Source organism: Beta vulgaris, chromosome 7 (genome assembly GCF_026745355.1).
Source record: "Beta vulgaris subsp. vulgaris cultivar EL10 chromosome 7, EL10.2, whole genome shotgun sequence".
Taxonomy (NCBI): Eukaryota; Viridiplantae; Streptophyta; class Magnoliopsida; order Caryophyllales; family Amaranthaceae; genus Beta; species Beta vulgaris.
The window spans coordinates 7,615,525-7,687,613 of NC_079208.1; the positions used below are offsets into that span (position 1 = coordinate 7,615,525).

Genomic DNA, 72,089 nt, shown 5'->3' on the forward strand with positions numbered 1-72,089 from the left:
CATCATCTACTTTAACATCAATATTTTGCAAATCTAGCAAGATAGTATTCAGTTTATCTAAGTGATCCCTTAGAGACATACCTTCCTGCATACGCAGGCTGAACAGACATTGCTTCAAAAGCAATTTGTTGGTTAGAGATTTCGTTATGTATAAACTCTCTAACACTAGTGGAAAAAAGAAGAAGGGTTGCGCTGAAAATGGCATGTAGGGCTGCGCTTTTTGACAGCAGCCCTTTCCATAGCAGCCCTTCACTATACAAGTAGAGCTGCGCTAGTAAAGCACAGCCCTTCAAAACGAAGGGCTGCGCTTTTTTGTAAAAGGCACAACCCTTCTAGCTTAGAAGGGTTGCGCTTGTTGTGAAGCGCAACCCTTCTAAGTTTAGAAGGGCTGCCCTTCTAAGAAGAAGGGTTGCGCTAGTTGGAAGTAGCGCAGCCCATTATTCATAGAAGGGTTGCGCTAGTTCCAACTAGCGCATCCCTTTACTTTTTTTTTTTTTGCGTGCACACAGCCTGCACACAGCAGGACAGCAGCACAGCAGCACAACCCCCCCTCCCAGCCCTCACCCCCACCCCCCACTGCCCCCTCCCACCCCCCACCCCACCCCATTCCCCCACCAGCAGCCCACCCACTGCCCCACCCAGAAGCCCCACCCACTGCCCCACCCCCACCCCCACCCCCACCCCACTGCCCCCACCCCCCACTGCCTCCCAACTCCCACCCCCACCCCATGCCCACCCACTTCCCCACACCCCCACTGCCCCCACCCCAGCAGCCCCCACCACCCCCCACCCCACCCCACCAAAACCTCCCTTGGACAAAAAAAAAATGCAAATTGCAATACGATAATATATGATAAGTGGAGAAAGGTAATAATTAACTTCAAATATATATTTAATAATATTAAAAGTGTACATAGGATTGATAGAAACTAGTACATTCGAGTAAAATCTCATCCTATGCAATCATCGGTAATGTGGGACGCCAACTTATCCCGAAGTTCATCATTTCTTCTTTGGTGAAGTTCCTCAAACGTGGTGTGGAATTCGCATAAACCTTGCAAAACAACCAAGGAATAAACACATATATAAGAATTCATCATTTTACCGTAGTTAGTACTTCTAAAAATGACATATACCTTCCCGAAATTCAATCAAAATCAAATGCAAGCCTAAAAGTCTATACACTAGTTATAATATATCTCATATAATCATGTTCAAAGAAAATTTGGGGTTAAATGACTTAATAAGTACATTTTGGGAGCGAAAAGGCCAAAATAGGTCGGAAAATGGCCTTTTCGTTCCCGAAATGCAACCAACAACAAATGCAAGCCTGAGAATCTACATACTAGTTATATTATGCCTCATATAATGATATTCAAATAGAATTTGGGGTTAAATCACTTCATAAGTACATTTTGGGAGCGAAAAGGCCAAAATAGGCCAAAATAACCGGAAATGGCCTTTTCGTTCCCGAAATGCAACCAACAAATATGCAAGCCTAGAATCTACATACTAGTTATATTATGCCTCATATAATCATGCTCAAACAGAATTTGGGGTTAAATCACTTCATAAGTACATTTTGGGAGCGAAAAGGCCAAAATAGGCCGGAAATGGCCTTTTCGTTCCCGAAATGCAACCAACAACATATACAAGCCTAATAATCTACATACTAGTTATATTATGCCTCATATAATCATGTTCAAAGAGAATTTGAGGTTAAATCACTTCATAAGTACATTTTGGGAGCGAAAAGACCAAAATAGGCCAAAATAGGCCTTTTCGGGTGCGTTCTATTCAACTTATTGGACCTGAACTTATTGGAACTTATATGAACTGAACTTATTGAACCTGAACTGAACTTATTGGAACTTATTAAACCTGATTAGACCTGATTCAACTTATTGGACCTGATTGAACCTGATTGGAACTTATTAGACCTGATTGAACCTGATTGACCTTATTAGACCTTATTGAAACTTATTGACCCTGATTGAAACTTATTAGACCTTATTGGACCTGATTGAAACTTATTAGACCTTATTGGACCTGATTGAAATTTATTTGACCTTATTAGACAAAAACATTGACCATGAATAACATAAATATTACCACTAATGTAAATACTACCCCTCAAAATTTTTATGGAATAATTATTATTATAATTCGTCCTTTAAAAAATAATGATTATTAATTATCTCTTATGATAATTAATTTAACAAAAAAATTACTATTTATATATTTGCCTATACATAACTTTCATCACTAATATATCTAATAGTGTTGTTTTAATTTTATAAAACACTAGTAGAAAATCAAAAAATTATTATTATTATTATTATTATTATTATTATTGTTAACCTTAATTATTTGACCATGATTATAATATTATTCAATAGCAATATGAATAATCAAATAATAGACAATAATACAAGTATAATACTATACATTGTGGTACTTTAATAAAAAATTCTAATAATAACATAATCAGCTAATAGTAATATGAATAATAAAATAATAGACATAATACAAATAAATTATAAAATAATAGACATAATACAAATAAATAATAAAATAATAGACATAATAAAATAAATAATAAATAATAGACACTAATACAAGTATAATACTATATGATCATTGTGGTACTTTAATTGAAATTCTAATAATAACATAATCCGCTAATAGTGATATGAAATTATGAATAACAAAATAGTGGACAATAATACAAATGTTTATTAAACATTGACTATTTGGACCTTATTGGACCTTATTAGACCTGATTGGAACTTATTGGACCTTATTAGACCTATTGGAACTTATTGCACCTGATTGGAACTTATTGCACCTGATTGGAACTTATTGCACTTATTAGACCTTATTGGAACTTATTGCACTTATTAGACCTTATTGCAACTTATCTGAACTTATCTGAACTTATCTGAACTTATTGGACCTGAAACTTAATTTTTTAAGTTGAACAGAACGCACCCTTCGTTCCCAAAATGCAACCAACAACATATGCAAGACTAAGAATCTACATACTAGTTATATTATGCCTCATATAATAATGTTCAAAGAGAATTTGGGGTTAAATCACTCCATAAGTACATTTTGGGAGCGAAAAGGCCAAAATAGGTCGGAAATGGCCTTTTCGTTCCCGAAATGCAACCAACAACAAATGCAAGCCTAAGAATCTACATACTAGTTATATTATGCCTCATATAATCATGTTCAAAGAAAATTTGGGGTTAAATCGCTTGATAAGTACATTTTGGGAGCGAAAAGGCCAAAATAGGCCGGAAATGCAACAAACAGCAATTGGAAACCTAAAAGTTACATATCTTTAAGATATCACCAACATCTTTGCAATTGTTGACGATATCGAGCATGAACCTCATGACGTAATACCCACACGCACGTCCACCTTCTTATACCGGACACTAAAATTCACCAAAGATGCAATAAATGACATGTTAGATGTATATTATGTGTTTCTATAAAAGGATGCAAAAAATTACTCATGTTACCTCGACTAAATACCAAACAGGGGGTCTTCCTTGTCGAAGTCCAGATGCAGTCATCTTCTTCATCACACTACATCAATACATTATTATAAGATTAGATGTACATTTAATATTTAATAAGCTAAGTGTGCATATAGTTTCGATTAGGCTACCTATTTAACAATGATTTGACTAGTAAAGACCGTATTGTTCCTTTACGCAAAGAGTCAAAGTGGTAGACTCGTTACGTGACAAACATATTGCAATCAGTGTCCAATGGTTCTACAACAAAAAAATGTTATTATTATCTAGAACAACTAATAGGTCAATTTAATAAAGTAATAAAAAGTGAGTTTAAGAAGCATACGATTCAATGTAAGGAAGAAGAAGGAACTTATATCCACTACGAGAACATGCGTTCAAAGAATCCTTGAGATATGCTTTCACCTCCTTTTCGTTTTGTACGCAACTGTTATCTCGTACAAAGCTTGGACATAACCAACCAAACATTGGCTGACTAGATTGCCTCAAATCATTGTATAATAGCCTGAGAATTCATATTGATAAAAATAAAACTTACTTATTATGGAAGTTATTATTAGTTGGATTGAATACTACTTAATTAAGGCATATATGTATATTTATTAATTTAATATACTAATAAAGTATTACCTCATGAATGTTTGTATCATGGAAACATTCAACTCTTCCCCAGTAAGAATTCTTTAATATCACCTTAGAAAGAAGGTCGATGTTTCCTCAATGTAGTGGAATTGGTGGTCCGACAACTTAATCTCAATCATTGCTTCATCGTCTGCATCGCTAACGCACTCATGTAGCCAGAAGCACGGTTGAGTAAGGCCTTGCACCACCTCCATATCCGTAATGAGTGGAGACTTTTCCGTAGAAACATTTACTTTCTCCACTTGGGCACGTCGGCCTCCCTGAGGTGAAGCTACCTTCTTTCCCTTCCTGTCGGCCTTCCCCGAACCCTAGTAATTAGTTAAATTAAAAGATATTACTGACAATCATATATAGGAACTATAAAAGAAAACTATGTATATAACTTATGTTAATCATTGTACCTGATCTGATAACCGCACCAATGCACGCGGCCATAGAATATAACTGCCAAGGGCATCAGACAATAACTGTACACCAATTCCTGCATTCGGCAGCGGAAGAGGAAATGCTTCGAAACCGGGCACAATGTCTGAAACGCTGACCACATAGTGAATATCAGCGACTGGCTGGTTGTGCAATCGTACCCGGTCCCTAGGGGGCTGTCAGATCCATAAGCCACGATAATGAAACTACCATGACCATCTCCTTGATTTAGTAGCTCACATGGTGTCTCTTCCTTTAAAAAAAAACTCTATTCATAGTTAGTCTATGAAACAACATATTTAAGAACAATAGTTGTGATATTAAATGATTACCGTGAACTTCGGATATGGATGAGGCTGCGTAGGAACATTGCCCTGCGTGAAAGCACCAAAGTCGGTAAGCCCATCTGCGCCAAAATGGCGTTGAAATTCTGAGTCATCTCCGCTCTGAGCTCCTCCCGAAGCTGGCTTTCATAGCCTCCACATCTATGGAAGTGATGAATTGACACTAGAGGCACTGGATCTTGACGTAGAGGTGTATTGATCACCATACACCTTTCTACCCCGAGGCGGACACCTCCTACGCCCCTCACACGTCCATATTGGTCCCGTCCTAGAGTCTCGTGTAAGGCATCAACTTGTCCTCTAGGAGTGAACTCACCAGTTGCCTCCTTTTCCTTCAAGCCAATCTGCATAAGATAAGAGAGAAATACTCGTGAGCGCACAAGTTATATTATTATGTAAACCTTATCAAAAACTTATAATATGTACTTACAATGGCATTAGCTATCTGTTTTGTTCGGGATCAGGTATGACTCTCTGTCCCTTTGCATCAACCCCATGCATGGAACACCACCAATCGAGCGCTCTATCTGGTTGCCGCTGTGCAACTGTCGTCGTAGAGCTAGTGCCCGATGCCGTGGTCGACGCAATCGTGGGGTAATGGTTGTACATCCACGATTCTCTCGCCTGACCATACGACTGAGAACCCAGATGGTGATAGTGCTTCCTAGCTTTTGCATTCGCGCTATTTTTCTCACGAGATGCCTGAAACACACAAATATAAACAAAGGTTAGATATGATGTTATACAATAATATTGGATCTAAAAGTATTAAATCTTAGCTAGTAAAAAATTCTTACAACAGCTTTTGGGGTTGTTTTTTGTGCAACAAATGCATGCCACTCCTCAGCTGTGATATGCCTCCATATCTGATATGGAAGCTTGGAGGGCGCCTCAAATGATGTGTCCTGTGAAGCCTCAGAAGAAGGTGTTTTCCCCGTCGTAGATCTCTTCTTCTTTGTTCCCCCGACTTTTCTCCGCTTCGTGATCCACCCCGACACTAGCTTGGCCTTGAAGTCTCGGAACCTCTGGGCAACCGCGGATAGAAACAAATCCTTCTTCGCTTCATCTTTGGAATATGGAATTGATTCTAAAAGAACGCATTTCACAAATTAGTAAATATTACATAGTATATTTAACTAAAGTGTTAAGATTCTAAACGTAATTGTACGCGAATCTTACCATAGTATCTTCCCAAATCATCTTCTTCAAAGTCTCGGGGACCTCTTTCCATGAGTGGAGAATGGAGAGCTTATGCATGCAAATCCCAACTTGCATGGCATACTTTTGACGCCATTTTCCACAAGGTTGCCCCAAATGATCGTAATCCAAAGTCATTAGGGTGGGTTTCCCTAGTGACTTTGTAGGTCCCCTTCCTTTCCTCTTTTTCGTGTCCAAGTTCTTACTTGGCCTTTGTAAACCTTTTTCTTCATGACGAGCCATAACCAATTGCCGCTGTTCCTTTCTCTGATCGTAACACTCATCCTCGGTAGTGTGTTCCGCACTCGTATCCGTATGCACCTCCGCCATGTCCCTGAAATTGTACAAACATACGAATTAATTAAAAAAAAACATTTAGGACGCGAGGGGGGTGTGTAGTAGGGGGGAGGGGGCAGCAGGGGGAGGGGGTGCAACAGTGGGGGGAGGGGCGGTGGGGGAGGAGGGGTGCAGTAGAGGGGGAGGGGGGTGCAGTGGGGGGTGTAATACTCCGTATTTTTTGGAATTAATTCGTAATAATTAAGAAAATATAAAGAAGTTAATAAAAAGGATTCTAGTAGTATTTACAGAATAATAAGAATATAATAATATTGATATGAGTTGGTTGTGTTAATTTCGGATTTATAAAAGTTAAGCCGAGTTTACCCGATCTAGGGTTACTACTTTTAGAAGGTTATAAAAAGGAAAGGAAGAGGAGAAAAACTTCAGAAACCCTAAGTTTTCCTTTCTCCTTCTCAGCCGTCACCCTTTTCTTCTCCTCTCTCAATTTCTCTCTCCTGTCTCGCACTGTTCTTCCTCGTCTTCCTCTCTCTCGCTGTTCGTCCCTCTCTTCGTCTCCCTCGCTGGGTTCTTCGCGGATCCTCGTCGAGGTGTGCGAGCGAGAGAAGAGTGCGACAGTGTGTGCAAGCTGCGGGTCGAGGGCTGGTGCGTGCTCGCGTTGTGCGAGAAGCTCGAAGGCTTCGCGAGCCTTCGACGGAGTCCGAGTGGGGCTGGCGCGAGGCTTGTGGTGAGCGACGAGGCTCGAGCAGACCCGAAGGGAGTGCGAAGGGAGTGCGTCGGGGGTTCGATTGCTGGGCGTGCGGAGACGAGCGAGCGCACGAGGTTGCGCGAGGAGTGCGGTGCTGGTGCGAAGGCTGTGCGACGAGGTGCTGCGTGGGCCGTGCGGCTGCTGCGGTAGTGCGTGGGGTGGTGTTGCGCTGTTGCCGTAAATCGGTCGCCGGACTTGATTTCCGGCGAGCTTAACGGTATAAAACATTTTATATATTGAATATATTATATTAAGTTTTATTATAATTTATGTTTTCATAATTATGTTAAATTATAATTAGTTAATTAATAATTCAAGTTAATGAGTTTATTTTACTGATCTGAGTATAATTGCGGATCTGACTTTCGGACATAATACTGGATTGGACCTAAGACTTTTGGACATAAGATTTTGGACATAAAACATGGTTGGACTTATAATTTAACTGATTTGGTAAAGATAGTGGACTAATGACACTAACTAATATTAGTATGTTCACTAGCTTTGACTCCTAAAAGACGTTAAACTCTTTATAATAAGAAAAGTAACGAAAATTCTTAAACAAGGGGTTTATTAATCGTTTACTTCGAATTATTAAACCGTATAGTCTTAGTTACGTAGTAGTTGTTAATATTACCAACGACGTAGCACTAAAGTTTTATTTAACGCTTTAGGTCCCAATTTCATAAGCGGAACGTTCGATTAGACAGCGAAAATTCTCCGTTACAAGGTACGTACGCGTACCAGTTTAATCCCAAGTATTAGTATCATGGTTAGGTTGCAATCTATGTTATTGGAACCTAGAAGCATGATAGGGAACGTTTGATTGATTGAGATTGTCTGGTTAGACATTTGTAATTGAAATTGTTATGTTGCATTAGAATGCGTAATTCTATAGTAGTATAAACAAGAGCATTTTTAATCTATCCATAGTGTAACAAGGTTGTTACAAGAGATATGATTCGAGCATTGTAACTAAGAGGACAGGTAAATGATTATACGTATCCATAGTGTAACAAGAGTGTTACAAGAGATACGATTTGAGCATTTTAATGAAGATAACAGGTAATTGATTCTATGTATCCATAGTGTAACAAGAGTGTTACAAGAGATACGATTTGAGCATTGTAACTAAGAGAACAGGTAAATGACTATAGTTCATGAAATGAATGGTTAATATTAAAATGAATTATGGCAATATCTTGTAGCTGGACTCCCTAAGTGATGAACAATGGGGGAGTGGGGAGTTGTCCTACGCTCCTACGCATGCCTACTGTGACGACAGTAGTGTCCTTATATTTTTGACACTCAAGTAGGCGGAAGGTTCCGTTCGATCTTGGGGGTATGCATACTAAGGTGAGGGGTGTGAGACGGAACAAAACCGTATTTGCATTTCATCTAACAGACCTAGTGTCTGTTAAGGATTCAGTAGCCCGTATGATTCTAGTAAGATGACGGTGCCCGTTCGATGCCAATTAAAGATTAAAGATATAGTAAAGGATAACTAGTGTAGCATCATGCTTAAGATTGTTCATGTGTGCATCATTTATGTTTAAATGTATTCAATGGTTCATTACGTACTCAGCATAGCTGATTGTGTGTTATTATGTGTTTGATGAACTGCGATGAACCATTGATGCTACAATGGGGAGCAGACTAGTTGTGCTGGTGCTGCTGCATAATCTCGAGCATACGGGGACTAGGCTTGGGTATTTACATTTAAAGCATTTTAAAACAAGTATTATTGGTTTTTCTAAGACTTATATAATGGTTTGTGGTTTGAATGAAAGGGGTCATTGATGATTCCCGAGTTGTATTTATATTTTAATTCCGCTGCATTTTGTTTTCAAGTTAATTTTAAGTTATCGTTAAACTCTTATTATGCCTTGCGTTCCATCCGCGTAACGCCCCGAGGTCGAGCGACGCAGCAGTGGTAGGGCGCGTGGATTTCGGGGGTGTTACAAAACCGGTATCAGAGCCGAAGGCTCTGAATTTCAAAGACGTTTTAAAAAAAAAACGATTTCAAAATGGGTAGTATGGGATAGGAGCATATAGAACATATTATGTTATGTGCATTAAGTCATAGGAATGATTGCAAATGTGATTTCGTTTCGTGTCTTGAACTCGAAGTGTTGTTTGATTGTTCAATTGAAGTTGCGAACATCTTGCAATATTCGAATATGAAGAGGTAAAGAGGATGTACAAGGATGTTTCAAAAACGTGTTGAACAAACCTTATTTTGCGACAAAACTATTACTTGATTGGAACAATCGTTTTATCTCTTAATATATTATATATGTTCGAAACTTTAAGATACTTATGATATTCCTTTATGTTGTGACGTCTCATGTGAGATTTTGTTGCATCAAGATTAGTATTGTTCGTGACAACTGCTTGCTATGTGCAATGTGTATTGGTTAAGAAGGACATGATGATGTGTGTCACTGAGATAGCTATTATGTTATTTTCAGCGTAGAATGGTTCGGGAGGGAGGCACGCCTGAAACCTCTCTGAATATCGAGCAATCGATACGTGACTTGGTGCAAATCACTGCCAACCTAGCCCAAGGTCACAATCGTGAAGGGGATTTATCTGAAAAGGTTGCCCGTAGGAACCCACCAATACTGAATGGGAAAGGGGGACCTGAAGAATTAGAGAACTGGGTTGGGGAATTCGATAAACTTTTCTTCACCTTATCCTGCCCTGATGAGAAAACTGTGCCCTTAGCGAGCTACTACCTTCAGGGAGATGCTCATTTCTGGTGGACCCAAGCTAAGAGCAACCTCCTGAGTCAGCCTGGTTTTGGGTGGGAAACTTTCAAAAAGGCCTTAAGGGACAAATATTACCCTCCATACCTTAAGAAGCAGAAAGCCCAAGAATTTATGATGTTGGAACAAGGGACTCTGTCTGTTGAGGAGTACTACCGGAAATTCATCGAGCTGATGAGATTTGCCCCGGAAATAGCACCTACTGAGGAATCTAAAGCCTCACGTTTCGAACTAGGACTTACCCTTGACCTGCAAGGAAGACTAGGGGGAGATACATTCACCTCTTTAGATCATGTGTTTGGCAAAGCTGCTCATCTTTATGCCATCAGGAAGAGAGAGGAAGGGGGTAAGCAGGGTGAGAAACGAAAGATAATCCAAACCCTGAGGTCCAGAAGTTTGAGAAGAAGCATAATGGGAACCAAAACCATCAAGACCCTCAAAGGAATTTCGGTAAGGGACCCAATAACAACCTAATCCCAACAACAATAACCGCAATAACAACACCAATAACCGCAGATCTGAGCGTGTGTATAGGTGTAGAAAGTGCCCTAACAACCATCCTGGTAGAGACTGTGAGGGTAACAAGGTGGAATGTCGAGAATGCGGGAAATTGGGACATAGGGCATATGAGTGCTACTCGAAGAACAAACTGATCAGCCCCAATGGCCAAAAGAACGGGAATTATGGGGACAAAACTCGAAATGGAAATGGAAATGGGGGAAGTGCTTATAATGGGAATTCTAATTACTCCAAGCCTTTAACCAACACCAGTAATAAAACATCTAATGGGAACAATGCAACCAATTCCCAAGATAAGGGCAAGGGGAAGCTGTATATGATGTCGACTAGAGAACAAGAGGCTCGAAGGGATGTTGTCTCGGGTACATTTTCTATCAACTCCACTCCTGTTAAAGTATTGTTTGATTCTGGAGCATCATTGTCATTTATTGCCCATTCAACTGTTAGGACTTTAACATTGATCGAGTCTGAGTCGATTTCTATGCCTATAGTCATTCCGTCTGGGAGACTGTTAATTGCTCTAAAAGATTTCTAAAAGTGCCACTGAAAATAGGAGAGAGTTTCTTTCCTTCTGACTGATAGAGTTTAACTTATCAAACCTAGACATTATTTTGGGGATGGATTGGCTTGGAAAGTACATGGCTAAGATAGACTGCGATGCGCAGAAAGTGGAACTGAGAGATCCTTTGGGAAAAAGAGTGTCATATAGGAGAATACCTCGAGAACCGGATTAAGGTGATCAATGCCTTACAACTTAAGAACTACGTAGACAAGGGATGGCCCTCTTTTATGTGTTCGGTGAGAAGAATTGAGGATGATCCGTTGAGGCCTGAGGTGTGCCGTAGTCCGAGAGTTCAGGATGTTTTTCCTGAAGATATACCTGGTATGCCACCAAGGAGAGATGTAGAGTTCACCGTTGACCTAGTACCTGGGACTGGACCAATTTCGAAAGCCCCATATCGAATGGCTCCAGCAGAAATGAACGAGTTGAAAAACCAGTTGGAGGAACTACTTGACAAAGGGTATATTAGACCTAGCATGTCACCATGGGGAGCACCTGTCTTATTTGTGAAAAAGAAGGATGGTAGTTTGAGGTTGTGTATAGACTATCGAGAGTTGAACAATGTCACTGTGAAAAACAAGTACCCATTGCCTAGGATTGATGACTTGTTCGACCAACTTCAGGGTGCGGGAATGTTCTCCAAAATAGATTAAGGTCAGGTTACCATCAATTGAGGATTGTTGATCATGATATACCTAAGACTGCTTTCAGGACTAGATATGGCCACTATGAGTTTACGGTAATGCCTTTTGGGTTATCTAATGCACCTGCAGTTTTCATGGACCTTATGAATAGGATCTTTCGACCCTACCTCGACAAAATTTGTCGTTGTGTTCATAGACGATATACTGATCTATTCTAGGAGCAAGGAGGACCATGAGGGTCATTTGAGAGTCATTTTGCAGACACTTAGGGACAACCAACTATATGCGAAGTTTTCGAAATGTGAATTTTGGTTGGAAAGAGTGTCATTTTTGGGTCACTTTGTCTCCAAGGAGGGTGTGTCAGTCGATCCTGCAAAGATCAAAGCCGTGAGTGAATGGCCTACTCCAAAGAATGTCACAGACATAAGAAGTTTCTTGGGTTTAGCCGGTTACTATAGGAGATTTGTGAAAGACTTCTCCAAAATAGCAAAGCCAATGACCACTTTGATGAAGAAGGATTGTAGGTTTAACTGGAATGAGGACAGTGAGAAAGCCTTTCAAACGCTCAAAGAAAGGTTAACATCAGCCCCTGTCCTAACCTTGCCTAATGGAATGAGGGATATGATGTGTATAGTATGCGTCCAAGAATGGGTTGGGTTGTGTTCTTATGCAAAAGGGAAGGTCATAGCTTATGCGTCTCGGCAGTTGAAGCCATATGAAGTCAATTACCCAACACACGACTTAGAATTGGCCGCAATAGTGTTTGCCCTAAAAATCTGGAGACACTACCTTTACGGGGTGACTTGTCGAATCTTCAGATCACAAAAGTCTCAAATACATCTTCACCCAGAAAGACCTTAATATGAGACAGCGCAGATGGTTAGAGCTCATCAAGGACTATGACTTAGACATCCAGTACCATGAGGGTAAAGCCAACGTCGTTGCTGATGCGTTAAGTCGCAAGTCTAGCCATAGCCTGAATACATTAGTCGTTGCCGACAAACTTTGTGAGGAGTTTTCTAGACTCCAGATAGAAGTTGTTCATGAAGGGGAGGTAGAAAGATTGCTGAGTGCCTTAACCATCGAGCCCAACTTTCTAGACGAAATAAGAGAAGTCAACCTGGGGATGTGAAGCTTGAGCGAGTCAAAGCAAAGCTTAAGGAGGGAAAAGCAGAAGGGTTTGCGATCCATGAGGATGGAAGCATAAGATATAAGGGTAGGTGGTGTGTGCCACAAAAATGTGAAGAATTGAAACAAAAGATAAGGGGTGAGGGTCATAACACGACTTATTCCGTCCACCCAGGGGGAGATAAGTTATATAAGGACCTCAAGAAGATGTTTTGGTGGCCTGGGATGAAAGAGAGCAGTAGCTAATTTGTTTCAAAATGTCTAACGTGCCAGAAAGTCAAAAGTGAACACAAGAGACCTCAAGGAAAGATTCAACCTTTAGACATTCCGACATGGAAATGGGACTCGATATCCATGGATTTCGTTGTAGCCTTACCTAGGAGTCGGGGAGGCAATAATACCATATGGGTGATAGTGGATAGACTAACCAAAACAGCAAGGTTCATACCTATGAAAGATACGTGGAGTATGGAAGCCTTAGCCAAGGCCTATGTGAAAAATGTCATTCGATTGCATGGAGTACCCACGAGTATAGTATCAGATAGAGATTCGCGATTCCTTTCGAATTTCTGGAAAAAGGTTCAGGAAGCTTTTGGTAGTGAGCTATTGATGAGTACAGCTTTTCACCCAGCTACAGACGGTCAAACCGAAAGAACTATTCAGACCTTAGAGGACATGTTGAGAGCTGTGCCTTAGAATACCAAGGATCATGGGAAGACCATTTGGACCTCATAGAATTCTCATACAACAACAGCTACCATGCTAGTATTAAGATGGCACCATTTGAAGCACTATAGGGAGAAAGTGTCGTAGCCCTTTTGTTGGAACGACATTAGTGAGACTGTGGTGTTAGGACCTGAGATGATTCAGGAGACAATTTATCAGGTGCGATTCATTCAAGAAAAGATTAAGGCTGCACAGGACAGGCAAAATCCTATGCGGATCAGAAGCGAAGGGATGAGAATTACGAAGTCGGGGAAAAAGTATTGCTTAAGGTGTCTCCAATGAAAGGAGTGATGCGATTCGGGAAAAAGGGGAAGCTAAGCCCTAAATTCATAGGACCATATGAGATTCTGGCGAGAGTAGGCAAAGTCGCTTATCGCCTAGATTTGCCCAATAACTTAGAAAGGGTCCATAATGTGTTTCACGTATCCCAACTCCGGAGATACGTACCGATGAGTCACATGTACTTGAACCGGAAAATGTCGAAATAGACGAAACCTTATCCTATGAGGAGAAACCTGTCCAATCTAGACCGCAAAGTGCGTAGTACGAGGAATAAGGACATCAGAATTGTCAAAGTGTTGTGGAGAAATCAAAATACTGAAGAAGCCACCTGGGAAGCCGAAGATGCAATGCGTCTGAAGTACCCTGAGCTTTTTCAAGAGGTACGTGAGTTACGGGGACGTAACTTTTCTTTTAAGGGGGGAAGAATGCGATAGAATTTCGCGCTTTCACCCTAAAGTATGTTAATTATGATAGTTATTTGTATTTATTGCTGATCTGTTGTGCGAACGTTAGAAAACGCTTATGAAATTTTGGGACTTAGAAGTGCAAAAGATCGTCGTTAAGACTGGCTACCTCCAAGTTTCGGGACGAAACTTCTTTTAAGGGGGAAAGCCTGTAATACTCCGTATTTTTGGAATTAATTCGTAATAATTAAGAAAATATAAAGAAGTTAATAAAAAGGATTTAGTATTATTTACAGAATAATAAGAATATAATAATATTAATACGAGTCGGTTGTGTTAATTTCGGATTTATAAAGGTTAACCGAGTTACCCGATCTAGGGTTACTACTTTTAGAAGGTTATAAAAAGGAAAGAAGAGGAGAAAATTCAGAAACCCTAAAGTTTTCCTTTCTCCTTCTCAGCCGTCACCCTTCTTCTCTCTCTCAATTCTTCTCCTGTCTCGCACTGTTCTTCCTCGTCTTCCTCTCTCTCGCTGTTCGTCCCTCTCTTCGTCTCCCTCGCTGGGTTCTTCGCGGATCCTCGTCGAGGTGTGCGAGCGAAGAGTGCGACAGTGTGTGCAAGCTGCGGGTCGAGGGCTGGTGCGTGCTCGCGTTGTGCGAGAAGCTCAAAGGCTTCGCGAGCCTTCGACGGAGTCCGAGTGGGGCTGGCGCGAGGCTTGTGGTGAGCGACGAGGCTCGAGCAGACGCAAAGGGAGTGCGAAGGGAGTGCGTCGGCGGTTCGATTGCTGGGCGTGCGGAGACGAGCGAGCGCACGAGGTTGCGCGAGGAGTGTGGTGCTGGTGCGAAGGCTGTGCGACGAGGTGCTGCGTGGGCCGTGCGGCTGCTGCGGTAGTGCGTGGGGTGGTGTTGCGCCATTGCCGTAAATCGGTCGCCGGACTTGATTTCCGGCGAGCTTAACGGTATAAAACATTTTATATATTGAATATATTATATTAAGTTTTATTATAATTTATGTTTTCATAATTATGTTAAATTTAATTAGTTAATTAATAATTCAAGTTAATGAGTTTATTTTACTGATCTGTGTATAATTGCGGATCTGACTTTCGGACATAATACTGGATTGGACCTAAGACTTTGGACATAAGATTTTGGACATAAAACATGGTTGGACTTATATTTAACTGATTTGGTAAAGATAGTGGACTAATGACACTAACTAATATTAGTATGTTCACTAGCTTTGACTCCTAAAAGACGTTAAACTCTTTATAATAAGAAAAGTAACGAAAATTCTTAAACAAGGGGTTTATTAATCGTTTACTTCGAATTATTAACCGTATAGTCTTAGTTACGTAGTAGTTGTTAATATTAACCAACGACGTAGCACTAAAGTTTTATTTAACGCTTTAGGTCCCAATTTCATAAGCGGAACGTTCGATTAAGACAGCGAAAATTCTCCGTTACAAGGTACGTACGCGTACCAGTTTAATCCCAAGTATTAGTATCATGATTAGGTTGCAATCTATGTTATTGGAACCTAGAAGCATGATAGGGAACGTTTGATTGATTGAGATTGTCTGGTTAGACATTTGTAATTGAAATTGTTATGTTGCATTGGAATGCGTAATTCTATCGTAGTATAAACAAGAGCATTTTTAATCTATGCATAGTGTAACAAGGTTGTTACAAGAGATATGATTCGAGCATTGTAACTAAGAGGACAGGTAAATGATTATACGTATCCATAGTGTAACAAGAGTGTTACAAGAGATACGATTTGAGCATTTTAATGAAGAGAACAGGTAATTGATTCTATGTATCCATAGTGTTACAAGAGATACGATTTGAGCATTGTAACTAAGAGAACAGGTAAATGACTATATGTGGTTATGAAATGAATGGTTAATATTAAAATGAATTATGGCAATATCTTGTAGCTGGACTCCCTATAAGTGATGAACAATGGGGGGAGTGTGGGAGTTGTCCTACGCTCCTACGCATGCCTACTGTGACGACAGTAGTGTCCTTATATTTTTGACACTCAAGTAGGCGGAAGGTTCCGTTCGATCTTGGGGGTATGCATACTAAGGTGATGGGTGTGAGACGGAACAAAACCGTATTTGCATTTCATCTAACAGACCTAGTGTCTGTTAAGGATTCAGTAGCCCGTATGATTCTAGTAAGATGACGGTGCCCGTTCGATGCCAATTAAAGATTAAAGATTAAAGGTTAAAGGATGTAACATAGTGTAGCATCATGCTTAAGATTGTTCATGTGTGCATCATTTATGTTTACATGTATTCAATGGTTCATTACGTACTCAGCATAGCTGATTGTGTGTTATTATGTGTTTGATGAACTGCGATGAACCATTGATGCTACAATGGGGAGCAGACTAGGTGTGCTGGTGCTGCTGCATAATCTCGAGCATACGAGGACTAGGCTTGGGTATTTACATTTAAAGCATTTTGAAACAAGTATTATTGGTTTTTCTAAGACTTATATAAATGGTTTGTGGTTTGAATGAAAGGGGTCATTGATGATTCCCGAGTTGTATTTATATTTTAATTCCGCTGCATTTTAGTTTTCAAGTTAATGTTTCAAGTTATCGTAACTCTTATTATGCCTTGCGTTCCATCGCGGTGGTAACGCCCCCGAGGTCGACGCGACGCAGCAGTGGTAGGCGCGCGTGGATTTCGGGGGTGTTACAGGGGGAGGGGGGTGCAGCAGGTGGGGGGAGGGGGTGCAGCAGGTGGGGGAGGGGGGCAGCAGGTGGGGGAGGGGGGGCAGCAGGGGCAACAGGTGGGGGAGGGGGGGCAGCAGGGGGCAACAGGTGGGGAGGGGGGAAGCAGCAGGGGGTGGGCAGCAGGGGGAGGGGTGGGCAGCAGGAGGGGAGGGGGGTGGGCATGGGGGGGAGGGGGGTGGGCATGGGGAGGGGGGTGTGCATGGAAAGGGAAAAGGCCAAATAGGCCAAATTAGGCCGGAAATGGCATTTTCGTTCCCGAAATGCAACCAACAACAAATTAACGCCTAACAATCTACATACTAGTTATATTATACATCATATAATCATGTTCAAAGAAAATTTGGGGTTAAATCACTCGATAAGTACGATTTGGGAGCGAAAAGGCCAAAATAGGCCAAAATAGGCCGGAAATGGCCTTTTCGTTCCCGAAATGCAACCAACAACAAATTAACGCCTAAAAATCTACATACTAGTTACATTATACATCGTGTAAATAGGTTCAAAGAAAATTTGGGGTTAAATCACTCGTTAAGTACGATTTGGGAGCGAAAAGGGCAAAATAGGCCAAAATAGGCCAGAAATGGCCTTTTCGTTCCCGAAATGCAACCAACAACAAATTAACGCCTAACAATCTACATACTAGTTATATTATACATCATATAATCATGTTCAAAGAAAATTTGGGGTTAAATCACTCGATAAGTACGATTTGGGAGCGAAAAGGCCAAAATAGGCCAAAATAGGCCGGAAATGGCCTCTTCGTTCCCGAAATGCAACCAATAACAAATTAACGCCTAACAATCTACATACTAGTTACATTATACATCATATAATCATGTTCAAAGAAAATTTGGGTTAAATCACTCGATAAGTACGATTTGGGAGCGAAAAGGCCAAAATAGGCCGGAAATGGAGAAATTACACACTCGAGTTTATGTCTCATGATTTATTGACCTTCCGCCGTTTCACAGGATCCTCAAGTACATTTATCCCTTCCGTGTGATCTACACACATATAGTTCTCCGACATATTTACATCATCTTCCACACATATTTCAGGATAGGTAAAAGGGGGGAGGTCTTCAAATGCATCATATTCTTCCTCATTATCAACATCACCAATACCGAGGATACTCCTTTTACCAGGTACAACAATTGACCACTTATGATCAGCAGGATCAGTTACAAAAAATACTTGCTTGACTTGTGATGCAATTACAAATGGCTCCTCAGTTTCACGTAGACGACTAAGGTCAACAAGAGTGAAACCGCAAGGATCATATCGTTTCTTACACAACGTCGATTATTGTCAACCCACGTGCAACACAAGAGGCAAATATTAAAAGTACAGTAGTCCAGCTCCCATATTTATTGTATTCGCCCATAATAGTTGCTTTCAGCATGTACAGGTGGTAGGCGTGTCGCGCAGCTATCAAAAGTAATTACCTAACCAACTACCCAACTATGTAGCAGAGCAAGTCAGGGTCGAATCCACACGGACAAACAGCATCAAACACTAGATATCTTGACTCAATCTAACTAAACGAGTGACAAACAATGATGAAAGGGGTGTTGAACTAATTCTAACACTAAACTATGACAAACGTCTAGAAACGCACAAGGTATAATCAGTTAATTAAAACATCTAGAATTAAGCATCACCACTAGCATAACCAATACATGAATAATTTCCATCCCAAATAAACATAATCAAGGTTCAAGAGGAGTAATGCACCCTATAACTACCAAAGACCTCTCCCGAGTACCAATGGCTACTCTAAACAAGCAATCAAACATATTCCCATAGAATCATGCAAGAAAGAGGCATTAAGCATAGCATCACAATTAAATTCCTAGCAATCCCATCTAACTATTCCCATAGAAGATATTCATATCATTGATTGGATCAACAAAACCATCTAGATTCAATTCCCATTGAAAATAAGATATACGGAGTCAAATCAAAATCACCTATCCCTAGTATGATAATGAGCATAAGAACAATCCAATCAAACAAGAACAATTGATCATATAAACTTGGGATTAATGGAAGAATTCATATATTAAATCATTGCTAGGGTTTTACTTAACCCTAGATTAATGGACTACTCACACATAATTGAAATAGCAAAACAAATAATAAGCAAATTAAGAGACATATAATAATGAAAGGAAAGAAGAGATTAAGAAAACTTAGTCTTTACTTGAAGGAATCAAAGCGTAGTAATCAATGTTTAACAATGGAGTAAACTCAAAGCTCTCTAAAAAGTTATAAAATGTATTCTCTAGTAAAAAGGCGTAGTTTTTAACTCTAATAAAATAGTATTTATATGTCTTGCAAATCCGGCGCAAACAGCGCTCAAAACAGCCAAAAGATCGTCCCGCCCGACCGGTCGGGCGGATTTCGCCCGGTGGGGCGGTCGTCAGGTCTGGTGCTCCTTCGTCGCGCCTGGCCGGGCGCCTTTCAGCATAATAAATCTTCGCCTCGCCCGACCGCCCGGGCGGATTTCGCCCGGTCGGGCCCGTATGTAAAGTTTGCCTGGCAGCTAACTTTTTGAAAATGGCTAAGTAAGGTTCGCCCGACCCGCCGGGCGGATTTCGCCCGGTCGGGCACGTAGCAAATTCACTTGGAGTTTCAGCATCCGAATTCTGACTAAGTAAGAATCGCCCGACCACCGGGCGGATTGCGCCCGGTCGGGCGGTTACCGGTTTTTGGGCTCAATGTGAGATTTTTGCACGTCCCGACTTCTTGTCTCATGTAGCGATCTCAAAGATTAGGAAATGCACCAAAAATAGTTATTCCTACAAAAATCAATCTGAAAACACAACCACACTACAAGACACACATTAGTACTAAAAAGGCCCGAAGAGCGCAATTAAACCAATAATCCATGGGAAATGGGGGTAAAATTCTATATAAAATAGACATATCAAACTCCCCCAAGCTAGACTTTTGCTTGCCCCTAAGCAAAACCTGTCTGAAAATCAACAGTTCAAAGCATCAATAGTAGTTTCACCCCATCATAATTTTTTTTTGAAATGATAATAGATCGTATCCAAACACACCACAAGTCATAATCGATAAGGTTCGACAAAACAAATACCAATCAGGGATAAGAATCAATGAGAGGCCACTAAATATGCGCTGCAAATCAATGAGAAGGATCTCACAAGGGACTCACCACTCATTTGTAAAGCACTCTCCAAGCAGTTAAAATGACTGCTTCTTTCCATCCCCAGTACCCGTCCCTACTCTCACACTCGTGTGTTTGAAGGGTGATATATGGCGCTCAATTGCTCCACTTCACCAAGTTAGTCCATAGGCTTGTATCATCTCTCCACATCAGGTAGTTATACATGCAAACAAATCATATGACTCAATTAAGGTTGTAATGGGGCTTAAGGTGGTAGGTGTGGCATAATATTTGGGAATGTGGTGCTTAAGGTAGTGAAGTATTACTACAACTTTTGAACGAAACATCCCACACATCAAATAAATTGCAACACAACTATGACCCATTTTTCTTTCATCTCACCTCCTTTATTCTTCATATAACCCAAGTAATGACTTCCAATATGACATAATTCAAATGAGATCTCTCTCTTAGAATTTTTTTTTTTTTTTTTTCAATTTGATTTTCATAATTGCTCTTGGAAATCTTACTTGTCATGTTTTTAGGAGTTCTCTACTTTAGCTACTAGCTAATGAGGATAGAGAAGAATTTCTTTTGCACATGTAATCAATCATATTTGTTCTCTTTCTTGCAATCTTTTCATTCATACCAACAACCAATTTCATAAACCACAAGTTAATCAACCAAAAATTCCTAAATACTTCACTACCAATGGTAAAGAGACGTATTTTTGGAAAAATGAGGAGCTCATAATGTAGTTGTCAAAAGAAACAGGCTCAGCTCAGAGTGGTTAACTAGGGGAAATGAATGCAGGGAAGGTTATTTGGTCTTTTGGTGCAAATTCCTACGTGAGTCATAATCATTTTTGTTTAGACATTGTATAACTAATGCATCAATGGAGAGAAAACACAAGTTCTAGCATCCCTCATGAAGTGGGCATACACACAAGAAAAGCATGACGTTAAGGCACAGAAGCTCACAGTTAAGCCTAAACATGCTTGCAGGACATATAGAGTGCCACAATCTTGATTCTTATCATAGATCTAAGTACAGTTATGCCATGCCTTGGTGATCAATCATTGTTTCGTGTCCATCAACAATCCAAAGTCAAAACAGCATTATGATAGCATGGGGCACAGGGAAACAACTATTCAACCTTGACTTTGATTTTTCTTCTTTTTTTTTTTTTTTTTTTTTTCAGCAGGCTTCACCATCATACATGGTGAAGACAAAACAAACCAAAAGAAAAAGAAAGAAAGAGAAAGAAAAGAAAAACACACAAAAACACCAAACACACAAAAGAAAACAATGCTAAACTGAACTACAAAAGTTGTAAACTACCTAAGAAGTGATAGAAGATACCATATGTGCACTGAAGATCCTCCCCCAAGCTGAACTTGGCAATGTCCGCATTGCAACAAGGAGAAGGCAAGGAACACGGCCCTCAGTCGGCCATAGAATCGGAATCAGAATCATCAGCAGCAGGATCCTGAGTACCGGTGCCTGCGCCACTCCCTCCAGCTCCACCATAGGCGGGGTTCCAGGTGTACCAACTAGGGTGGGGACCCGCCTGTGCGATCGTACCAAGCCTGCAATAATCATCATACATAGGGAACATAGCAAGGCGCTGGTCATCGTAGATGGTGTCACGCGGCGCTCTAGGCGCTCTAGAGCTTGAGTGTTGCAGTCATATTCAGTTCCATACGCTGCAACACACTCATCATCCCTCAAAGTCAGCAGTAGGGGGAGGGGTTGGGTAGAGGAGGAGGGCATGAAGGAAGAGGAGGGCATGAAGGAAGCGGCCTCTCGCCTACGGTAGACGTGTGGAGGCTCAGGTACGGGACCAGTCTCAGGTGGGTGGGCCGCATCTCCAACAGGAAGGAGATAGGTAGGGAGAGCGGCATTCCCTGTGTGGTCATCCTCTATAAGCGGCTGGGCTAAGGTGGGGTCTGGAAGAAGTATAGACTGGTTAGCGGCAATCATCCACCTATAATTCCGACCACTAGGGACAATGTACCGGGCGCATAAGAAGTGGTCAAGGTCAAGGTAAGAAGGCCCCGGAACAGCATTGGCCCGAATCTCAACATGGCCGAAATGACAGGCGATATGGGTGACTAGTCCCCCAATGACAATAGGTACGGAGGAACGGACACTGCCGTCCTCCTCAAAAGTGGGGTAAGTCGTAGAGATCTTATGCAGATGATGCATAAATGCATACGCAAGATCAAACTGCATAGGCATGGTGACGGGCCACAGATAAGTGCCAAGAGCACTTAGTTCCTCCGTCCTAGATGTGTTGGGTTCCCACCGCCCAAAGATAGTACTCCCAAGAATTTTAACAGGAATCGAATGCTAGGATGATGGACCGACTTAATCTGTAAATGCTGACAGTTGGGTGGTCTAACACCAGTGAGGGCTTCCCAAAGTTGGCCTAGCAGACTCTGGTTTCTTCCTTTCCCCCCTAACGGTCATACCAAAGAGTTGGGCAAATTGGCGCAGGGTCAGTCGCCTATCCACATTGGAAAGACGAAAATACAGGACATGGTCGTTTTGAGCGTGTTTTCGAATCTCTAAGGAACTTAGAAATTCTAGGGTCCAGTCCGCATATGTGCCATGGTACAAGGTGAGGAATTGTTCTATTCCCATACCAACAAATAATGTGCGGGTAATTTCAGCAATACCCAAAACATGCAAGAGGTCACTATGAACAAATCGGGTGGGGGCAATCATACGGTGCTTAAGTTTTTGAAAACGCACCTTTTGAGCCTCATCCTTGAAAATTATATGAGGAAAGTCAGGATTTACCTCAATTGCAGTAGGTTGAGAGCCACGTGTACCTCGACGACCCGCCATTAGAGATGATGAAAAACCTGCAAAAACAGAGCAATGGTGGAGAAATTGAGAATTTCACAAAAATTTGAAGGAAATCATCTGCTCCAGCAGTGGCCAAAAAAGGTCTTCCAAGAATTATGGGAACTTGTGCATCTTCCTTCATCTCCATGACGACAAAATCACAAGGAATAAAGATTTACCCACTCGAAGAGGAACATCTTCAAGTATACCAAGTGGAAACTTCATTATCCTGTCAGCTAGTTGTAGAGAGATGCGTGTGGGTTTTAGTTCGCCCATGTTGAGTTGCTTGCAGATAGATAACGGCATGAGACTAACACTAGCCCCAAGATCACATAGAGCATTCTTGATAGCAATATCTCCAGAATTTCACAAAAATTTGAAGGAAATCATCTGCTCCAGCAGTGGCCAAAAAAGGTCTTCCAAGAATTATGGGAACTTGTGCATCTTCCTTCATCTCCATGACGACAAAATCACAAGGAATAAAGAATTTACCCACTCGAAGAGGAACATCTTCAAGTATACCAAGTGGAAACTTCATTATCCTGTCAGCTAGTTGTAGAGAGATGCGTGTGGGTTTTAGTTCGCCCATGTTGAGTTGCTTGCAGATAGATAACGGCATGAGACTAACACTAGTCCCAAGATCACATAGAGCATTCTTGATAGCAATATCTCCAAGCTTGACCGGAATGGAATAGCTGCCCGGATCTCCTAGCTTTTCTGGAAGCGTATTCTGCAAAATAGCACTACACTCAGCAGTTAGTGAAACAGTGACATTTTCTTCAATTTTTCGTTTGTTAGAGAGCATGTCTTTCAAAAACTTAGCGTAAGAAGGCATCTCAGATATGGCATCCAAGAAGGGTATGTTGATGTGTAGCTTCTTCAGGATGTCAAGGAACTTCCCATATTTCTTTTCAAGTTTTGCCTGTGCCAATCTTTGAGGGAACGGAACAGGTGGCTTGTATGGTTTAATAGGAATGACAGTGGGTTCCTCTTCTCAGGCTTCTTAGCTTCATCTTCCAAACCCGTCTTCTCTTGAACTTCCTCACTCAACTCTATAACCTCTTTTGCAGTGTTGTGGTGCTCAGTTACCCTCCTTGTAGGCTCTTGCAATTCCTTACCGCTCCTAATGAAATGGCATTGATATGCCCTCTTGGATTTGGTTCAGTTTGCCCAGGAAGTTGGCCTGAAGGTTTAGAGAGGTGGCTTATTTGTTGGGCTAGTTGGGTCATCTGACTCTCCATCAATTTATTATGAGCAGTGATTTGTTGGAGAGAGTTGTTGAAAATTCATTCTGCTTGGCTTGGTATTCAACTTGCTTAGCCTGAGAGGAAGCTAAATTCTCCATGATAGTCTCAAGGTTGGGTCGAGAGGATGATGATGAAGGGTTGAATGGTGGTCTTTGTTGGAAACCAGGTGGCTGGGAGTAGTTGGTGTGTGGAGGTTGAGGTTGGTTATTTTTGTAGGAGAAATTTGGGTGATGCTTCCAACCTGGGTTAAATGTGTTTGAGTATGGGTTGTTTTGTGGCCTTGTATTTGTGTTAAGGAGGGCATTGACATGCTCAGTTCCCGCTCCCAGATTATTAATTGACACTCAGTGAAGGAGTGACCTTGCACTTCACAAATCTCACAAATAGGCGCTCTGGTCCGCTACTCAACTGATCAACTTTAGCTGCCAAAACTTGCACAGTGTTAGTTAAAGTAGCAATAGCATCAACCTCATACTTACCTCCCTTTTTAGGGGCTCCACGAGATATACTCCAGTCATTCAGGTAATTGTTGGCAGCCATATCATCCAACAATGTCTTCGCGCTTCTGGAGTTTTTGCCATGAAAGTACCGCCAGATGCGGCATCAATAGAACTTCGAACTTCATGCTTCAGACCATTGTAGAATGTCTGAATCAGCAACCACTCAGGAATGCCGTGGTGTGGACACTGCCTTTGCAAAGCCTTGTATCTCTGCCATGCTTCGTAGAGAGACTCCAATTCATGTTGTTGAAAGCCAGATATCTCGTTTCTGAACTTGGAAGTTCTCATAGGAGGGAAGAATTTGTAAAGGAAAGCCTTCTTCAGTTCTGGCCATGTGGCAATCTTCCTCACTTCTTCTTCCTTAAACCATTCCTTTGCTTCGTCCCTGAGAGAAAAAGGAAAAGCACAATACCGAATTAAATCGTCAGAAACATTAGTTAATTTCAAAGTATTGCATTTTTCTAAAAATTAGCCAAATGATCAGTAGGGCTCTCTTTGGGTGTTCCCGCATAGGAATCCTGTGAGATAAACTGGATGAATTGTGGCTTGAGCTCAAATGATTGGCAGCGGTTGTCGGTCTGTTTATGGTGGTGGTGGTCTCATCGGGCATAGCATATTCCCGTAGAGACTTTGGTGGTGCTTCGTCTCCCATTGTTGGTTCTTGTTGTTGTTGTCTTCTTCGACCTCCTAATCTCCTTGTGTAGCTTCGATCTCGCGATCAAGAGTAATCAGATCTTGTGGACCCTTGCTACGAGTACGCATGCAACAAAAAGACTGAAAGAAAAGAGATCAAACAGCAAATAGAGTGACAATGATCGAACAAAGACAGTTTAGCTAAATAAAATCAAAGATAAACTAATCTAATACCGTTAGTCCCCGGCAACGGCGCCAAAATTTGGTAGGCGTGTCGCGCACCTATCAAAAGTAATTACCTAACAACTACCAACTATGTAGCAGAGCAAGTCAGGGTCGAATCCACAGGGACAAACAGTATCAAACACTAGATATCTTGACTCAATCTAACTAAACGAGTGACAAACAATGATGAAAAGGGTGTTGAACTAATCTAACACTAAACTATGACAAACTAGAAACCACAAGGTATAATCAATTAATTAAAACATCTAGAATTAAGCATCACCACTAGCATGACCAATACATGAATAATTTCCATCCCAAATAAACATAATCAAGTTCAAGAGGAGTAATGCACCCTATAACTACCAAAGACCTCTCCCGAGTACCAATGGCTACTCTAAACAAGCAATCAAACTATTCCCATAGAATCATGCAAGAAAGAGGCATTAAGCATAGCATCACAATTAAATTCCTAGCAATCCCATCTAACTATTCCCATAGAAGATATTCATACCATTGATTGGATCAACAAAACCATCTAGATTCAATTCCCATTGAAAATAAGATATACGGAGTCAAATCAAAATCACCTATCCCTAGTATGATAATGAGCATAAGAACAATCCAATCAAACAAGAACAATTGATCATATAAACTTGGGATTAATGGAAGAATTCAATATTAAATCATTGCTAGGGTTTTACTTAACCCTAGATTAATGACTACTCACACATAATTGAAATAGCAAACAAATAATAACAAATTAAAGACATAATAATAATGAAAGGAAAGAAGAGATTAAGAAAACTTAGTCTTTACTTGAAGGAATCAAAGCGTAGTAATCAATGTTTAACAATGGAGTAAACTCAAAAGCTCTCTAAAAAGTTATAAAATGTATTCTCTAGTAAAAAAGGCGTAGTTTTTAACTCTAATAAAATAGTATTTATATGTCTTGCAAATCCGGCGCAACATGCGCTCAAAACAGCCAAAAGATCGTCCCGCCCGACCGGTCGGGCGAATTTCGCCCGGTGGGGCGGTCGTCAGGTCTGGTGCTCCTTCGTCGCGCCTGGCCGGGCGCCTTTCAGCATAATAAATCTTCGCCTCGCCCGACCGCCCGGGCGGATTTCGCCCGGTCGGGCCCGTATGTAAAGTTTGCCTGGCAGCTCAACTTTTCTGAAAATGCGCTAAGTAAGGTTCGCCCGACCGTCCGGGCGGATTTCGCCCGGTCGGGCGCGTAAGCAAATTCACTTGGAGTTTCAGCATCCGAATTCTGACTAAGTAAGAATCGCCCGACCACCGGGGCGGATTGCGCCCGGTCGGGCGGTTACCGGGTTTTTGGGCTCGAAGTGAGATTTTTGCACGTCCCGACTTCTTGTCTCATGTAGCGATCTCAAAGATTAGGAAATGCACCAAAAATAGGTTATTCCTACAAAAATCAATCTGAAAACACAACCACACTACAAGACACACATTAGTACTAAAAAACGCTCCGAAGAACGCAATTAACACCAATAATCCATGGGAAATGGGGGTAAAATTCTATATAAAATAGACATATCAACAGGCGACTTATCTTTCGAGCTTGCATATTGTGTAGACGACACCACAAGTGAAACACCACTATTTTGTTGCGATCTTGACTTCAGATCTTGACGTTCAGTCCAAAACGTATACCCATTAATATCATAACCCTCATAAGAGCGTACAACTTCACAAGGACTAAATGCTAACCACTTGACTGTTTCAGGAACACTTTCATCCAAATCATTGAGTACTCGTTTATGAAACCAATCAATGAAAGTCTTGTTATGCATTTGCGTCAATGCCCTCACTCCTTTTTCCAGGATTGCTAACACGTAATTCCTCCATATGTTCACTTAAATAAGGATGGACATCTGGTACGTGATGCAATACAAATAAGTGAGCTTGTTTACGCTTTTCTACGGAAGGTGTGATCAATTTTGAACCAATTGTACCCTTTCCCTCAAGTCTGCCCTCGTGTCGGGATGTCGGAAGTCCAACAGGATCAACACTAGCAAAATACTCAGCCACAAAATTACTGATCTCTTCACCCACAATCCCTTGAATTATACTACCTTCTGGTTGTGCAGGATTCCGAACTTTATCCTTCAAAGTTCCCATATATCTCTCAAAAGGATAGCACCACCTCAAAAACACTGGACCACACAGCTTAATTTCTCGAACTAGATGGACAATGAGATGGACCATAATGTCAAAGAATGCGGGGGGGAAATATATCTCAAATTTGCATAGAGTTTCAACTACTCTGGACTGCAAGGAATCGAGGGTCGACGGGTCTAGGACTTTGCTGCAGATTGAATGAAAAAATGAACACAGTTCTGTAATGGTGTGCCTCACATGCTTTGGAAGTATCCCACGAATTGCAATCGGTAAGAATACTTGCATCATGACATGACAATCGTGCGATTTCATACTCGATAACTTCAACTCACCATTTAAGGTAACAAAGCGCTTCATATTTAAAATGCGCAGCCCTTCTCAAGGTGAAGGGCTGCGCTTTTTAAAAAGCACAGCCCTTCCAATTGAAGGGCTGCGCTTTTCTGAAAAAGCGCAGCCCTTCTTATTTGTAGGGCTGCGCCTTTTTACAGAAGCGCAGCCCTTCAACAATAGGGCTGCGCTTTTATCAAAAGCGCAACCCTTCTTTCGCAGCCCTTCTGTTTTTTTCCCTAGTGTAACTTCAACCACAAACCAGCAGCAGTTTCCTGCTCCATAACTTCAGTAATTATGTCGTCAGAAAGACACAACATAACTGTTGAATGTGCCTTTTCCTCCAAAACTTCCATTTCAGCGGTGACTGAATCCGTTGCCTTCTTTGCTAATAGTGCCCAAAACCCCTGTTGCTTCAGTAAAGCCCACATCTTGATTTGCCACGGACTAAAAATATTCCTCCTAGTAAATTTATCAATTTTAACATTCATCCCAGACATCTTTCTCATACAGATTGAACACAAAGCTCTGATACCAATTTGTTATGACAAACGTGAGAGAGAAACAAATAATGAATGCAAAACAATGAAACTCAGACAACAGATTTATGTGGTTTACCAATTTAGCTACGTCCACGGGCAAAGAGAGATAATATTTTATTATGTGAGGAAAAACATATTACAAAGAGAATTAGACTAAATCCGTAGTCTAAACAATTAGGTAAAATAACTTATTTATACTCCGCGGCTAAAAATCCGTCTACTGCAAAAACCGGACATCCGCCCGATCGGGTCGGGCGATCCTCCCGATCGGGCGGTAATTACTAATCCCTAAAACGTTGCGCGCCCGGTCGGGCGAAACTAGCCCAGTCGTAGTTTGCTAGGTACACTCGATCGGGCGTCTTCAGAAAACTCCCTTTCCAGATTGTCTCAGGCCCAATCGGGCGGTACTCCAAAACACTCCTTAAACGCATTTCTACGAACACATTCAAGGCATTAATCTTACAAGTTATACTTTTATTGTATTTCCTTAATTTAAACCAATAATTAAGCATGATTGAATAACCTTCCTGTTATTGAATTGAATATCTTTGCTTTCTTTATTCTCAATCAAACTAATCTTCATTCACTCATAAACTATTATGTTTTCCTCATATACGTTTTTCTCTTTTTCGTACCTCCTCAACTTATGAGATGGGAATTGATTGATAAAAATAAAAGAGTCCACATCTCAAACAACGAATTTATTCCAAGTTTTTGTGTTCAATTGACCTATATTAGATTTTTCGGTTCTAATTTGATGTGGGTATGTGATTTCTCTTCTTGTTTTTTATTTTTATTTTTAGAGTTGTATCTATTACTGTTTTTTTAATTTGTGTTTGTTGCATTTTATTATCATATATGGGCTTTCTGTGTGGAATTTTGTTTTGAATTTCATTCTTATTTTTTACTACCTCCGTTTTCTAAAGATCTTCCTTGTTACTGTTACTACAGAAACCAATGAGAATCAAGTTGTGTGGGGTGTGGGGTGGGTAAAGTAGGAGAGAGAAAGGGGTTAAGATAAATAAACAAATAAAAGGGGTTAAAGTAGGAGAGAAAAAGGGAGTAAAATTGAATCAATAATGTAGTGGTGGACCATATGATAGGGACATGAGAGGGTAAAAAGGGAAAAAAAAAAATCCGAATAAGGAATAGAGTAAAAGAGGGAAGATCTTTTGGAAACACACTTAAACAGACAGAGGGATGATCTTTAGGAAACGGAGGGAGTATCCATAATTGTTCTTTTTAGTTTATATGTAATGTTATGAGTGAGACAGAGGCGCTTGACGACAACTTAAATACAAGAATAAACTTGAGAATTACACAATTTCAGCTTCTTTTTAGGCTTGAAATAAGACAATTAGAATATTTAGTTACATCGGCACTACCCTACACATCAGTATATGGAGTTTTGCTTATGGCAGAGTTGTGGTCAAGAAAAGAAGTGTGAGAATAATTTGGTTTATTCATATCAAATACTTATTTTTCTTTGAAATTTTTTATTATGCAAACGATTTTACGTAGAATAAATAATTCTTTATAGTTAAAACTCTGAATTTTTCACATTATTAACGTACATTGTAAATTTGTACTTTATCAATACTTTGTATATTGTGGGGCCTCATTTTAAATATGGCACATGGCTTCCAAAATACTTAAGACGGCCCTGTTTTCAGTTACCACCATTTAATCACAAACTAGTTTTTTTGCCCGGGCGATGCCCCGGGTTAGTTACAATATATAAATATGTTGTGATTTTTTATTATTTCATAATTTATTTTGCTACTTTTCGTATTTTTGTTCATTAAGAATAAATTGAAAAATTCACATCATGCGTGATAAGTAAAAAATATTTGAAATCTTTGAGTTTGAAAGCAATACCTAAAAAGTGATTGTGGTAAGAGAAAATGACATCAATATTCTCTTGTAAGTTATGTAACAAGAGTGTTAAAGATGTACTCGCTCTGTTTTTTTTATTTGCTACATTTTCCTTAAATGATTGTTTCTTTTTAATTGCTATGTTTTTTTTTATTTGGGGTACTTGGCCCACCATAAAGTAATACTTTTAAATTTGTTCTTCTCTTTTTCCACCCAAAAATACTACCTTTTTACTTTTTTTCATTATTTTACATTAAATGGATCAAAAAGTATACTCCAAAAAGTTTGAAAGCGACATTGCATAAATTATTGTGCATGCAACAATGTAACAATAAAAAACGGATGGAGTATATACTTGTTAAGTTTTTAGTTATTTACAATTACTACAAGACTTTATCATATTTTATTTGAAACATTGAACAACAAAGTTATAGTGTATTGATGGTTAAGCTCTTACTTTTCATTTCAAAGGTCACGTGTTCGATACCTTACACTTACATTTTTTTTTTTAAAGTGAGGAGTACACATGAACATAAAGCATTTACATTAGAAATTGGAGGAGAGTGCCACGTGGCACATAAACTTTCTTTCGCACGCCTTTTAATATATCTCTATTATATAAGGGAAGGGGGGAGCAATGGTGTCCTTTTTTGAAACGCCTATTTTGCCCCTCTTCTCTTTCTAAATTACAAAAGGAATGTCAAAATCAAAATACTGAAAATAAATTTACAACACTCACTCACAAATCACTTAAAAGAAGAAACTTTATAAATCACCCATAAAATTGAGAAAATCATGTTATAAAAATCACGCAAATCACTCAAATAATCAGGAAACTTTATTAAAACTTTAAATTAATATACAAACTAAAACTAATAACATAGAACGTCAATACATACAAAAATTTACTTATAAATCACTATTCTCAAGAACCATTCACAATTAATGGTGGGTCATGATAAAAATTCGAGGTGTATTTGTAGTGAAATCAGAATTTAGAAATTAGACAAGAAAAAAAATTATTTACTTTTTTATACGGTTTCCTATATATAATGAAACTTTTACATATATTTGGACGTATTTTTTTCTATTATATAATAGCGATAAATTATCAAGGTAAAAAGGTTTATACTTCCTCCGTTCCATAATAAGTGAAACATAGGGATTGGGCACAAGATTTAATAAACATCACTTTCAAAAGCCAAAAAGTCATAAAATACCCTTTTTATTATCAAAAGGAGGAGAGAGAAAAGCAAATCACACAAGTTTGTGATGGGCACTCTTGTCATTTTATCACTTTCTTTTATCCATTTAAAGTATGTTTCACTTATTTTGAAACGTTCTAAAATAGTAAGTGTTTCACTTATTATGGAACGGAGGAAGTATAAAATATCATTCAAGAATTAAAGTACAACATATCTCTATTATATAAGGGAAGGGGGAAACTATGGTGTTCCCGAATGAAGAGACTATCTTACCCCCTTCCCATGCTAAATTACAAATTCACTTACAAATCAAAGGGGGCTTCAAATAAAAATATCAAAAATATAATTATAATAATCACTCACAAGTCAATTAAAATCATAAAATTGCATAATTTACGTTATGCAAATCACTTAAATGAGAAAACTTTACAAAAATTCAAAAATTCACTTACAAACTACAAACTATGAAAAAATTGACTTGAAATCAAATTGTCTACTTTCTTTACAATTTATGAAATACTGTACTTAATTCAAAAATCAACTAAAAAATTATAATATTAGAAATCATAAATAAATTCAAAAAAAATTCTATTTTATCCATAGAATTTAACTTTGAAAAGTAAAAAAAAAAATAAAAAATGGTGAGAGGCTTAAGTGACAGAAACTAAACCAATCAAATTTTGCAGCTAATAATAATTATACTTCGTATGTCTAATGTTCAAATTTTGACTCTTATACCGAAGAAAATTGAGTTTCTGTTCGAAAAAATTCAAGCACGCATCGCGTGCAAAAAATTCTAGTTTGTATAGATACCAAACGAGTCACAATGTTTAGAGGCCCAAAAGTTACTACGTACTATAACCAGTAGCCACAACGTTTCCAACTTTGTTAAGCGTCCTGCAGTACCAACTAGAGGCCCCAAGATTGAAGTACTGCGTACTGTAACTAGTAGCCATAACATTTCTAACTCTGTTAAGCGTCCTCTAGTACCAACTAGAGGATTGAGGCGGAGAATACGTCCGTCAATCAGATCTACTCAGATTACACATATAGGACAATGGAAGTAGTGTTCCAACTTCCAAGTAAATTTTACAGCATAAATTGAGGGGATCTATATATAAACAATGTTATTATATAAGACAACATTATACATCACCGAGGCTCAAATTGAGCTATGGATAATTTCCACATAAAGTCATAAACATATGAAATGAAGGAGAATATGTGGCCTAGTAATTTTAACCATTTCTTATTTACCTAATCCCTATTTTCTATGACTATATATATATAGTAACTGTGCATAGAGATGTGGCGCAACTGTGCATAGAGATGTGGCGATCTTTTAGTAATTCCAACAATGGAAAAATCAAAAATCAAGCTACCTTCTGAAATAGAACTTTGTCAATGTGATAATCGATCTCTTGTGGTGTGCAATGAGCCATATAAAAGGAAGTCTTGACCAGAGCTAGACAAGTTTGGGTTACACAAGAATTTGCACCTTTGGGCGAGGTTGAAAGAACATATTCCGTCATTTTTTGCATGTCTTCAGCGATCTTCTTGTCGTGATTACTCGTTGCATTAATTTTTTCACAATGTACCTGACAAGATATGTCTCTTAGTCTTAAAAGAAACCATAAGTAATTTTATACTATCATAATATTGGAGAAGAATATATTTTACTCATTTTGAGTAGTCTCATTCCCCTTTATTTTCTCGTTTATCATGCTCCAAATAACTAAGAAAATAGATTAGGTACATCTCAAGACTCAAGGTACAATGGAAATACAGTTTCAATATTGAGTTAAGTTTTACTTAGCTTACTTACCTGATTCAACTAAAATTACCAAATGAAAAATAACAATAACCAAATTTATGTAATTTGTTTATGACTTTAAGTAGAATTGACTAGCCTATTGATGGGGGATTTTGGTTCATATAGGACTATGAGTTTGGAATCAGGAATGAAATCAAGGTGGTATAGGTTTGGAACTTGATACCTAATATCATGTGTTTGGTTTTATTTGGAAATGAAAATTTTCTTTTATTTAGTACCTAGAGGTATTGGTATGTAAGGGTGAAAGTTATTCGGATAAAATCAAAAATCCAATCCAATCCAATCCGAATTAGTAATTTGGATTGGATAAGAACTATGTTCGGATTGGATTCGGATTGAAATTTTTTGAAAAATTGGATTTTTGGATTGGATTAGATTAAGGGTAATTGGATCTAAAAATCCAATATAACCAAATAGTAATATGCCTTGTATGTATCTGGATTGGATTTAAGTGGTTAACTGAATTTTTTCAAAAAAAAAAAAGCCTAGTCCATACTTGGTAGGCGTAGCACTTCAACCCTTTCCCTAAAACCATAACAATACTTAATTCCTTATTTCCTATATCTACTAGGTTGCTCTTGTGCTTAACTTATTTCATCGAAAAACTAAGTTTGAAAAAATCGAAGATCGGATCCAATCTAAAGTATGAAAATTCGGATTGGATTGGATCGGATTCAAACTCTAATTGGTTTGGATTCGGATTGGAAAATTAAAATCCAAATTTTGTTCGGATCGGATTGGATTAGGCCCTAATCCAAACCGTGCACCGAACTTTCACCCCTATTGGTATGAGCCAAACCCACCTTCCCCTTTGGGTTTCCAAACCCCATACCTTATGCGTTTGATGTATGAGTTTTAAATCTATCAAATTATTAAACAAACACTAGATATGGGTTTTGCTCATTCTAAACCCATACCTTATACCAAAATTTTATGAACCAAACACTCCCTGAAGGGTATTATAAAATAAACAAACTGATAATGGAATCTAACGCAACGTGACCTAAAAGCAAACCATATGATTGAAAACACTCGAGTATATGGCATAAACTGAAACCGTTAATTTTGACAATTAAATTGTCTCATCTACTGTAATATCCTTCAAGGTTGGTTTAAATAGATGTACCAGACTATTCATTCAAACAAGATGCATCTTTTTTTTTTAAGGAGCTCACTTCTGTAGTTACTTCACAGATAAGTTTGTGTGTTTAGTAGTAGTCTAAGGATGGATGAACTCCTGAGTTTCTCGGGGTGCGCATGAGTGAACACAAAATGCTCAGGAAAAACTTGTATTGGTTATTAAGGGCAGTTGGGATTGGATGCACATTGGTGTCGATATACTCGACATCGTATGAGTTGAGTGTTATATCTTCCTTTAGATAGGTCAATCAATATGTCTATATCTATTAAAATTTGACCATTTGTACCCACTAATATACCTTTTATATTGATTTTTAGTATTTTTTTTATATATTTTGAAAAATTGTAATTTCAGTCAATTAAGATTTGACCATTTGCACCAACTAACATAAAAAAAGATTTTATGCACGGTATATTACTTTATTAAACTAGTTTTCACTAAGAAAAAATAACAAAAGTAAGTGTGATATCTTACTAATGCATACATCATCCATATGGATCTAATCTTTTAAAAGAATTACCTTTTGATAAAAATAATTATTATGTGATGTATTGATAAAGAAATACTTTTATACTAAATGGAACAATATTCCACTGTATACACGTTTCATTTAAGAGTTATTCTCGGTTTAACTATGTTTTATATATTATGGGAAGGATCCAATAAAAAGTCTATTAAAATGAGAAGGATGATTTTATATTGATGTGCTTACTTTTTGGACTAGATGTGTCTATTTTCAATCATTTTAAAACTCTATCTAATCTAAATGAAAATATTTTTTTGTAACATGACAATAGTGTGTTGTGCTATTTATACTTCATCTGTTTCTTCAATCATTTTAAAATTCTATCTAATCTAAATGAAAATATTTTTTGTGACATGAAAATCGTGTGTGGTGTTATTTAAGGCTGACAATCAAGTCAGGTTGGGACCTGATTTATATTTCAGGTTACTTAACCCTAACCCTAACCCGAACTGATTCTAATTTCAGGTCTAAAATCATAACCCAAACCCGACCTTATCGATTTCGAATTGACTCGAAATGAATCCAAAATTGCCTGAAATGAAATTCAATTATACATGCTAAGCTATGAAAGTATGGGTTAATGACCTGAAATGAAATTCAGGTGATCCAAGAAATGGGGTTGGCCTAATACAAATAAGAATAGCAAAAGATAGGTATCATAGGTTGTCTAAGTTATGAAAGTTTGGGTTAATTTCAGGTTGACCCGACCTGAAAATAATTAATCTGACTTCTAAATCAGGTTATTCGGGTTATTTTCATGCATGTTCAAAAAGTCAACCCAAGCCCGGAATTTTTAGGTCGAGTTATCGAGTTGGGTCAACTTTTGTCATCCCTAGTGCTATCTATACTTCATCTATTTTTATTTAAGTATCAATGTGCCATTTGCTTTGCTTCATACATGTTTCCATTCAGATGATACTAACAACATCTCACCTAACTATATATTTTTTTTATATGATGATGAGATTGTATAGTCAAAGTTAGTTGATGAATAAAGCCCAAAAATTAAGCAAATAGTATATCTAAGTCAAATAGAGATGGTAATGTTTAAAAAATTCAATCAATTCTCTTTTTTTATTGTTAAGATAAGTACTCTTATGATACCCATGCTTCTATACTCATGTACGACATAGTGTGTATTCAAGTGTTTGGCTCGGCAATATTGTGAAGCAAATCACGATTTTTGTCCTAAATAAAGTGTCCAAAAGTCCACTCATATTTGAGTGTCAAGGATCTAACATGTATACCCAAAGGAAAATAAAAGAATCTACATCTATTCTTGGAATAGGAGGAGTAATATACAATGCTCTAAGGTGATTATTATTCTATGCTTTCAAAAGCCCTAGGAAAACAAGATAGGAAGGAAGATAAAAGATTGAGTTTAGGATCATACCTTATTATTTGTTCCCCTTCGAAGATGCCCAAAGTAACAGCATAAATGATTGGTGATCTCTAAGAGAGAGAGTATATGTGGATCAGAAGCCATGTTCTCAGAGACCCAATGGCCAACACCACAAAGTTGTATTGTATCAACCAACAGTTCTGCCTCCCCTTTATACCTATCGCCGTCCTCTTCCCACGTCCTTAGCCATTTCTCCCACTAATTGATGATAAAATTGGAAAGAAAACAATAACTCAATGTAAGCACCAAAACAAACATACTATCTAGCTAGTATAAAAGAGAAACAGCCAAATGAATAAAGATAAAACTAGCTAGATTGTATTCTCGACATTGGAATTTGAATTATTGGAAGCTTTTGCAAGATTTTACGCAACATGTTTCTGCATGTTGAAGAATATAAAAAAGGAAAGAACAAAGTAGTCATATAAAAACAATATAAGAATAATTGTTTTTATTCCAAATCAATAAATCATGATTCTGGATTATACCAATACCCAAAGTTGCACGGACATAAGACACTGACACGGATACAGGGACACATAGACACGGAAAACACAAATTCTAAAAGTGAAAGGGGAAACGTTAGAGAACACGATATTTTACTGTTTCGATAGTAGATTAGGCTATATTTTGAGAGATTTAGAGATATTGAAAGGAAAAAGTAAGGTTGAGAGGAAAAATATTTCTTCTTGTAACAAGAAAAAACTATGCCGGTCTCGTTTCAATTAACTATTTATCTTCAAAAGAAAATTCAGTGTTTGAAAGTGTCTTGAAGTGTCGGAAACGTTTAAAGTGTCGGAAACGCGACACGTTGATCTATAGAGAGTGTCCGTGCATCACACGGGGCAATACCATGAGTTCAACTTATAAGAGGTCAGGCTCAAGTTAGTTACATTTCCATATCATTTCATTTATGTTTTATTCTAAGATTATGACACTTAAGTTGATAACAACAATATAAAACCTTAGTTCCGAAATGATTTGAGATCAGCTAACAAGAACAATAATATGAAATCGTATTCATGTCTACAACAGACAACATTTAAGCAGATAAAAATCCAAAAAGATTCTTTTTTTCTTCCTTTATTATTCAGAACTGTTGATCTACTTAAGAATGACTCATCCATTTCTTATTAGAATTAGAGAAAATATCATATGGACGTTCAGGCCTCTTAAAAAAAGGAGGATGAATAACATCTCATCTCTTGACTCTTGTAGTATACCGTTATTAAAGTTTTGATCTCATAACCTTTCATTCAAGAAATACAAAATTTACCAGTAGATCAGACACGTAACAATAAATAGTTAGAATATAAATTATTAAACAAAAACTCACTGTTTGATAAAGTTGGTTCCGGATGTCCTTTCCTTGAGTCATAAGTGCATGCAATGAAAGTTGATTGAGGGTACTCAGATATGCGTCTACCAAGTTTTGCCCTTTTCTGGCAGCAAGTATTTGCCTATAAACCAATCACACCAAAAATTTCAGCAAGCAAGAATAGTACCAAATGCCCTCACGTACCCACGTACGTAATCAAATCCACCGAGTAAGTAAAGAGAGTTCCAGCCAAAATTCATTGAGTTTATCAAACATGCATGCTTGTTGTCTATTGTCATTGGTGTAGACGACAACAAGAATTTGTTGGAATGAGGTTTTTAAATCAGGTGTTTCAGTTGTTTGATCTTTAGAATTTTATCCATCCAATAACGAATACGATAAGTCACATTTAGAACATAAATTTTTAAGAGTAATGCTAATAGTTACACTGCATTTTTTTATATAAAAAAAGGGAAGCTAAGAATATATTTTGATTTGAACATAGCATTGGCATGTGTCATATAAGGCTATATGTTTTTTTTCAGAAGAGGGTGCATATATATATATATATATGTTATGGGTACTTTATGTCATTACGACCATCAAGATTAACTAACTAATATGACGCATGTAAATTTATCTCATGTCCTAATGGAATAACTTATTTTTTGAAGTCCCTCTCATTCATATATGTCAAAACCATATTTGTAATTGGTGCTTTTAGTACATCAACTTACTCAACGCCTAGCATTCGATACTTATACACTCTATTATTTATTTAAAAAAGTTCATGATATCATACACTTCGTTCTATAATAAGTAAAACACTTCTCTCAAAATGGTATATGTAAAAAAAAAATTATATATATCTCTAAAACAGAATTATCAATTATATATAGTTTTCTCAATTTGGTGTTCACCTTGCATTATGTCTTAGATAACGTTGGCTATTGTAGGCGTGTTGAAATTGATTGACAAAGTCTCTTCTCTCCTCAGTTGATGCTTTCTCCTTTCCCAACTCAAAATCTATGGCTTCCACCAAAGCAACCGTCTTAGCCCATGCAAGGCGTTCTTTTGACTTTTCAGGCTCAAACATGGTTGCAGCTGCCAAAAAATAGGCCACCAAAAGGCTTTTTTGGCGCACACCAAATTCTTTCAAGTTATATTCTGCATACCACCTATAAAAAATATTCAAATATAAAAATTGTTACATATAATATGAGAATTTTTTCAAAAAAATATCTAAAATGTCACTTTTTGAAAACCACTTAATACATAAATTTCTTTGTAGAAAAAATAATTGCCGGTTATGAAGTTTATTGAAGTATCACTATCCTTTACCAAGTAAATTAAAATTAACATGTTTATTTTTGGAAGATTTCCTAGCACATTTGAAAAATGGGGAAAAGGTTTTTTGATAGATGCATGCATGGGATGTAACTATTGTACTCTCATACTCGAATTATTTTGGATATTCAATCAATATATAGTGAAACTTCACTCTCAATTTCATTAGAAATTCAAGAAAATCATGGATGAATGTATCCATGGTACACAAAGGCCGAGCCACAAATGTTGTTGCAAACTCATTAGCCAAACAGGAATTAAGGAAATGTGATGAGTTCGTAGCATGGTGTTGAGAAGTTGAATTGTTGTATCATTAGTGCATTAGATGAACTAAATAGTTCTTTAAGTATACTTCAATTTTGTGATCCTTAAGCCTACTAATCGGCCTGATAATATAAATCCTACAGCTAAATTATCAAAATTTATATATATAGTAAAACTTAAAAATAAATTTCTTAATGGAACACATATTTTTTAGGGATTTTCTACATAGTGTCTATGTGTTTTTCGAAATTCTACATTGTACCTACTACCCAGCTTTTTTAAACGCTCCACATTGTACCCCTAAACTTTCTAAACGTCACACAAAATACCCTTACTAATAGAAAATCCTACTCCAAACCTCACTTAGTATTCAATTTATTAGATCATATCCCAAACCTCAGTCAACTAACAAGGCTAAAACATCCTACTCTATCCCCACAAGTTAAGAAAGTCCCAAAATCTATTGTTTGATATCGTGTATAAGGGTATTGTGTGTAACGTTAAGAGATCTTAGGGGTACAACGTGGAATCAAAAAGGTCGGGTACAACATAGAATTTCGTAAAACACAAGGGTACCATGTAGAAAAATCCTATTTTTTAAATGGATAATTATTTAAAGTTATTTTTAGAAAGTGACATACAATTGGATCATAAGAATAATAACCTTAAAATGTTGCTCCACTCTAGCCTATGCAATTCTTGGGTATTGTTGTAGTCCGATTTTGCTAGATCGAGGTATATATTGTTGCTCACGATAGGCATCCTGGAAATCAACAAAATAAATTTAGAAATGTAAGTCAGAATTGAAAACTGTGACGAGATCTTTGTGGCAGACAATTTGTGGCTGAGTCGACAAAACAATATGCTGAAGCATTATGCATGGTCTATTATGAGATTGGGCAAGAATGATAATCTTTAACTTCAAGTAAAAAAGTATACATGTCATGCATTTTTATAAGAGAATAAGGTAGAACTTATGAGATTTTAACTCTTAAAGTATTTTTATAATATCTGCCTGCTGTCGGCTGTCACACATTTGAGAATAAGGGGAGATGGTATGGAAATCACACCTTGGATTGTTTTTATTGAGCAAGATACCAACCTCAAATCTCTACAATTTGAGATAAAAGTTTTATCAAGTGAGCCAAAACCTTACTTCATATATTTGTAAGAAAATATTTTGTGGTAATCTCCCATCTTTAACTATATGCAATAATGTATACTACATGATTACAATTGCATATTGTCATGCCAATGAAAATAAAGATGAAATATCGTTTGTGAACCAAGTATGTTACGCTATTTAGATTCAATGAGTCCATTATGATCAATACATATATGCGTCCAAGTGTTATATCCAGCTAAATGAAAAAAAAAATTAGGAGTAAAGTGTGTTGAAGACTGCACAACAACTTCAATGCATCAAAAAACTATCATTAATAGTTACTTTTTTTCAATAGGTAAGGAGAAATAACTTACATCTCTAACAGGTTTACAAATCATCATTGCAGGTTAGACATACTAGGAGTGAGGGGAAACAATAGGAAAACCTCAAAACCAAAGAATCGCTACTGGAGTTTGATTCCATGAAAGTTATAAGGAATACCATTAGGCTAATCATTATTTGGTAGAGCATTTACTTAATTAGAGTAGATGATGAGGCTTAGATGTGGCCTTGTACAATTTCAACAAATATGGAAGAATACTTGAAATATTTCTTGCTCAGGAGTCAGGATATGGTTGGGTTTAAACTTTTACCTGTAAAGTGTCTTTCCAATCCAAACATCCTTTTCTCCTCCATATTGTTCAATGTAGAACCTTGTCTCCACTCGAGGTAGATTGGCGTACCACGGGACATCTAATGCATATTTCACCTAGCACAAAATAAAGATGTATACATGTTAGGTTTTTCAGTAGATGTGTTTGACAACGTATATACGTCATGTGACATTTCCTATTACTCCACTAGACTTGTAACAAGATTTAAACCTGTGATATCTTGCTATTATATATAGTATAATTACCATCTCAACCAACTTTAATCATGCTTTAAATATCCACATTATTATATTTGTACCTTTTAACTATTAAGTTTTTTTTATTATACTTTAATGCAAATGAAAAAATAAAATGCATATAAAGTTAGGAAAAATTACAACTCATGACAACGCCCAAACCCAAATACTAGTTATTATAGATATTGTGATGAAACTTTCTAGATAATATTATCTGAAATACCACTATTTATTATCCCTAGCCATAAGATTTAAGTTGGTTACTCCAATCGTTTTATCAAATCACTGTGCATTTGGTAAAATTAGACTAGGTTTTGTTAGATCCCAAAGTCTTATAAAAGACACTCTCACGTTAACACGAACGTGAGACGAGTTTGTTTTTCTTCCAATTCTCAGCATCGGTATTTAATTATGGTTTTATGGTTGAGTTGTGATTCTTGCTATTAGTTATTGTTTTCTGATAAATAATTATGATATTTGGGTATTTAGTTATTATTGTTTTTTATATTAATTATGACTTTTTTTTTGTTCCGGATTTATGCCTAATAGTTTTAGTCTAGAAAATAAATGAAAGATTATAATTATAGCATATGAATAATTATTTATTAATTTCATGAGTAACAATGATGCATGGTTTTATGGTTATAGTATTGATATTTGGTTAACAATTATACTTTGAGGGTTGATAGTATGGGAGGTCAATAGTTATGATTTTATGATCATTAGTTAATTAGTTTATTGTATGCATTAGTAAACATTGGTTTTGCATTGATTATTTGAGGTCGGCATAACTAATGTAAAAAATGCGATAGTTATTTAAGAATTAGATAATTAGTGCATTAGTTTTTTTTTTTTTTGAGAAAGACATAATTATTTATGCGTGATATTAAAGTTATGGCTAATAAAATGCATCATAATTTGATTTTTATGATATAACTAATATACTTTAGCGCTTAACTAATATACCTCAACGTTTAACTAATATACTCCCGCGCTTAAATAAAATAGAAGTACAATGATTTTTTATAAAATATTTAAAAGAGAAGTACATTATTTTTTGTGAGACAGAAGGAATATTATGGATCTTTTTTAGTCACATTATTTTCAGTCTTTATAAGAAAAAATAAGTTTAAATAAATTCAGATGAGGTCCAATAAGACTTTCTTTTAATCAACTTATCTTATCTTATCTTATCTTATTTTATCTACACTTATATTCTAGTTTATTGTGTTGTCTAACATCTTATCTCATCTTTCATCTTATCTTATTTTTCTAAACTTAATAAGTTTAGAGAAATTTAGTTAAGTTAAATTTAGAAAAATTTAGTTAATATCACTTCACAAGTGGAATAAGAGATATTATTTTTGTTGAACTAAACTTATCGAACTTATTAGACGTTATTAGTTTTTATTACATATTAAACTTATTTTTCTTCTAAAAAATGAAAAAAAAAGGTAAACATAGTAAAACCTGTAGAATGTAGGTGTATATATACCTCGCCGGGCAAGTCTTTGGATATAGTCCACTTATCCAGGAGTTGACTATTAACTTGTTTATTCCTCAGATATTTGGAGGAGAAATTCTTAGCTTCCTCAAGTATATTTTCACCAGGATACTGTAGTTGTGATGCCCTAAGCAAGTTGTACATCCCTGTCACTGCTTGAGTTGACTGTCCAACAAAGCAAAAGAACTCTCCATCTTTCTCAAAATTTTTAAACACATCTGCGACAAAATTAAATGTGGTTACAGTAAAGTAAATAATAAATATTCCTGGAATCCAGCACCTTTAAAATGTTGACATTAGTAGAAGAAGATGGAAAAAATAGATTAGACCTGTTATCAAAGATAGAAAATGTAACCGTGCATAGTTTAAAAAAAAACATAGCAAAAAGAAAAGTGTATAGATTAAAAAGAAACGAGGAGTATATAAGTCAAGAGGAAAACTTCGATAACTAGTAACCCGTTTAGTTATTTTCACTGATTAGGATTTGATAAGAATGAAAGTTATTTGAATAAAATCTAAAATTCAATTTGGTGTCGGAAAATTGTGGTGCTCACGCTTATAGAATAGAGTTGAAATTTTTTGAGTTAGATATATAATCTAGTGTGTGAAAATTAAGCTTTATATGCTTTCATTACCTGCAGAAATCTGATATCCATGTAATCTTAGAAGTCTGAATCCCATAGCCGTATCATCAATGTCTTGGACCTCTGAATTTCTTGCCCAACATATTCCACTATCTGTCCAATACCTGAACACATTTTTTTCTGTTATTACTCTTTCTTGCAGATATAACATTGGGTTCTTGAAGAGTCCAAGTAGACGTAGAACTATTTGGTACTGGAGATTTTTTATTATTATTAGATTTCACCTATCAGTTGATGTGAATTTATATACTTTTTCCGTTTCGTTTTAAATGTAATAATTAAATATTTTATATCTCAGAAATAATACTCCTTGCATTTAAAACGAACTGGAGGAAATAATAATTTTTGTACATCAAAAATTCATATTGACACATCCATGACCTATTTTATATTGTAAGCTTGCACAGCCATATATTTATTATGTTTGTACATCCACAATTTATATGTGAATCCAGAAATTATGTTTACACATCTATAATATTTTTTTTTTGTTCGTACGTATAAAATCTATTTGTATTTTTCACATCCATATCTTATGTAAATCCAAAAAAAATATGTTGCACATCTATAATCTATTTCGTATCTTGATATCCATAAATTCTTTTTTACAACCATTAAACCTGTTTGCACATCAGTAACTATGTTTTCACATCCATGAATTTGTTTTTTAAAAGAAAAAAAAAAATATTTGTACATCCAAAATAAAACAAAACTTTAATCATCCTTATATTGTCTGGTGGTTTTGTCACTCATTGTATCTCGGGTTTCTACGATACATGCTTAGGGGTCATTTGGTTCAAGATATGGAATGAAAAGGGAATGGATACAAATAGAGGAGGGGAATGGTAACAAAGATGGTTACCTTTATTGAGTGTTTGGTTCAAGCCAAGGAATGGAAATGAAGGGTAACCATTAACTTCAAGTAATGGATTTTGTTACTTGAGGGGGAGGGAAGGTAACAAATTGGGGGAATCCATTACCATCAAGTAAGGGTAATGGATTGATGAGGGATTGAATCAAACAAGAAGAAAGGAAATCAATAATTGATTCCATTTCTTGAAACCCAAAATTAGTGAACCAAACGACTCCTTAGTGTGTTCACTATTTCTTGTTTCTTTTCGATCATATGTCTTAATGAACCAGGAAATTATATTAATAAAAAAGTGCTGCATCCTGAAATTTACCACGTTTAGATCTGTTTAACTTTAAGTCATTATGTGTTGGCAAAGAACAAAGGTGTTTATCTCTATAAAAATCTTTATTCTTGGGTTCAGTTAATTAGAAACATAGAACTTAGATCTATCGTTGTTTGATCTTCTTTTTTAAGAATTGCAAGTTACAATTTCAATCTTCGGAGCAAGTTACAAGTGTTAAAGGAATTCACTTCACCCTACGTTCTTGTGATGAGTTTGGATGTCATTACAACTCAAAATTGCATTTCGTGGGAAACTCTCCAACTTAATTTCGAGCAAATTTTGACCTCCGTCAATATCAAGTTTTTTTATATCTCTTGAGGGAAAACTCATGTTACCCTCAATGCAGGATATGAAGTCACGAAAGAAAGTGACTTCTCCATCTTTAGAATCCCATGAAGAATAATTCTTCATTGGCCCTGGGATTTAGCTAGAGTCTTGTGAACATGTGCTTTTACAAGTCGAGCTTTGGCAATCCATAATTTGAATATCATTTCGGTTTACTCTATCGACGGTATCGGGTATCCTACGCATATCAACAATTCACTTGATGCAAGACATCAATGTCATCTCCAGCAACAAGCTCCCAAGGGAAGTTCCTGATGTATTTTTCTTCATACCCTCTACAGACAACGTCGAATCGGTAAAGTAGTGTGGGTTGTAAGACCTAGTCAAGCTCATGTTAGTGTTGTTTCGTTTTGTCCTTAATTTGCATGTTTCTATAGGTTATACTTCTATTTTTAATTAATGCAAATCTTCATCATATAAAAAAAAAAATTAAACCCTAAATCAAAAACCTGAATATGGTAGAATAACTATGTCACAAGTGGTAGGCAATTAATGGCAGCTACTTCGCTAGCCATGGGAGTAAATGCCGACGGGTCATCTCAACGTGACTAAGCTCTTCTCTGATTTTTTAAGGATCTTGTTTGTTTTTATTGTATATTTTACTTGTATATGGTGCTCTTCAATTGCCCCCCAAAAAAGGCTAATCTACCACAATTCTAAAAGTACATAATTTTTTAAAATTGCCTCGATCCCTCGCTATAGTATGTGCACGCCTTTTCTTTGCACCTCGCACGTAGGCTCTAGTCATCCTATACACCTGGTAGTGCTTCACGCAATTAAAAGCATCTACAATGGGTGAGTTTTAATTGGTCTAACAAATAGTAAAATTAGGTCCTTGAGAGACTCAATGTAGGTCCTTTTGCTCATGGCTCATGCATAGATTTAAGGTGTGATGTACTCTGGAAAAGATAAAGTATTGGATTCTATATGATGGCACCAGAAATGTATAGTTAGGTGTTCTAGGTTACATCAAACAAAATAAGAATAATGTTTATTCTAGGTTACATCAATCATAATAGAAATAATGTTAGAATATGGAGCATATATTTGAGATATAACTTAATCCTGAAATAGAGGTTAGTGGTAACAAATATACAAGAAATGTATGCATACCTGTTAACATAACTCATACATTCCGCAATCTCATGTTCAAAATATCGAGAAATTCCAAGCCGTTCCAAACGATCGACGACCCAAATATGCTCGAATAAGTCGACTGGATATACGTTAGGAACTGAGGAGAACAAAATTCAAACATTAATTTACTTTAGATAGGAAGATAATATGTGATCATTTGGTTAAACGTAAAAAGTAGGTTTGCTTAAAAGTTGTAGTTTCCGGGAAGTATTAAAGATTGTTTGGTAAATATGGAAGTTTAGGAGCTTTGTGGAGAAACTTTGGGCGTGTTCGGCACAAGTTTTTTAAGTAACTTTTAGTGTCTTGACTGGGTCAAAACACTAATTAAGAAAAGTAGTAGTGTTTGGTAAGTTAGTGGTGTAAGTAGTTTTTAGTGTTACAAGTAGTGTTTTAGTAGTGTTTGTGAAAACCTACAATTTATAGCTTTTGGGGTAGCATTTAGTGGTGCATAAATCATATATTAAAGTTTTGTTTGAGTTTTTTAATTAATTATTTGTAAACAGCTATTGTGATCGCTTTTTTTTGACCGAACATCAATATCTTATACCGCTACTTAGACAGCTAACAGCTATCCACCAACCACTAACAGCTACTAGCACAGCTAACAGCTACTATAACAGCTAAAAGCTACTATCAGAGCTATTGTTACCGAACACGCCCTTTATGTGTTGGATGTTTCTCTGTGTTTCACAAAAAATTTTAGATAATTTAACTTTTTATAAATTTCGACTTCACATGTAAATGTCAACCAACTAATGATTATATATAATATTGTAATTCAGACATAGCTACAATACTCTGTTCATTTGAAATTATTTATTAGGCACGCTTATAATATAAATTCGAAGTACCAATGTGACAATAGAATCCTATCACAACTCGTAAGTATACTATTTATTAGTTGTTGATACAGTAAATAAAAATTTGTGTCAAAAGACGATGAGAAAAAAAATATATACTTTGTGCATGATTGAGCATGATTACCTCCTCCATTGAACCTTTGGACAACATTGTTTAAGTAGGTGAAACATTTGACATCGTTGGTTTGCATAAGTGCATAAGCAGTTGAAGAAGGGGAAAACAAAAAGGAACCATCTTTGCTTTGCAACGTAAGAAGCTTATCCCAATCTAGGCCAGCCATTCCTTCCAAGCTATGCAGCAATGTGGTAGGCATTCTGTGCATGATTTCTTTCGGTATCCTATTAAAGATTTTACACAATTATTAACAAACATGTGAGCCTGAGGATATGACACCACATGCATTGGGGCCTAAAACTTTACTGTGTATAAAGAATTTGTTTTTGGCAAAAAGGTACAAAGCTTAACTCATTTCCTTCCATATATCATCTTCTAAGCTTCGACATATACTACATAGAATAAAGTTATAAAGCACTAAAAAATTTGTTAAATATGGGTCTGGGCCGCACCCATCACAAGGAGAGAGAGTTCACTTCACAATACAAAGAAGGTTCCACCTTAAAACCATATGGCAATAAGGGGAATAACCCCTTTGCATTATAAAGTGAACTCATCTATCTTATTTAATCAATGTGGAACACTCACATGTGGTGTGCGCTATACATCATAGCTTCAACAAAATTACATAAACGTAGCTCCAGCTTAACATGAGCCATGGTAACCACATCTCAATTCCGAAAAAACTTATCTAGGTATAGGAGTGCTAAAAGTACACCTTATTTTCGTGAATTAAGCTGAGCTAAAAAAAACTTATCAAGGTATAGGAGTGCTAAAAAAAACTCTTTAGTATATGGTGTGAATTAATGTTTGGGTTAGTATGAATCTTTATGGTCAAATCTCGTCTGATCTCTTAATGTGACTAAAGTTGGGCTGTATTTATTTTCATGTTAATCTATTGATAGTAAGAAAAAAAAACATATTATGTATTTGAATTGTCTCAACGAGCAAATTTTCAATAATTTAGTTTTCATATATTTTTAATAATAGAAAATTAAGTGTATCTATACTAATATATTAAAAAACATTCTTATCAAATGAACAATACTCATGGCACTCTCCAATGGTTGTGCTACAGGACACTCTCTCAAACTTCTAATGCACATATCTATGATCTCATTAAAAATATTAATAATGTGAAGCTACTACCACCAATCCACTATAATTTAAATGATTAATATTTTAAAGTAAAACATAATAAAGTCTCATAATTACATGTAATTATAAAGTCAGGAAAACTTTTTAATCTCCAAAACTTATACCATTCTCTTACCATAATTCCATTGAAAATGTTACTCTTATCCCTAATTCCTTAAAAGGTTTTTTTAAAACAACTAACCATGTCATAACATTTATTTTTCAATTTTGCACTAAATAAAAAATTAAAAAATCTAATAAAATCAATTATGAAATTTATGAATAACTATGTATTTAATAATGGTAACTGACTCAGGACATCGTTGAAGAGACAAAACTACCTTACTAGCTAATAAGTAAGAGGAAATAGTCTAGTTGCATGGGTATTCTGTGATTACCTTGTGAGCTTTAAGTTCCTTTTGGCATAGATTTCTTGCATAGCAGAGGAGTCTTGTGCGACTTCAATCCCATAACTTTGAGCTATCTCAATTAGGGCTGGAAATGCAACTTCGAATCCAATGGGCATGTGTTCCGTATTCTCATCTTCTAGCTTACTGATATTCTCCTTTAGAAATTCAATCCCTAATCAAGCAAATATAATAGAGTCAAAGACCTAATAATCTTTTCCTAATTTCTTAAGTTACCTTTATTACCCCTTAAAAAAACAGTTACCTTTATTAAAAATAATGTCTTCTATTGTGTAGAGAAAAAGAAACAGTCCGACTGTTATGTCCCACATTTTATTTGACTTTATATATGACTCAATATTATTAATTTGCATCATTAAGTTTAATCTAATTTTTTTCTCAAAATAAAAGGGTTATAATTCGTCATTGTCTTTTATTTTCAATTTTCAATTTGAAAAACTAAAAAAAAAATATGAAAAATAATTATCAGTTTTTTCCGTTGTCGTGATTTTCATAATAGACCATATTAATATTAGTATAAGCATGACTAAATTTAAGTTTATTATACCATATATATCATTGTAAATTTTAAAAGTGAAAAATAAAAACTGACACTAGGACGGTATAAACTTTAATTAACAAAGTCCAAATCTTCTAAACCACGATCCTAATATTATTTGTATGCCAATAAAAAAATTATCAGAGGTGATTGTTTGGACCCACAATCTGGTTCAAGGGTGTCAGTTAAAGCCCATTTAAAGGATCAGCTCAACATGCTCCTAAGAGGCCCACCACCTCTTTAGGCAGACAATAACTTTACCATAGAACGGAGACAACTTATCGAAAAACGTGTTCTTCCCTCAATCCGGTTTTCTGTCTGGGAAATCTCCAATATTATAAAAGCAACAGACCCAATCACTAAAGAGCTATTCAATTCTCACCTAATAAAACCATAGCATCTTTCTCTACAATTACTCACCTTTTCTCTCTACAATTACTCACTTTCTCTCTCTAATCCAGCACTGACTTGGACATCGGAGGGGCTTTCTCGGGAACATCTCTGGGCCAGTTTTCCTTATTTTACAGGACTTTAAGTGACGAGACTCGGGATCATATTCCAGTTAGAAATTTGACTCTCATCAACCATACATCACTCTTTTGACTAGTTTCTTAGTCGCAATAGTAATTTTTACTATGAGTACGACCCTATCATTAACTATGACGACCCACCAACCAATAATTAAAATGTCAAAAACGTAATAATCAATAAACAAGAGCAAGGCAGAGTAATTGTAGGTTAGAAGATTATGATGGAAGACAACATGCATATTCGACTTTAATAACTAGAAAGTAAGAGGATTCGATTTTATTTTTTTTTTCATTTGGGAGGTCGGCACAATATATAAGAGGGAGTTCGACCCTAGAACCTACGATTTCATAGCACTTTATATTCATTTTATATATTAATGGAATCATAGTACTCCCATTTTAATTATTAGGATTAGGATAAAGCTCAATGCTGTTTATGATAATGACACTAAATATTTGAACAGATAACAGCCCAGTTCTATTCAACTATTGAACTGATAGTTATTAGAGTACTTATCAAAATCAATACTTTTATGATTAAAATTGACTTCCAACGATTTATTTTACACATCGCTTTGCTTTTTAATGCAATTGTCGCTTTTATAATGATGAGAACATATCTTTACTCAATAAAACCTACTTTGCATTGTATAAGTTGAAGAGAACATGGTCATATAGTTCTTGACTGTTTGTAGTTCTTGCTTGAAATAGGAATTATTTTTTTTGGAGCTGGTTTTGAAGTTGTTTTGTAGTATAGGTTGTAATTTGAGACGATTCCGTTATGTTTTTGGTAATATATTTTTTACATTTTGCCAAAAAAAAAACATGGTCATATAGTAAAACAATTATGCATTCAAATTAATTAGAAACAATTTTACTATCTTTTTCTGGTAGAACTAAAAATGAAATCCGATAAATATAGGCAAATCTATCTTTATAATGATTTTTATATTGAAAATAAAGATTGTTATATCATTTTCCTTTATGACTCTCTTCATACCAAAAAAAATATGTTTCATTACTTTTTCTAACCAAAATTGATGGGGCTTTACCTATAAGATCAGATAAGCAAGTCAAAGAGGGAAAAGGGCTTCATATAACTGAGTTGGATTGCTATATTGTTGCTTGATATATATCTCGCGTTGTCAATTGGTTGTAATAAGTAATATAGAGCTCATATTAGCTTCTTCATGGTTCAAACTTCAAACTCATTTCTAGGTAGCATTGAGGGTCTGTTCTCCTCAGCTTATCTTCAGTTCAGTTCAATTCAATTCAATTCAGTTCAGTTTAACTGTTTTATGCCGAAGAGAAGAGGCCTGAGTCATATTCATATTCTTTAAGAACTTAACATTGGTACAATTACTATCAAAGCTAAGGTGTTGACTATTTCATAATCACTTCCACCACGCTTCCATCCAAAAAAGAGTTTTCATTTCTTTTGGACACAAATAAATATTAAGGATAAACTAGTATTTGGGTCCGGACGTTGCTCCGAGTTGGTACTGTTTTACGAATTTGATATGCATTTTTTTCATTCCCATTAAAATATATTAAGGAAAAATCAACATTTAAAAGGTACAATATAATAATGTGGACACTTAAAGCATGATTAAAAGTAGGTTGAGATGGTAATTGTATCATGTATAATAGCAAGAGGTCATGATATCAAATTTGATACAAGCTAATTTTACTTTTGTTAATTGACATGACTTGTGTACACATTAGACAATTCTAGTAGAGTAAGTGCCACATGACGTGTATACATTATCATGCACGCTTTTTAATATATTTGTATAGATTATAAGTGGAACCTTGGTTATATTAATTGACAATTAAAAATTGAAGAAAGAATGTGGGGGAAGTGGGTAAAATAATAAAGTGAAATATAAATAATATTTTAATTGATGGACGCATATTAAATAATGAAATGAATAATCTATTTGAGACAGACATAAATCGAAAAAATGAAAACTCTATTTAAGGATGGAGGAGTAGATGTTTATCTAGCAATGGAATTAAAGGTGATATTCTATTTGATGTTCCCTTCCAATGAGAATAAATTAATCATTATCACTCTATGTCTTTTAATTACTATATATTTTCACTTGAGGAAATTAAACTAACTACCAACTTTGACCAATTATTGTGATCTTTTAATATGTAAAAATATAATCATGTATGATCTTGTTAGATTCGTCTCGATATATAGATTTATGATATCGAATTTTTATAATTTTTACTTAAAAAAGTAAGAGATATTAAGGGTTTGTAAACATCTTGAAATACGTACCTAAACAATGTAGTAACTAAAAAGGAACCACGGGAGTATATATCCATATATTGTGTTCTAATTCTTAAGAGAGTGACTTGACATGAGTGTTTAACATATCAAGATTTTTTTTTTTGTTTTTGATAAGAACATATCAAGATTTAAGTGCACATTTTAGGGCTACTTTATAACTTAAAAGAAAGAAAAGGATGGCAAATGAGAGTACCTTTCTTGCACTTGTGAGGATAAAAATCCCAAGATTTAAGTGCAATTAAGCAAGCTAATGTGTTGATTATCCGATCATGGGCTGAAAATAAGGAATGATCACCCCATGAACCATCTTCAAGCTGATTATCAACAATCCATTGAAGGCTTGATGGAAACTGAGGACTTCCATTACTGCTTTTCACAAGTGCTACCCAAGCTGTATCGTACGGGGATATGCTTATTTCTCCATCATTCATAGAATTCAACATTCCCCTTATTTTTTCCACATTTTCTATAATCCCACTTGATTTGAATACCTAATATTATGTACAAATAAAACAACTTAATCTCTAAATAAATATATAAAATATATATAAAGTTATAATACGACAATTATTTAGTTTAAAAGAGGGAGACCAAAGAAAATAAGAGAATGTTGGTGTTTGTACAAGTATAGCTATTAAAAAGGTAACTTGATCACTTTGATTAGGGAGATAATAGGTTTTAGGTATGTGAGTTTTGCAAACTATACACTTCTCTTTACATGCATAATTTTGCATGTATAGAAAGAAAGAATAAAATTTGCTTTTACCAGTATAAGTAAAATTTTCACTTTATTCTTATTACTTTTAATTTGGAAAAGATACCACCACACGATTCTGTTTTCTTTGCTTTTAATTTGAATTACTCCCTCAGTTTTTTTTTAATCTTTTCCATGCACATCTTCCAATGCACATTTTTTAACTTAAATATCTTTCATTATATATTAGTAAAACTTATAACGATTAAATTTTAATAATGTACTAATTGAGACGAATCAAACAAGATCCCACATGATTATGTTTTTTCTTACAAATTGAAAAAAATTGAGAAGATTATCTCTATATATGAATAGTGTCAAGATTCTAAGTGAGAACGATAAAAAAAAAACAAAGGGAGAAATGTTTTGCCTTTAAGTATTTGGTTTCTATTATTCATAGAAAATATGGTACGTTTGTACTAGTATAGAAATATAAGATTGAATCAAATGTATTCTGCTTTTTTTAGAATAAAATAAAAATATGATAAGTTCATATTCCTTTTTGATAAAATAGGAGAAGTATAGTTAAAAAAAAAAAGTCATAAACGCGTCTAAACATAACTTGATAGTCTTGTTTGGACCTAATTGTGTTAAATAATCCCTAATAATAACACCTGAAATAGAACACATGAAAAATACTTTATCTATAAAATAAGATTGAAAATATTCATCAAAAATTACAATTTTGGAAAGTGTCAAATTAAAATAATCTATATGAATACAATTATTTTTACGTCATATAGCAAATTTTGTGAAAGTTGTACTTTCACTATATATGTAACTTTTTGATGTTCAATAAATTAAGGAAGTACAATTGTACAAGTCCTTTTTGTTTTCCTTAGTGAGCATAATCTTTCGAAAATTCACATGATTATTTAATTTAAACTCTTTTATCCCATAATATCAACATAGACTAACACATTATTAATTGCTTGAGGACATCTTTTGTAATTTTATTCTCCATATCTATTGCACCAGGTATTCATTCTTGCGATAACTTAAACCATCTACTATTTGATAGCATGCCACAAATAATGGCAATAAAAAATTTTTGTAACATAAGTGGAAATTTTAATTTAGGGGTATGCACTTGGTAATAAAATATCTTTCTTATAATAAGTATTTTCTTTATAAATTTTCATCAACATTTTCAAAATTGCCATGAAACTTTGTTTGTGAAAAAATATGCTTCATCCTTTATAAAATAAGTAAAATACTTCGTTCTATTAAAAAAACTCTCACATGAAAGAGATAAGTATTTTAATTATTTCAAAACGTATAAAATATATAAATTAAGTGGCTATATTACTGCTGCTTCCTAAAGACGGTAATCATCCATGCAAGAAATTCTCAGCCTATCTACTAGAATTAGAGGGTGTTTGGTATGAAAAACGCAAATGGAAAGTATTCGGATAAGGAGGGAAAATGGAAATAATTGCCGTTACCTTTAATTGTTGTTTGGTATCTTAGTGGAATGGAAACAATTGAGAGGATTATGATTGATTAAGAAAACATGATTTGTTTCCACTAGTTTGATAAGGGTAACAGATGGGGGGATTATGTTTCTCCTTGAAAACGATATTTGTTACTTAACACTCATATCAAACAATTAGAAATGGAAACACTTATTTGAATCCGTTTCCTACATCAAAATTTTCCATATCAAACACAAGGTGAAAAACATCCATCTTTCTACATAAATAGTCTTTATATATACCTTGATATGATCTAGGCCTTCTACGTCATCCTCCACGATCTCAAGCTGCCTATGTATCAGTGGCAGTTCATCTTGAAGAAGCTCTGTATAATCTGCTGACAACTCGATCATATATGATTATTTTATTGAACAAAAAGCTGATGTTACTTAACAATCCTTAAAACTTTACAATAAACAAAAAATAAACATAAGAATCTCACACACAAAAAGTTATGTTACTTCTTTTTAACTTCTTTATATCTTGTCTCCTTCAATCAAAACTAACCAAATGAGTACTGTTCACTTTTTTATTTCTAGCTATTTTCTAAACCAAAAAAGTTCTGTATAACTTAACAATAATATTATAGATTTGGCTTATTTCGGCAAGTACTCGATTCATCCAAAAGTTTAAAGTTATACATAGAAGAGGGCAAAACTCTATTTGTTCCATAAAATATGATATTTTATGTGTAAAATTCTTTGAATCATACATAATCTCTAAATTTCATGTATATATAATTATTATATATCAATTGAAGTACTATAAATAGCTTTGACTTAAGTGAACATGATCTTCCTAAAATGGGATGTAGAATCTTTTCATTAACAGAATTTTATACTTTCTCAAAGTAATAAATGAAACGCTTTCTTCAAAAAAAAAAACTCCTTGAAAACAAAGAAGTGTTTCATTTATTTCAAAACGGAAGAAATCGATCTCATACTAAAAACAAAAACTTCTTTAACATAAATAAGGATAGAAATACTTAAAAAAACAATTAATGGATAAAGCTAGAACCAATTGTCTTCTCATATAACTGATTGATTTAATGTTATGTTTAATATTTCTTGAACAACATTAATTAATAGGAAAAACCAAGAGTGCTATATCAACTTCTAAACCTCTCATGTAATTACTTCAGTAACTGAGTTATTAGAGAGAACCCAATTCCAAAAACCAATTAAAAAAAGAATTGTAAGAAATGATCATGTTTTATACCTTGGGTTGTAGGCTTAAAGATTGCATTGCATCTCAAACTAAGGGGCCAACCAATATGGTTGTTTCTTTTGTTGAATGACCAACCATCTGCAAATAAAAACAAACAGATGGAACCAAAACCAAGAATTTTAACTTGTTTCATTTTTCTTATGAAATTCTTGATGAATAACATAATAATGAGTCTACACTTTAAATATATATATATATATATGCATGTGATCAACGGATTATTTACATGATTATGAAGATGATGATGATATGAAAATAACTGTATAAATTTTTCCATGTAATAGCTAAAGTATTAGCAAAAAATTTGTAAAGGACAAAAACTGTATGTCATGGATGACTTACTAGAGAGCTTAGGTAGGGTTGATGTGGTGGGAGAGAAGCAGGGTAGAATAGAGGAAGGAGAGGATGCAGTAGAGTGATGAGAACAATACATTTTTTTGAGTTGAAAGAGATAGAGAGAGAGAAGAGGAAGAAAGAAACAAGAGTTTCAGAACTTCCCAAGAGATTCCAAGTAATACAAGCCGCATGGGATCAGCCCAATATATAGAAGTGAGGGCTGCCCTGTCTTTGTCCTTCAATTAAAATAAACTATTAATAAGCCAACTCGCCAGATGTTTTCTTTCTTAATACTTCCTTCGTCTCATAATATAGTGCCTACTTTATTTTTAATGGATCAAACTTTAAAAATTTTGACAGAATATTCTCATTTGTATATATATAAAAAATATTTATGTGGGATATTGTTAGATTCGTCTCAATGTGTAGTTTCATAATATTAACTTTTTATATTTTTTATTAATACGGAATTGAAGATATTAAAGGTTAAAATTACGTCTTGGATACCATGTAAAAAAAAAGCACTATATTATGGGATGGAGGGAGTAGTATTTTTTTTGCACGCTATGCGTGCGTGTCATATTAACCTTCTTTTTCTTAATTAGTTATTTATCAGTGCTACAAAAAATTCGATTCAAACAAACATTTATAATGATTTTTATTTTTTTTTTAGATATATATTTTTTAAATCAATGTTTCTTTGTGTTTTTAGTTATTTGTTCATCATTATTCAAATCTCTATTATATAAGTAAAGGAAATACAAAGCAGAAGAAATATTATGCTCAAATATTTTTCAAATTCAATCGTTTGATATTAATAAATTGGAAGAGTTTGATTTATATAATAAAGAATACTGAATAATAATCAACATTTAGGTTTTAAGATATTATTATTATAATTATTATTATGAAATTCAAGTTTTTATTTTTTGTACGAATTGTAATTTCAATCAAGTTATATTGTCAATTTAATTTTTTATCAGAGTTTCTCACACATATCTAAGAAGAGAAAATAATTCTCCTTAATTTAATATATAATTGTGTTGTATAATATGAGCACTATAAGAGGGGGGGGGTGAATTATAGTGAGAGAATAAGCTATACTTTTTGTGGAATTAAAAGTAAACTTGGGAACAAACAATGGGAACACGAGAGATTTTACAAGGAAAAACTTCATAGGCCTAGCAGGAAGAAACAACATCGACCACAAGGGATTTTAAACAACTTTCCACTATAATAGGCCAAAACAACTCTGATTACAACCTATTACTTTTCTCTCGATTCTCAACTTAAGTCACTCAACTCAAGTTCCCAACGACAGTTCCCACAACTGACGTTTTCTCTCAAACTTCACTCGAAGTTCCTTTCTCTTCTCTTTCTCTTTCTCTTTCTCTTGCTTCACTCAAAGCTTTCTCACACTTACAAGAGTTCACTCAAACCCTTTTCTCAAAAATACACTTTATAAAATAATGGAAGAGTAATAAACTCGATTAATGTAAGTATGAATTCTCTTAAGGAAAAGGCACTGACACTTTAGATAACTTAAGACAAATTAACTAAGTCAGACACAATTTTGCTCAAATGAATTAGCGCCTATTTATAGACAATTAAGACAAGACATGTTCTCCAGATTAGACCATTATCACATGTTCTCCATGATGTTTAATTAATTAATTAAAATAAATTAATTATTCCATGTCATGTAAAGCATCCACTAATCCACTATTTCACTTCATAGAAGCAGTAACATATTACGTGGTTTTTACAAACTTGGAGATTAATTAAACTTATTTAATTAAATAAATACTTGGAGGATAATTAACTTAAGCCACTAAATCCACTAACTAATAAACGTGTAGCTGAGTTTTAAGGCGTGTAATCTAGTTTTTAGGAAATAAATAAATAAAATACTTTAGCTAGTTTTTAGGAAAAATATCTTTTTCAAAATCTTTTATAAAACCGGAAAAATAGTTTTATAAATTAAAAAATCCGAAACATTTAAAAACCAGAAATATTAAATTTTCGAAAACTAAATCTTTTAAATAAAATATAAAAGATAAAATATATACTTTAAAAAGATAATATTTGAAAATCAGTTAATTTAAAATCAGAAAATCTTTTTAAAATTTTTCCTAACAAACTTAAACTAAATTCCTAAAATGGATCTTAGTCAAAATATCCCTAAATACTCTAACAACTATATTGGGCACGATTTCACTTAGGCGCACAATATTAGAGTTCCTTAGGATTCCTAAATTATTTTAAGTCTTGTTCCCTAATTTTAAGTTGTTCCTTAACCTTTCCTATAGTGCCAGGTCTGTTCCTTTCATGGGAACAGAACCAAGTTCCTTTGAGAATTCACCACGAACTTAATTAGCTTTTACTCAACCTTAACAAGAAGATTAATAAATACCCTAATGTATTATATCTTCATTCCATGTTGATTCTTCATCTCTCGAACATCTTTACTTCGATCTTGATTAATTCTCCGCTTTAATCTTCAATCAAGTATTCTCTTAGCTCGAGCATGAATTACCTTGCAACAACATAAATAAAATATATTATGTCTTTTGTGGTTAGGTCATCTTCAAAACTCAGGGGTCAACAAATTGAAATTCGAAATTCAATTTCATTATTAACTTGTTCAATATATATGGCAAGTAGGAGGAAGAAAAGATTATTTAATATATATGGCAATTTAAATCATTAAGGATATATTACACTTTTTGTAAAGGGACACCATCTTCCTCCCCCCTTCACTTATATAATAGAGACGATGTATTTCTTTTGTATAATGAGGAAACGACGTAAAAAACATCATCATCATCATCATCATATATACTAATAAAACAAGAAAAAGTATCGTCCTACATATCAAGTCATAATGATTCCAGGCCCCGACCTTCATATTACACCAAGGTTTACAGATTTTGAGTGCATTTATTATACAACAGAATGTACCATGTGCATTATAGACCCAAGGTTAATTTTTTAACTCCCAATGAGTACACCTAATTAGCAAATGAGGGAAAAAAACAGTATTGGGTGTACCATGCTAATGATACACCTGGGTGTATAATAAAGATTGTATACAGGAATCTATTGTCATGTCACGTGTCAACTACTACAAATTCTTGATGTTTAAAAACCGGTCATTTTAAGCATAAAAATTGGACAAAATAAACATTTGATTGCATAAATCCTTCAAGCCCATACAATTTTAAAAAACGGTCATATTATGAAAACAAATCATTCACTTCCAAAAATAAATCCATAATTTAAGTACATGTAATATTATTGCAAAAGGAAACAAAATCACTCATAATCATGATCACTCATACAATTTTTGTTATGTGCAACTGCTCCTTCTACCATCTTGAATTGGGCAGTGAAAGTTTGAATTCATAGCCAAACAATAATAGATATTCAATATTTGCATAATAAAGAAAACATTCAATCGCGCCCCCACAGACTAAAAGGTCGAAGATGAAAGTATCGAATTACAGCAACAACAGAATAAACATTTGATTACATAAATCATTCAAGCCCATACAAATTAAAAAAAGAAACCCAGTCATATTATGGAAACAAATCATTCACTTCCAAAAATTAATCCATAATTTAAGTACATGTAATATTATTGCAAAAGGAAACTAAATCACTCATACAATTTTTGTTTTATACCGTTGCCCCTTCTACCATTTTGTACTAGCCTTCATATGCACGCGATGCGTGCGTTAATTTCAAAATTTGTTATTCTATTAGATACTTCATTCGTACTTTATTTATGATTAAACTTAAATGTGAAAAATTCAACAGTTAGATGAATTTAGATAATAATTCGCTAATATAAAAAAATAAAAAGGTTGTGAGTGATTGTTAACATTAATTTTTTGTGAATGAATATTGAACAGAAAGAACAAAAATAATGAGCTGATTTAACTGAATCAAAGAGTATCAAAGGTAGTGGATGTTCAGACTTTTCATGTGCACGTTATGTATGCCATCTTTTTTTTATAAGGTATAAATATTTTGTCCATATAATTTTTGATTGAAGTATTTGATGCATATACCATTTTAAACTTGTTTTAAATGGCAAGTTGGAATGAGAATTTTTAAATGATTTGCTTTTGTAATTTTTTTCATTCCATTAATTAGATCATAAAGGGTATTTTAGTCACTTCAAAAGATGACACCACACCTCCTCCCTTGGCTTATATAATAGAGATTAGGCTATGAAAGGTTGAATTCATTGCCAAACAATAATAGAAATTCAATATTTGCATAATAAAAAAACATTCAATCGTGCGCGCCCCATAGACTAAAAGGTCGGAGATGGAAGTGCCGAATTACGACAACTACTGAGGACAAAGCATAGGCGGGGACGAAGGAAAGCACCAGCAGACAAGGCTACGATAGTGGCACTACAAACAGAAACAAACCATTGATGAGGAGTTTTTAGTGTGTCGTTAAGGCACCAAAAATCGATTTTCAAATAATATTTATAAATCCTAACAAGCAATTACTAAGAAAATAGTAAGGGCAAGTCAATGGTCGATCTACAGGAAAAATGGGATCAATTAAAGTCTATCAAGTCTAAATTACCTAATTGAAGGGTATTTGGGGGTTTGAAAAGATTTGGTAACAACTATGACTAGCTAAAAACTAGAACTAGCAAATAAAACGAGTTAATTTATCAAATAGGAAGACACTAGAGTTAAGGTTACTAGTATGAATAAGAATGGATAATGAATGTTAACCGATTGTGATGTACGAAGATGATTATGCAAGGTTTAATTAGTTTCCCTCTAAAATACTCGAGTCGTCTCTCGAATGTTCCGCAAGAATAATCACTTAATCAATCAAATAAATCCTCTCTTGAATGGTCTTTAGTCAATTGATTAAGAGATTCGATAAAGTCAGAAAACCCCTAATAAAGGACCCCCTTAATTTCTACCCAATATCTTAGCCTAGAAATTAAGTTGATTCTTGGGGATGATAAAAGAATTCAAAATTCGATCTAAGATATTTGAATTCAAAATACCAAAGTATAAACGTGATCACTATCTATCCTAATTAAGGTTTCAAAACATCAAGATCAATGCATAAACTTCTTTAAAACATCACAATCTCATCAACAAAACATTTAAAACCCTAATTCATACTTTCACCCTAACCCTAGATGTGAAACTACTCACTAATCATGGATTCTAAGCAATTAAACATAAAATCTATGACTAATCTAAGGCTAAACATGATTAAGAGATAAGACATAAATTCTTCATTGCTCGGTTTACAAATCAATAAGATTACACTTATGTTTTGACACAAGACCCCTAGATGATCGATGATAACTATTTAATCGTTCGCAAATGGATTCCTAATTTCATTACAGATGATGCTCAGGGAAAAGTTCTCACAGCTTGGGTGTGTGTCCCTAACTTATCAATTGAATATTTTGATGTTAATTTTCTACATAAATTTGGATCCAAAATTGGTAAGGTCCTACGTATTGATAAAAACACAGCTCTATCAGGCTCAATGTTGGCAGTTTACCAGGCTAAGTGTCGAAATTGATTTGTCCAAACCTCTGTTATCAAAATTTTGGCTAAAAGGTAGGATTTAGCGAACACAATACGAAGGTATCAAAATGGTGTGCTTTAAGTGTGGTAGATTGGGACATCTTGAGGAAAATTGTCCATCTCAAAGTGTTATAAATGATATGGTGGAGACATAATCCCATGAGCCAAGTAACAATGATATTTCTAATATATCAGATGATTAGGTTCCAAAATTCAAACTTAAGGACACAGAGGATTTTTGTTCATGGATGTTAGTTAAAGAACCAACTAGAAGACGCAACCCTAAACCTGAAAAACAGCAATCTAACATTCCAAACGTTCACATTAATGGTCCAGTTAACAATGGTGGTATGCCAGCAACGGAAAAAGCTCAGCCAATTTCGGAATTTCAGGCTTCAAAAGAGGCCGGAGGATCGCGTTTCATAATCCTGGATGAAAGCAATCAGTGGGAATTGAATTTATCTCCAAGAGAGATTACAGGAGATCAGTTTATTGGGTGATCACTTCAAAATCGTGGATTTAGGTGAAAATTCAAATTCTATCCAAACCCAATAGATTTCAATTTAGGCAAGGGTGCCCATATTCACAGTAACTCTATCTCCAAGCCAATTATTGCCAAAACCAATTCCACTAAGAATCGCAAGAAATCTAACATATAGAGGAAAAATTTAACTGAAATTGACCCTAATAAATCAATTCCTCCAGTATAAACACAAAATTGAAACCAAGCTTGGAAGAAGTTATCACCATAAGTTCCTCTCAAGCCTCCCCCATATTCCTCTCCACTCCGCCCCTTCAACATGACACCACAAAGAATTCAACAGGACCCTTTTCCCCTAGTTACCAATGTTCACCCCATCTCCGAAGGCAATCAAATTGACTGTACCCTTGAAGAAAATAATATGTGTGGGCAACCCGATGGAGGACCCATACCTAGTCATTGCGACCAATATTTTGGAAGTCATAGTGGAGCCTTGGATTGAACCGAAACCGGAGCCACCGGAGTTGCTAGTAATGTTGTTACTACCCAATGAGATTAATCGTATTATACGATTGATAAGTCAAGCATATATGTCTTCGTTACCTTCTATACCTTTTTCTATGAGTGATAGATTACCCAATATGATAATTGCTGATACTTTTCCCATATCATGTATGGTATGGAATGTTCAAGGAGCCGGAAGCCATTCTTTTATCTCGGCTTTGAAAGTAATACTAGTCCTTACACATAACCCGGTGGTGCTTGTACTTGTTAAAACTCACATGGGGGGCTCATGCTTTGAAAATTGCAAACATTCTAAGTTATTATGGTCACTCTCGCATTGATGCTCAAGGCTTCTCTATCGGAATTTGGGTATACTGGAAGAAAGAACTTGTTAACGTTGAGCCTATACAACAACAACCACAATATATTACCATGGATATCACTAGACTGGGTAGCGAACCATGGTATTTTACTGCTATTTATGGAAATCTCGATCCGTCAAAAAGAAAAGAGCTATGGCAAGAACTTCAACGCGTACACTCATAATAAACCTTGGATGTTATATGGTGATTTCAATGATACAAGATTTGTGTGGGAACGTAGTAGCACTTGTTCTGAAACTTCTCATCGTACTTGTCATTTCAATACATGGGTGGAGGATATGCACCTTTTAGAAGTTCAATTCTCGGATGCGAATCATACTTGGCACGAGGGTTATCTGAAGATACATGTGTCAATTCCCGACTTGATAGAACTCTATGCAATTGGAGTTTGTTGTTTCCTAAAGCTGAGGTAAAACATCTTGCTGCCATAGCATCGGACCATTGTCCATATTAGTCTCTCCAAATGACTTCCTTCCTCTTCAAGCTTTAAATAAGCCTTTTAGATTTCAAGTAGCTTGGATGACTCATGAACACTTCCAAGAATTCATCTAAGCATGCTAAGTGAAATAATACTTTACCGTTGATTGAGTCTCTTTCTCAATTAGCCACTGATTTACAGAAATGGAGTAAGGATGTCTTTCACAATCTTTTCCGAAAGAAACGTTTTTTATTGGCTCGCATTGCTGGAGTTCATAAAGCTTTATCTTTCAATCAACACAAACGACTTATCAAATTGGAGTCTTAACTCCGCAAAAATATGGAGGAGGTTCTTTATCAGGAAGAGATATATTGGTATCAAAAATAAAGGGTGGAGTGGATAAAGGATGGAGATCAGAATACAACCTTTTTTTCTTATCTTAGCACGATACTCAGGCGCTCGAAAAAAGAAAATCGCTTCTCTCAAAGATGCTGATGGTACATGGATCCACGATAAAGAGAAGGTAAAATTTTTGATTGCTAACTATTTCTCAACTCTCTTTACGAAAGATAATGATATTGGTGTCTCAAACTTGCCTATGGATGTTTTTCCGAAAATTCCCACACGTGAATGGCATTTTCTTAGTCTTCCTTTTACCCGCATGGAAATTGAATCGGTTGTGCAACACATGGGGTCTTTGAAGGCACCTGGGCCTGATGGATTCCAAGCATTATTTTTCTAATAAAAATTGGGAATTAGTGAAGGAGAACGTATAGCAAAGTGTAATCTTGGTCTTGGAAGGGAAAGGGATACCAGACAACTTAAATAACACTCACAAGGATTTACTTCCTAAAATTGGTCATCCTAAAAGTGCATCCCATTTTCGCCCTATTGGATTCTGCAACGTCGTGTACAAAATAATCACAAAGGCCATTGTGAAACAAATAAAACATGTTCTCCCCATGCTTATTTCGAACACTCAGGGGAACTTCGTTCTGGGTCGACAAATCACAGACAACATAGTAATTGTTCAGGAGGTTATTCATACAATGAAGAGGAAGCAAGGTGCTAAAGGTTTTATGGCCCTTAAAATAGATTTTGAGAAAGCATATGATCGACTGAGATGGTCCTTTATCAAGGTTACTTCAAATGAACCTGTCAATTTTGCTCATCAATGTTATTATGGAGTGTGTGACAACATTTCCCCTTAGTGTTCTGTGGAATGGTGAGCCCTCTGCATTTTTTTTCCTCACTAGAGGTGTTTGTTAGGGGGACCCTCTTTCTCCCTATTTATTTGTCATATGTATGGAGAGACTTCATCAAACGATTGAAGACGCTATTATAGGAAAGTGTTGGAAACCAATAAGAGCTAGCAGCGATTCCCCCTTCTTTTTAACCTCTTTTTTGCAGACGATATTATTCTCTTTGTAGAGTCAAGTACTAAACAAGTCATGGTAGTCCAAGATTATTTGGCTCGTTTTTGTGAGGCTTCAGGACAAAAGGTTATTCTTCCCAAACCTAGAGTGTATTTTTCGAACAATGTCCTTGTGTCTACTCAAGCTGATATTTCCGAGGTTTTGGGTATGGAACTGACGGAAGATTTGAGTATGTACCTTGGTATGCCAACACTCACTAGCCGAGTAACTAAAGAAACTTTTAGTCATTTGTGCGAGGAAATTGACCGGCATCTTTTGGATAGGAAAGGACCTAGTTGACTCTTTAATGTTTTGTTTCTATTTTAACTGACCCAAACATATTGAATTCTCACACTTTCCTCCCAACAGCGCAATCTCCATTGAAGGGAAGCATCAACTTATTCGATCTTATCCTGCAACCTTCATCAAATCCAAGGTATGTTTTGCTCTTCAAATTTTTCTCTCTCAATGTTTAAGGAAATTGACCAGCATCTTTTGGATAGGAAAGGACCTAGTTGACTCTTTAATGTTCCGTTTCTATTTTAACTGACCCAACATATTGAATTCTCACACTTTCCTCCCAACAGTGCAATCTCCATTGAAGGGAAGCATCAACTTATTCGATCTTATCCTGCAACCTTCATCAAATCCAAGGTATGTTTTTCTCTTCAAAATTTTCTCTCTCAATGTTTAAGGGTTTTTGAAATTTAGGGCTCATATTATACGTTTTTCCCAAATCGCCAATTAGGGCTGTAATTTTTCTTCTCCTCCTAATTTTTTTTCAGATATTGAAGGAAAATATCTGCGAAATGAACAGAACATTAAAGAGTCAACTAGGGGTAAAAAAAAGGGTCAATGCCGGTAAATGGTAAATTTGGCCGAAAATTCATAAAGTGGTTCATGTTCACAATCGAAAGTATTTTATTAGGTCCTTTTTGACAAAAAAAAATTATTAGGTCCTTCCCCACAAAACTTGTATTTTATTAGGTCCTTTCTGACAAAAAAACCCTAACTCTAATGAACAAGTGTTGTAACTCTAATCCAATCGTGTGGTTGAGATCCATTCACATTTTGCATGTAAAGAACATTCTCATGTGATCTTGCTCCTTAAGTACCACGTAGGTTTTAATAAGGGTGCGACATAGGAATGCTAAGGCAAATAGGTATGCGGTATGCCATGTGGAATTGAGCAAATTCCTTAAAAAACGTATGGGCTAATTGATCCTTTACTTCCTTTGCAAGGGTAAATTTTCCCAAATTGAAAATAAATGTCATATATCACGGTTGGTAATTTTTTGAATAATTTTTTAGATTGATTATATGATTTGACAATGAATATCATAAATCACGGATTGTGATTTGTGAATCTCATATATATATCGCAACATTATGTGTTCTTGATTAATCGAATATTTTGTCATGGATAATTTTTCAACTATGAATAAACATGAATAGTTTGCATAAATTCAGTCAATATTGAGATGGATTCTCACCTCAAGACACTAGTTAAATCTTCAAAACCCAGAATTAAAAGCTCTAGCCATGGTAGCCAGTACTAAGATACCATGTATCTAAAAAATTTTTTGCTTAGTTGAAGTTTTTGAATTCTGCCTTTGCTACTTGGGACCTGTTCTATTCGGCATAAAACAGCTGAACTGAACTGAACTAAACTGAGCTGAACTGAACTGAAATGAATTGAACTAAACTGAATTGAATTAGATTGAATGTAATAAATATATAATTAATATTTAAACAATAATAATATAAATATTATATTATTATTATTATTATTATTATTATTATTATTATTATTATTATTATAATGATAAGTATCAATAATGAATAATAATAATAATAATAGTATTTTTGGATATTTTTAAATGATAGTTATAAATAAATAATATTAATAATCATAAATTATTAATAATAATAATCATAATTAATGATAATAATAATAATTAATAATAATTATTTTATATTATTTGTATTAATATATTAATACTTGATGATGATTATATAATAACAATAATATTTAAGAAGTGAATTAATATTACTATTTAAATAATTAGATTCAATAATATAATACTCCCTCCGTTTCCTAAAGATCTTCCTTGTTACTATTCCTACAGATACCAAGGAGGATCCACTTGTGTGGGGTGTGAGATGGGTAAAGTAGGAGAGAGAAAGGGATTAAGATAAATAAACAAACAAAAATGGGTTAAAGTAGGAGAGAGAAAGGGAGTAAAATTGAATTAATAATGTAATGGTAGATCATATGATAGGGATATGAGAGGGTAAAAAGGGAAAAACAAATTCCAAATAAGGAATAAAGTAAAAGAGGGAAGATCTTTTGGAAACGCACTTAAACGGAAAGAGGGAAGATCTTTAGGAAACAGATGGAGTAATATTTAGTAATAAAAATAATGATTGGGTCGGATCGCGCAAAATTGCATCATAACCCGTTTTGACGCGATTTGATTGGTTTATGGGCTAAAAATAAAAGATGAGTTTATTTGTGCTTTTGTCCTAAACCATATTTCTCCTAATAATAATAGTAATAATAATGAAGCTATAATAAACAAAATAATATATAGAAATAATAATAATAATAATAATAATAATAATAATAATTAATAATAATGATATAAAAATAAATAATAATAAGAAGAAGAAGAAGAATAATTAGTAAAATAAATTAGACCAACATAATAATAATATTTAACAAAATGGTTATAACAGAATGGAGTTAAGTTAAACTGAACTGAATTAAACTGAACTGAACTGAACTGAACTGAACTGAACTGAGCTGAACTAAACTGAACTTAAAATAAGTTGGGGAGAACAGACCCTTCGTTGATCTCCAACTTATTTTGTGGGGTAAACAGTTTTTTTTCTTTTCCAAAATCTACAGATTGAAACTTATCGCTTAATATAAGCGAGAGTGACCCAACATGCATTATTTGAATTTTGTCAAAAGATTTTGGTTTCTATACACTTTCTTACTGTTTAACTATGTGTTTGTTGAAGTTATTCCAACCTTTTAGAGTTTCAGTTCTGTTAGTGTCGTTTGTAATTGTTTATTTCATCATGTAATTCATGTTGTGGACTTGTGAGAAATGCCTAGCTATTTTCTCTCTTTTTTTTCACCATTTCATTTTCTGCCGACTTACTTAATTTGGTTTTAAATTTATGTTCGCCATTTCATTTTGTGCCGACTTACTCAATTTATTTTTAAATTTATGTTCACGCTATTCTAGCTTAGAAGACTAATGCCCCGTTTGATAGGGAGTAAAATATTTTCCTAAAGAATTATTTCACTTTTTTTTTTAATTTTACATAGTTTAGTTTGTAAAGGAGTGTAAAATCATTTTCTCTTATAGTAAATTGTTCTCCCAATGATGAAAATTATTTTCCCTTCAAAATAAAGTGAAAACAATTTTCTTTTTTTTCCTTATCTCTGTTGTACGCCGCTCTTTCTACCTGCTTATTGTATGTCCCTTTCATTTCATCATTTTTCTTACATGGAAGTAGGGGTGTTCGCGGTTTGGGTTGGTGCGGTTTGGGATGTAACCCAACCCAAACCGCAAATATACGATTTTGACATTTTTCCAACCCAAACTGCACTGCACTTTTGCCCAAACCAACCCAAACCGAACCGCGCAAAACGTTTTGGTTGGGTTTGGTTTGCGGTTTAACCATTTTTCCCTCTGCGACATTAATTTTGTAATCTAAGAGTAAAAAAAATATTAATAAATATAAAAAGTCCAAGTAAATATGAAGCTGACTTCATAATTAAACATAAATAATAATTATCGACAGTGTCCAAGTTCTTTAACTCAAACTTCTTTTTCGATTGTATATTTCTATGCCACCTTGTCAAGTGTATTTAAAAAAAATTGAAAAAATCATATAAAATTACGGTTTCAGTTTACAAAAATTAAAACCCAACCCAAACCGCAAGCCGTGGTTTGCTTGAAATCATAACCCAAACCGCAATTTTAAAACTGCAAACCAACCCAAACCGCAAAAAACGGTTATGGTTGCGGTTTGGTGCGGTCCAGACCGCACTCTAAACAACCCTACATGGAACCAGACAACAGAAAACTAATTTTGGGATTTTGTTTTCCATGAAAATCATTTTACACAGAAAATATTTTACGCCCAACCAAACAGACCCTAAGTGGTTATTCACTTGTTTTGATCTAATTTGCCTAGTTTTTTTTCCACTTTTAAATAAAGGATTTTTGTCATAAAGTAACTAATAAAACACAACTTATGTAGGAAAGGACCTAATAATTTTTTTTTATCTAAAAAGACCTTTTAAAATACGTTCGTTTGATAATAACAACCATTTTATGAATTTTAGACCAAAAACCAAATTTCGCCGTTGACTTTTTTTAACTCCAATTGACTCTTTCAATTCTTTCTCTCTGTCTTACAGCTCACTGCTCTAAGCTCATATGCAGACAACACAGGGTTTTGGTGTTTTGGCCTGAAATTCATAAAAATGGTTGTTATTAACAATCGGGAGTATTTCAACAGGTCTTTTTTGACAAAAAAAATTTATTAGGTCCTTCCCTACAAAACTTGTGTTTATTAGGTACTTTTTCACAAAAAAATCCTTTAAATAATTATCATTAATTAGGTTTATATACATATATATATTTTTATTATATTTCAAAAATATACTCCCTCCATCCCAAAATATAATTCCCATATTTCATTTTAGGTGTTTCAAAATGCTCTTTATATTTTCCTTATTTCTAGAGAAAAGGCTACACATACACTCATTGTACGTAACCTCCCCCACACACACACTCTCACACATACAACACCACTAGAAACATGCCACCTCATCAAAGAAAAAAAAGGAGGGAAAAGGGATTGTTTTTTCAATAAAAAAAACTTATATGGACCTAGTCCACATTAAATTTAGTGTGGACCTAGTGTTAATATATATGATTTTTTAATAAAAAAGTCATTATATTAAAAATAATATATATAAAAGAGGAGTAGTTATAGATTGTTTAGGGTGACTATGTGAGGAAAAAAAAGTTAATATGTTATAAAGCATTATTTTTATTATAATAAAATAATATAAGAAAGGCTAATTATATGGAAAAAAAAACTTCATTATGTTAGACAATGGAAGATTAGTGCAACTTTATATTTCAAAAGGTGGCTATATGACAAAAAAAAAGGGTCACTATCTTACATGAGTTTGGTCCACACTAATATTAATGATAGGGGTGAGTAGAAATTTCGGGTACCCAGAACCAGACTCGAACCCGGTTGCATCCAAAAAAATTCAGGGTTTAGGGGTGGGTATAGTCCAACTGGGTCCGGGTCTGGGTCCAAAAAATGGACCCGGTTGCATCCGGTTCCAATTCTGGGTAGAATTTTTGTCGGACCCGGTACCTGGTTTGACCAGTTCCAGCTCTAGGTACCCGATTGGAGCGGGTCTAGGTCCGGATACCCGGTACTTAGAATTGATTTTTTTCATATACTCATATAAAATTGGTAATAGGATAATAGTTGTTAAATAAAAAGTTAGTACTTAGTAGGCTTTTAGGCCCATATAATTTTTTATATGTTGTTAAACTTACAACTGGGTACCCAGTTCTGGACCTGATACCCACCGATTTCGGTTCTGGGTCCAAAAATTTAGGACCCGATTAGACCAGTTCCAATTCCAATTCCAGATTTTTAATACCCATTGAGTCTAGGTCTGGGTCCGGTCTAGGTCCTGGTCTATTAAATTCTACCAGGTACCCGGTTGTGCTCACCCCTAATTAGTGACTTGGGGAAAAAAAATCAAAGTTGGAGCCATTTCCCCATTTTGGGCGGGCATGCACTTTCACTAGGAAACTAAATTTTTTGGTTGAAAGCTAGTTTTATTGTCACTCGTAATTTTAAAAAACATAATTTAAGTGTAACTTTATCTACCACTAACACCAAGCAAAGAAGAACAAAGAAGGAAGCCATTAACTCCGAACAAAGAAGATAACCATTAAAGCCGAGCAATGTTTCTGGCAACAAATTATTTTCGATGAGCTATTAAATTAATTTTAAGGGGTTGATAAAATCAACCATATTCTTCTTTTCGGGTGAGATTAATGGTGGTCTCAAACTTAACTTGGGAGCAAAAGAAATTATTGAATCCATCAAATTTCGAAAAATAAGCATAAGATGTAACAGTAGCTTGTTAAATCTGTTACATAGTCTGTTATTCTGTTATAACAGAATATTGGCGGGAAAATTAGTTGTAACTAATTTTCTATAAATACCTGCTGTAGGCTGTAATCTAGGTATCTCTGAAATATATCTGATGATCCTCCTCTTCTATCTTTCTCTCTCTCTCTCTCTCTCTCTCATTCTCTCCTCTCTCTCTCTCTCTCTCTTATCTCTCTTATCTCTCTAATTGAGGTATTCTATCTCCTAAGGTCAAGATCAACTCAAGTTGCTTGAGTTCTTGATTAATCTGATAGTAGCTAAACTAAGCTACTGTTACATTGGTATCAGAGCTAAAATAGTTGCTGTTACGCAACTTAGATTTCTCTTTTGGGAATCAATTAAAGCTGGCTCCTGCAGTAACTAGAAGGGTGCAAGCAATGGAGGAACAACTGAAATTTCTTGAACAGCAACTGGAGTTGCAATCACAGAAGAGCTTGGAGTTTCAAGAAACCATGCTGAAAATGGTGACTGATTTGGGCGATAAATTGAAGGAAACATAAACAAGATCATCAGAAGCTTCTCCAAGAAACATGAACAATGGCAATCAATTTGCAAGAGGAATTCAAGGGTATGTACAAAAACTTGACTTCCCAAAATTTGATGGTTCAAATGTTAGAATGTGGATAAAAAAATGCAACAAATACTTTATGTTGTGTAAAATACCTGAAGAGCAGAAAGTAGATTTAGCTTATCTAAATGTGGTAGATAAGGCTGAAAATTGGGTTTCCAGTTATATGACAGTAAGAAGAAATGTGGACTGGACTGAGTTTGTAGTTGATTTAACTGCAAGATTTAGGGATGAAGTGGGTGTTAATGTGGTAGAAAAGTTTAATAAACTTCAACAGAAAGATTCTCTTGAATCTTATATTGATGAATTTGAGGACATGAGATCCCTTATGTTGCAACAAAACCATTTCTTACCTGAATCTTATTTTTTAGACAGCTTTATGGAGGTCTAAATAATATCAAACCCTTTGTTAGAGCTTTCAAACCTGTTTGTATTGCTAGTGCTGTAGAATATGCAAGGTTGCAGGA

At 35.3% G+C, this 72,089-nt stretch overlaps 1 protein-coding gene, 1 long non-coding RNA gene and 1 other non-coding gene across 4 annotated transcripts; 2 read left to right on the plus strand and 1 right to left on the minus strand.

Moving 5' to 3' along the window:
• Nucleotides 1–10,706: 10,706 nt before the first annotated feature.
• On the plus strand, nucleotides 10,707–16,842 carry LOC130592052 (uncharacterized). Its single transcript, XR_008970108.1, has 3 exons — nucleotides 10,707–10,848; nucleotides 15,645–15,701; nucleotides 16,629–16,842. It is a non-coding gene; the product is annotated as an uncharacterized LOC130592052 (long non-coding RNA).
• An 8,040-nt stretch (nucleotides 16,843–24,882) lies between these two features.
• Nucleotides 24,883–24,989, plus strand: LOC125492176 (small nucleolar RNA R71). Its single transcript, XR_007268620.2, has one exon. It is a non-coding gene; the product is annotated as a small nucleolar RNA R71 (small nucleolar RNA).
• A 7,760-nt stretch (nucleotides 24,990–32,749) lies between these two features.
• On the minus strand, nucleotides 32,750–56,216 carry LOC104898566 (ent-copalyl diphosphate synthase 1). Of its 2 annotated transcripts, none has more exons than XM_010685661.4 (15): nucleotides 56,044–56,216; nucleotides 55,693–55,779; nucleotides 54,717–54,808; nucleotides 52,439–52,736; nucleotides 48,846–49,029; nucleotides 47,320–47,534; nucleotides 46,312–46,432; nucleotides 43,649–43,761; nucleotides 43,005–43,231; nucleotides 41,253–41,368; nucleotides 40,159–40,257; nucleotides 38,804–39,061; nucleotides 37,902–38,025; nucleotides 36,557–36,763; nucleotides 32,750–33,260 (listed from the first exon to the last, which is right to left on the minus strand). In XM_010685661.4, exons 1-15 carry the CDS (start codon nucleotides 56,132–56,134, stop codon nucleotides 33,036–33,038), a joined length of 2,457 nt encoding a protein of 818 aa, XP_010683963.2. In that variant the 5' UTR covers nucleotides 56,135–56,216; the 3' UTR covers nucleotides 32,750–33,035. The 2 variants fall into 2 exon arrangements, with proteins under 2 accessions (XP_010683963.2, XP_019106321.2); XM_019250776.3 differs by having other exon boundaries at nucleotides 54,717–54,811.
• Between the last annotated feature and the right edge of the window lie 15,873 nt (nucleotides 56,217–72,089).

Coding starts and splice junctions, on each gene's coding strand:
- LOC104898566 (XM_019250776.3), bottom strand. CDS start 56,134: ATGTATTGTTCTCATCACTCTACTGCATCCTCTCCTTCCTCTATTCTA. Junction 39,062..40,158: donor GAGTGGAGCAACATTTTAAG/GTTATTATTCTT, acceptor TATTTTTTATAG/GTGGTATGCAGAATATAACT. Junction 36,764..37,901: donor GGAACCAACTTTATCAAACA/GTGAGTTTTTGT, acceptor ATCATCAATTAG/TGGGAGAAATGGCTAAGGAC.